This window comes from Helianthus annuus, chromosome 3 (genome assembly GCF_002127325.2).
Source record: "Helianthus annuus cultivar XRQ/B chromosome 3, HanXRQr2.0-SUNRISE, whole genome shotgun sequence".
Taxonomy (NCBI): domain Eukaryota; kingdom Viridiplantae; phylum Streptophyta; class Magnoliopsida; order Asterales; family Asteraceae; genus Helianthus; species Helianthus annuus.
The window spans coordinates 129,608,860-129,680,948 of NC_035435.2; the positions used below are offsets into that span (position 1 = coordinate 129,608,860).

At 37.6% G+C, this 72,089-nt stretch overlaps 4 protein-coding genes across 5 annotated transcripts; 2 read left to right on the forward strand and 2 right to left on the reverse strand.

Annotated features, from left to right (window-relative positions):
• Window positions 1-27,733: 27,733 nt before the first annotated feature.
• Window positions 27,734-28,943, forward strand: LOC110873929 (glutathione S-transferase T3-like). The gene is made up of 3 exons (XM_022122962.1): window positions 27,734-27,824; window positions 27,890-28,093; window positions 28,156-28,943. The coding sequence occupies exons 1-3, from the start codon at window positions 27,734-27,736 to the stop codon at window positions 28,941-28,943; spliced, it is 1,083 nt and encodes a 360-aa protein (XP_021978654.1).
• A 2,229-nt stretch (window positions 28,944-31,172) lies between these two features.
• Window positions 31,173-33,998, forward strand: LOC110873928 (putative pentatricopeptide repeat-containing protein At1g69350, mitochondrial). Its single transcript, XM_035988460.1, has one exon. The coding sequence runs from the start codon at window positions 31,238-31,240 to the stop codon at window positions 33,485-33,487; it is 2,250 nt and encodes a 749-aa protein (XP_035844353.1). The 5' UTR covers window positions 31,173-31,237; the 3' UTR covers window positions 33,488-33,998.
• On the reverse strand, window positions 33,522-35,251 carry LOC110871730 (pentatricopeptide repeat-containing protein At2g03380, mitochondrial). Its single transcript, XM_035988167.1, has 2 exons — window positions 33,678-35,251; window positions 33,522-33,582 (listed from the first exon to the last, which is right to left on the reverse strand). Exons 1-2 carry the CDS (start codon window positions 35,249-35,251, stop codon window positions 33,522-33,524), a joined length of 1,635 nt encoding a protein of 544 aa, XP_035844060.1.
• A 12,531-nt stretch (window positions 35,252-47,782) lies between these two features.
• On the reverse strand, window positions 47,783-49,215 carry LOC110871729 (dynein light chain, cytoplasmic). 2 transcript variants are annotated; one of them, XM_022120452.2, is made up of 2 exons: window positions 48,812-49,202; window positions 47,783-48,133 (listed from the first exon to the last, which is right to left on the reverse strand). In XM_022120452.2, exons 1-2 carry the CDS (start codon window positions 49,031-49,033, stop codon window positions 47,954-47,956), a joined length of 402 nt encoding a protein of 133 aa, XP_021976144.1. In that variant the 5' UTR covers window positions 49,034-49,202; the 3' UTR covers window positions 47,783-47,953. The 2 variants fall into 2 exon arrangements, with proteins under 2 accessions (XP_021976144.1, XP_021976145.1); XM_022120453.2 differs by lacking the exon at window positions 47,783-48,133 and adding an exon at window positions 48,560-48,658 and having other exon boundaries at window positions 48,812-49,215.
• Between the last annotated feature and the right edge of the window lie 22,874 nt (window positions 49,216-72,089).

The following is a 72,089-nucleotide window of genomic DNA, read 5'->3' on the forward strand; positions in this document are numbered from 1 at the left end:
GTATTTACCGAACTGTTGCCATAACCGCAGGTTATGTGCAGGTTAAAAATAATTAAAAATCTTTAAAAATCCCAAAATCTTATTTTACATCAGTGTGTAAAAGGTTTGATGTCGAAATCCGGGTTTAGATAGGCGTTATGCTAATTGCGCTACTAAATTCCTAAAGTTTCCGTAATTTGCGCTATTTAGCATAACTCCCATTCTGGACCTCGGATTGACGTGAAATTTTAGGGACATGCTTAGAAATCAGTAACTAAGGTTATGATCCTTTCATATGTCCGAAATTCTCGTTTTAATTTAAAAAGGGCGTTACGGTCAACTTTTAAGCATTTAACGGAAATGTGTAAAAGACTCGGACAAACAACGAACCGGTCACAGAGGGTTATACCATCATGTAACCTGGTCCTAAGAGAGTCCTAAGGCATATCTAAATCATACTTTAACGGGTCAGAACTGAAGTCAATGCAAAAGTCAAAGCTTTGCGACTATCGGCTCCGAACCGGGTCAAAACAGTAAATGGTCGGATCAAACAAGCTTAGACTAGTTAATATACTTATTGTCATGTTTTATGAGTGCTTAAACAGGTTACATATCATCTATATTACAGATTATGCATGAAATCGCAAAATAGCATTTCCGTTGACTTTTTCTAAGCACGTTTGACTCGACATTCGGACTAGTTAGAGTGGGAATCAGAGGGTGCCCTTTTAGGGGTTTAAAGCCCACATGATCACCAACATATAACTATCTTTGATTCGACAAACCATTGGACCATTTGTGATTTATCGCAAAGTCAATCGTTAATTACGACGGATTGACTTTTAAGCTAAAACTATGGAAAAACGAAACCACAAAGGGTTAGGCAACTTATAGAAGCTTGGTGCACGACTAAGGATGTTAGAAGAGTGCTTGAGAGCTCCAGGGATGATCAAGAGAGCAGGTTTGAGGTGTGATTCAATTGTGTGCAATGTAGTGCCTTTTATAGTGAAAAATTAGGCTCAAGATCATTACAACTCACCCTACAATGGATCATGGATGTTCAGCAGGTGGCCCTGAGTGCTAGGGGGCATGTAGAGGGCGCCCATGCTTCAATAAATGCTCACAAGGTCGTTCACTAGCTTAAACAGTGAATCTGTCCAAAGTTTCTACATCTGGGACTCGTACGCGGCCCGCATTAGAGATCATGCAACATGGATGCGGGCCGCCTGAATCTTCATGTCAGTAAACGAATCAACAGGTGGCTCACGGCCCGCATTGGCTTGCTGGTTTCACCCACGCGGCCCGCCTGAGGTCTGATTTCCAAGATTTTCAAATCTTTTGTAATGATTAACCTGACCTTTCGGTTTCGAAGGGGTAACTTTGCGATTTGGCCCTCGATTATTTACATTTAAGGGCCTCGTGACTTTTACCCGCATTGTTAAGTCCCCGGTTAGTTTAATTACTATCCGAAAAGCCTTAACTTTCATTGTTGACGTTTTTAACCCCTTGCATACGAATTTGATCATAACTTTCTCGTTTTAAAACGGAACTTCGCGAAATTTATATAGTATATTCTAGTGAGCGTATTTTACTGTTACAAAGCCTCGGGTTCGTCAAAGGGTCACTCAGAGGTATAAATTAAACATGTTGACACAATTAACCCCTGTAGCTTGAAATCTCTCACTTTCTTCCGCGTTTCGCTCCGTACGATCCATGATTTATTCGTTTGAAGGTACGAGCATCATTTAGGGTTACTATACAGTATATTTACCCTTCGTTGACATTTATAACCCTCGAATTTACATACTTTCAAGGTTTGTCAACTTTAGTCCTTTATTTAATATTTAATGCCACGTGTAAACTCATGACACGTGTTAACACATTATTGGACACAAAATTTCAAGGTGTTACATCCTCACCCCCTTAAAATAAATCTCGACCCGAGATTTACTGAAATAAATAAGGGTATTTTTCTTTCATCGTGGATTCAACCTCCCACGTGAATTCGGGACCTCTACGGGCATCCCATTTGACCTTAACAATAGGTACATGCTTCCTTCGAAGCTTCTTTACCTGTCGATCTTCAATCGACAAAGGTTTTTCCACAAATTTCAAGCTCTCATCTATATGCACATCTGTGTGTGGTATCACCAGTGATTCATCAGCGAAGCACTTCTTTAGATTGCAGATGTGGAACACATTGTGAATTCCGTTGAGCTCCTCCGGTAAGTTTAACTTGTAGGCAACTGACCCGACACGTTCGATAACATCGAAAGGTCCTATGTATCTCGGGCTTAGTTTGCCTTTCTTACCGAAACGCATCACCCCCTTCCAGGGTGATACTTTAAGTAACACTTTTTCACCTACTTCGAAGTGAAAATCTTTACGCTTTGGATCCGCGTAACTTTTCTGCCTATCTCGGGCAGCTTTGAGACGTTCTCGAATCTGGACAATCTTGTCCGTCGTCTCGAAAACTATCTCTGGTCCTGATAATTGGACATCTCCAACTTCCGCCCAACAAACAGGCGATCTACACTTTCTACCGTATAATGCCTCGAAGGGCGCAGCCCTAATGCTGGTATGGTAGCTATTGTTGTAGGAGAATTCGATTAATGGTAGGTTCTTATCCCAACTACCACCCAAATCGATAGCACATGCACGTAGCATGTCTTCCAACGTTTGAATAGTACGCTCACTCTGACCATCTGTCTGAGGATGGTAAGCCGTACTAAAATTCAAACGTGTGCCCAAAGATTGCTGGAAACTTTTCCAGAAATGAGACGTGTACCTAGCATCTCGGTCAGAGATAATAGACACAGGTATGCCGTGTAAGGCTATAATCTTATCAACGTATAACTGGGCTAACATGTCGGAGCTATAAGTCTCCTTGATGGGTAAGAAATGTGCTGACTTAGTCAGTCGATCAACTATAACCCATATTGTATCATTTCCTTTCCTCGTTTTGGGTAACTTGGTAATAAAATCCATAGTTACACATTCCCACTTCCATTCGGGAAGTTCAGGCTGTTGTAGCAAGCCGGACGGCTTTTGATGCTCAGCTTTGACTTGCGCACAAGTCAAGCATTTGGCTACATAAGCGGCTACAGACTTTTTCAAGCCTATCCACCAATAATTTGCCTTTAGATCCTGGTACATTTTATCTGCTCCAGGATGGACAGAATATTTGGAACTATGAGCTTCCTGGAGGATAACATCTCGTAGTCCTCCATAAATCGGAACCCATATTCGTCCATTTAATCGTAAAATTCCGTCCTTGCTAAGAGTTAACTGCTCCTCAGTTACTCCTAGCTTTTCTTTAGGAAAGTTAGCTTCCAACACAGCTTCTTTCTATGCAGCTAACAACCTTTCAATCAAATTATTCTTCACTTCAATGCTCTTGGCATTGATTCGGAAGGGTTTCACCCTTTCCTTTCTACTTAAGGCATCAGCGACTACATTCGCCTTGCCGGGATGATATCTGATTTCACAATCATAATCATTTAGAGTCTCCATCCAACGGCGTTGCCTCATGTTCAATTCCTTCTGATTAAACAGATGTTGAAGGCTCTTATGATCAGAGTAGATCACAAACTTGATACCATACAGATAATGGTAGCAACTGGAATCGGGTCAAAAGACCTTGTAGAACTCAAGTTATGGCCGAAAAGGGTATATTCGGTATTTACCGAACCGTTGCCATAACCGCAGGTTATGTGCAGGTTAAAAATAATTAAAAATCTTTAAAAATCCCAAAATATTATTTTACATCAGTGTGTAAAAGGTTTGATGTCGAAATCCGGGTTTAGATATGTAACAACTGTCACTAAAATCAATAATTAGGACAATAATTAGTCAATAAGAAAACCCTAATTGAGACACCCAATTAATTCCGCACTAGCCCTAAAATTTTCAGAATGATCGGAATTAGGATCAGGGCCCCTAAAACTCAAGGGGGGCAAACCCTATTTGAATAATTATCTATTAAAATCGTTGTTTAAAGCTGATTGGCCAAATGTTTTGAGTCACCTAAGCTATACCCGAGCTAGGCAGCCTATGAATTCGACTGCTTAGCTTACGGACCGTAAGGGGTCAGGCATACGGTCCGTAAGGGAGTCCCAAAAATTAGTATAAATAGCCGACCTTGGGACTTGAACAGAGAACTTGAAACGACGTAAATTGTCCCTGTGTACATCGAGGTATACTCAAAACAGTTCACAACACACACACACGATCACGAGGTGCTGCCGCAATCAGGGTAATAACTCGATCGCTATTACGATTCAACGTCCGATCGATTATAACTATCCAATGATTGTCCGAGTGCTGCTCAAATTGAGCTTGTACTTTGTTATTCATTGTGATTTCAACTTGAATGTTTGAGTGCTGTTCGAATTCGGACTATGCTCTGTCATTCGTTGTGAATCCATTGAATTGTTAAGTATCGCACTTGATAATAGTTGTGAGGGTTTAATCTCGTGAATTGACGTAACTGCTGAATTAGTTACTAATCCCGTTTGTGTGTGCATTGTTATTTAAATTAGGTTAGAAGGCTAATCAGTAAAGCTTATACTCTGCTCGTAAATCTGCAATGTGAGTCATTCTCTTTTTATCAATTGTTTTACAAAACTCCAAATTATTTTCAAAGTTATAATTACAGGGATTAAGTCTTTGTAATCACCAAGTTACAGCCGGTATGTGGGGTTTTGTATACATTACTTGATAATCTTCAACATTGGGGCAGCCAATGGGTGATATGACCATAATCACAGACACCACTGGACAGGTGGGCCAGTGGGTCGAGTGATAAAGTACCGTGGGTAGTTGGTTTGATAATCAGAAACATTGTAATCGCTCTTAATACTGTGAATTATAACTAATGTGTCGTTTTAGTAAAATGAATGATTCACTCAGTATTTCCCCGCTGATAAAACCTTTTTCAAACATGTTTCAGGTGATATGTTGTGAGCAAAGAAAGAGAAGTGCCGTGAAGCACTCCCAGCTTAGAAAAGTGGCTCAGTGTAAATAAATAAAAGAAACATGTTTTGAAAATAAAGATTTCCCGGAGAAATCACATTATTGTAAATCATGGGATTTTATCCCTCAGTTATAAAACGGGCAGTTTGAATTATTAAAGGATCCTGTTTTAAAAAGACTTCCGCTGTCGCCTAAATTAAATACCGCAGGATTTCTGTCCCGCGGCTCCTGAAACGAGTAAAACCGGGTCGGGGGCCGTGACAAGATAGGCGTTATGCTAATTGCGCTACTAAATTACTAAAGTTTCCGTAATTTGCGCTATTTAGCATAACTCCCATTCTGGACCTCGGATTGACGTGAAATTTTAGGGAAATGCTTAGAAATCAGTAACTAAGGTTATGATCCTTTCATATGTCCGAAATTCTCGTTTTAATTTAAAAAGGGCGTTACGGTCAACTTTTAAGCATTTAACGGAAATGTGTAAAAGACTCGGACAAACAACGAACCGGTCACAGAGGGTTATACCATCATGTAACCTGGTCCTAAGAGTGTCCTAAGGCATATCTAAATCATACTTTAACGGGTCAGAACTGAAGTCAATGCAAAAGTCAAAGCTTTGCGACTATCGGCTCCGAACCGGGTCAAAACAGTAAATGGTCGGATCAAACAAGCTTAGACTAGTTAATATACTTATTGTCATGTTTTATGAGTACTTAAACAGGTTACACATCATCTGTATTACAGATTATGCATGAAATCGCAAAATAGCATTTCCGTTGACTTTTGCTAAGCACGTTTGACTCGACATTCGGACTAGTTAGAGTGGGAATCAGAGGGTGCCCTTTTAGGGGTTTAAAGCCCACATGATTACCAACATATAACTATCTTTGATTCGACAAACCACTGGACCATTTGTGATTTATCGCAAAGTCAATCGTTAATTATGACGGATTGACTTTTAAGCTAAAACTATGGAAAAACGAAACCACAAAGGGTTAGGCAACTTACAGAAGCTTGGTGCACGACTAAGGATGTTAGAAGAGTGCTTGAGAGCTCCAGGGATGATCAAGAGAGCAGGTTTGAGGTGTGATTCAATTGTGTGCAATGTAGTGCCTTTTATAGTGAAAACTTAGGCTCAAGATCATTACAACTCACCCTACAATGGATCATGGATGTTCAGCAGGTGGCCATGGGTGCTAGGGGGCATGTAGAGGGCGCCCATGCTTCAATAAATGCTCACAAGGTCGTTCACTAGCTTAAACAGTGAATCTGTCCAAAGTTTCTGCATCTGGGACTCGTACGCGGCCCGCATTAGAGATCATGCAACATGGACGCGGGCCGCCTGAACCTTCATGTCAGTAAACGAATCAACAGGTGGCTCACGGCCCGCATTGGCTTGCTGGTTTCACCCACGCGGCCCGCCTGAGGTCTGATTTCCAAGATTTTCAAATCTTTTGTAATGATTAACCTGACGTTTCGGTTTCGAAGGGGTAACTTTGCGATTTGGCCCTCGATTATTTACATTTAAGGGCCTCGTGACTTTTACCCGCATTGTTAAGTCCCCGGTTAGTTTAATTACTATCCGAAAAGCCTTAACTTTCATTGTTGATGCTTTTAACCCCTTGCATACGAATTTGATCATAACTTTCTCGTTTTAAAACGGAACTTCGCGAAATTTATATAGTATATTCTAGTGAGCGTATTTTACTGTTACAAAGCCTCGGGTTCGTCAAAGGGTCACTCAGAGGTATAAATTAAACATGTTGACACAATTAACCCCTGTAGCTTGAAATCTCTCACTTTCTTCCGCGTTTCGCTCCGTACGATCCATGATTTATTCGTTTGAAGGTACGAGCATCATTTAGGGTTACTATACAGTATATTTACCCTTCGTTGACATTTATAACCCTCGAATTTACATACTTTCAAGGTTTGTCAACTTTAGTCCTTTATTTAATATTTAATGCCACGTGTAAACTCATGACACGTGTTAACACATTATTGGACACAAAATTTCGAGGTGTTACATTGATGAACTATTTCAACTAGAAGATCTAATTCTTAATTGGTTAAAAGAACTTGAGATGGATTTTATTAACTTATCTCAAGACGATACCAAAGAAGAATTGTTGGGATCGCATTCAAACAACTCTAATATTCCCGATGATACCTCCAACTCTAGCGAGGACTTGATCGATAGTCGTCCCTGTGCCGATTGTGCCGTGAAGGACTCTCCATCGACTTCGTTCGGTGCATACATAGATCTGAGCAATTCGGCATACACCTTCTTTAACGAGAGCCCAGGAAAGGGTTAGACTTGTCCACCTACATTTAGCATAGGAATCACCCTCACCGACAACCTCTTACGTTCTCGTCTTAATCTAGAGAAATTAAGGTATCTTAGGCACTTTGGGGTTGTTCCATCCAGTAAGGAACCACCCGATCCGGATAAGTTCCTTAAAAATAGACAAACTTCATAATCAGCCTTTCGACACGGGGCCGTGCCCAGGCCAACACGCCCCCGTGTCCACCAAAAGATTCCCTTCTGACTTTACATCAGAATACGGACAAAATGTGTCAGGATCTTGCCTGCACATGGGATCGTGTCCAGCCGACACGGGGCCGTGTCCAGCATGCTGTCGTTTTCTATAAATGCAGCTAAGAATCCTGCACATTTGGACCATCCAGGGACAGAGATTTGAAGGGATCTTCTCTCCTACCATCCTAGGTATGTTCTAAAAGAAGGTTCTAACAACCCATCTTGTCCTTTCCTCTTTCATCCATTGCCTTCTTCTTTATCTTTCCTGCCTCAAACACCTCCATTAAAGCTTATTTCCAAGCTTTATGAAGATGTTTGTTAGATTTTTGTCCAAGGAATCTTGTTAAAAATAAGTTGTACAACATTGTTTTAAGATATTTCTGGTCAAAAATGCTTCTTGAGTTGGAAAGATAATTTGAAACTTCAAGATTCCTTGTTCCAAAAATCTGCAGAAAGGTGAACAAGGGGTCGTGCTCATTGAGCACGGGGCCGTGTCCAAGGTACTGTTTCATCAAAATAAGCTATTTCTGGTTTGTTTTCATAGAATGTCAAGTCAATACAGTGGAACATCTTCTGCACATTCCAGAAACAGTCGAAGAGAGAGAAGGTCTTCAATTGAAGCTACTCTCGTACGCTACGTCATGGCTTTACGAGAAGCTCTTGATGAGATGACTTCGGTAGAGGAGGTCCTAATAGACCGTATAAATTATCTTACGGTAGGGCTGGAAAACAGTTTTCAAGAAATTAACCTCTTGCACCAGAGGTTAAACATTCTTGTAACACCTCCCATGGAACCAATCCTCCCTCAAGAGGATTGGAACCTGGCACTTGGAGTCAACAACCCTACCAGATGGGATGACATTCCAGCGGAGCCTCCACTTGAAGATTTACAAGAAGTCCCGGTGGAAGTTGTACCCCCTCAAACCGACGCCAACGAGCCCTCCTTTCTCCTCCCAAGGGAGATAGAGGAATGGCTCGCCGACGTGTGAGGAACCCATGACCGGAGAAAGAAGTTCTTTAAAGCCGCATCCAACCGAGAGAATTAACTTTTCAGAAGTTTTGCTAATTAGAATAACTTTTAGGCTAGAACTTCTTGGTTTAAGCTTCTTGTGTTTCATTTAACTTGCTTATCTAAATTATTAACTGTCACGGCCCCCGACCCGGTTTGACCCGTTTCAGGAGCCGCGGGACAGAAAACCCGTGGTATTTATGTTTACAGCGGAAGTCTTAACAGGATCGTTTTAAACTTATAAAATTTGCCCGAGTATTATTTATTTACATTTCGGGATAACCTCGTAAATATCATAATTTCATTATTTTACAAACATGTTTATTTATTTAATTGAGCCACTATTTCAAGCTTGATGGTGCTCCGTAGCACGTATACTGAAATCACAGTATGTCACCTGAAACATGTTGTAAAAAGGTTTTGTCAGCGGGGAAATACTGAGTGAATCATTCATTTTGATAAAAAGACACGTAGTTATAAATTACAGCACAAGAGCGATTACTATGGCAGTATCTTAATTAATATCTGGTCTTGCCACCCGTGTGACGATGGTCATACCACTATTGGGTCCAGTCACCCAATTAGTGACGTTTTGTCACTGTTAGGTCTTATTAGCCTAACCCATGTTAGGGCTTATTGCCTAACTGTGAGAAATTAGTAATATGCACAATACCCCACTAACCAGCGGTCAAGATAACCACGACTTAATCCCTGTAATTATAACTTATAAAATAGTTTGGAGTTTTGTAAAACAGTTGATAAAAAAAGAATGACTCACATTGCAGATTTAACGGGCAAGGTATAAGCCTACTGATTAGCCTTGATTTAACCTAATTTAATAATAATGCACACACAATAGGTTAGTAACTTAATACAGCAGTTACGTCAATTCACGAGATCAAACCCTCACAATGATTAACAAGTGCAATACTTAATAATTCAATCGGATTCACAACGAATAACAGAGCATAGTCCGAATTCGAACAGGACTCAGATATTCAAGTCGAAATCACGACAAATAATCAAAGTAGAAGCTCAATTTGAGCAGCACTTGGACAATCGTTGGATAGTTATAATCGATCGGACGTTGAATCGTAATAGCGATCGAGTTATTACCCTGATTGCGGCAGCACTTCGTGATCCGTGTGTGTTTTAATAGTATACAGGCGATATCTCCGTGTGTATTTGGAGTTTTATCGTCGTTTCAGTGCCCAAAATCAAGTCCCAAACCCGACTATTTATACCCAGAAATTGCCTCCCTCGCGCCACACGAAAGAAACATGTGTACCCGTCGCGTGGCGCGACGGGTCTACTTTCTAGCCTAGGTTGTTTCGTGTCCCAGATAGCCTAGATGAGTCATTTGTACGAACCAATTTCCATTCTACAGCAATTTTAGAAGATAAATATCCACTAGGGTTTAACCCCCCTAAGTTTTAGGGGTCCTGATCCTGATTCCGATTGTTATGAAAATTTTAGGGTTTTTGCAGAATTGCTTGGGTTTCTCAATTAGGGTTTCCTTATTGAGTAACTATCATCCTAATTACTAATTTTAGTGAGAGTTGTCACATTAACTTTCTAGGATTATGTAATTCTCTCTATGACTTTAATGAAATGATGGTTTTAGTGTTTGGATGATGTTGTAATGAATAAAACACACTCGGGATGGTGAAGGATAACAAGAGAAACTTGCACCAGCAACCCATGCACAAAAATAGGGCCATCCGACAAAAATTTCTTCATTACAGCAAGTTCAGCACGGGCCGTGCCCACCCGACACGGCCCCGTGCTGCACAATTTGCAGAAAACGCCCAGTTCAAGTAACTGGATACGGGCCGTGTTCACTGAACACGCCCCCATGTCCAGGCTTCTGTTTCTTTTTACAAACTTCTGTTACTGGCACTTGAACACGGGGCCGTGCCCGGTCACCACGGGGCCGTGTCCAGAGTACCAGTAACATAAAATTTTTCTTTTAACACCCTTTTACACATTCAGTCAACCTAAAAACTTATTTTTGGGACACATTGAGGACAATGTGTAATTTAAGTGTGTGGGGGGGGGGATGTTAAAACTTTGAATCTTGCAAGTCCTAATTAACAAGCCTTACACAAAACTCTATTGGAACCGCTAATCACCCCAAATTTTTTCAAAAAAAAATTTCATTTTCTTTTTACTTGTCTAAGTTTAAGTTGGGAATTTCAAGTTCTAACAAGGTTATATTTTTACAAAGTTACAACCGATAGCGTCGTGATAAAAAGAACCAACATAAGATAATTATGAAACGTCAGGACAAACTTAGTTAAAATTTGATTATATATACTTGATCACATAAAAACTCATTCCCACAAAAGTGAGTTTTGAGCCTTTATTGAGCATACAAATACATATCTTTACACTAAATGCTCATTTTTCGTTTCTTGTGTGAATAGCCGCTTGGTTCTTACGACTCTAGAACTTGCCACGACAATGCATTCCCGGTCCTTACCAACTTAAACCCGAGTAAGTAAATGATGGAGGCATTAGGACTAACCTTTTTTTTCTTTCTACACCATTATTTTTCTTTTTTTACCACCTACCCAAAATCCCCCTAGTTAACACATTTGAGCCTAAACCTTTTCATTTCTTAACCCAAATGTGACACCTGTGTCACTGTGACCGTCAAACAAATGCCAAACCAATGAAATTTTGTATTTCATACTTGGGAACTGTGAAAATATGTGTATCATTTGCACATATCAATTCTTGTTCGATTTCGGGCTTTAAGTCGCTTTCTGGAAGGTTATACACGATCTGATGCGTAAATATAACCAGTTTAATGCAACAAACACTCCGGAATAGTGACATAGGCTTAACATACCTTAAATAACCTTTACATAACTTAGAAATAAGTTTTGGATGGTTTGGTATGCCGAAATCAAGTTTATTCGCTTACAGGGACTATTTGCGTCAACTTGCAAAAGTCTGCCGTTTCGTAAGGCAACTTATAGTCCGGAACTTGATCATAAGTTAAGCATACCATATATAACCTAAACATGGCTTAGAAATAAGCTTTGATAGGTTCGGTGTGCAAAAACATGCTTACATGATCTTACAGGGACTAAAAGTGTCAAAAACGGCGTAAGTTTGCATTTTCACGCATATCTTACGTTCTGGCCATATCTGAACATCCAAAATTTTTGTACACACTAAAATATTTTTATTTTAGTAATCGGCATGCAAAAATTCCATTCGTCGCGTAATTTGGATCGTTTTTGCGTCCGTTCGAGTTTCGTCGTAAATAACCGAACAACGTGACCGTACGACCAAACGAACCGACATCCGAGATGTTTTCGAGCATCTTTCAGGTCCCCTACGCTTTAACGACCTTGTGGAGCCTTGAAAATGACTTTACGGAGGTTAAAAAACGTCAAAAACAAGCTTAAACACGTGCAGGGACCATTTCTGCCAAACTTTGAAAGTTCAGCCTACACCGTCGCGCTGCGCGACGGCCATAAGGCTTTGTGGTCGCGCTACGCGACGATCACATCTGGGCAGAAACATTGTTTTCAGCATCAGTTTGTAAATTCAGGGGCCAATCTTGCAATTTTTTTTGTGTGGTAGCCAAGTTACCACCTCTCCAAGGCTTTGCACCTGCTCCTAACACTTGTATGGATGAGATTTATTGCTTAATGGCTAAACAAACCACTTGTGATGATCCTAGAGCATCACCACAAGTATAAATAGCCCATCCATTTCATTCATTCCTTGCTCATTCTTCTCATTCTTCTCTCTACATCTGCTTTGGGAGCATTCTCAAGCAATTGGGACTTTGTCTTCTTGTTGAAAAGATAGCAAGGACCCTTAGTGAGCATTCTTTCATTCTTTTTATGGCTTTTTCCTTATGTAGTGCAGAAAGTCAAACGTATGGCCAATAGTTTGACTTTCGGTTTTGACCATCAATTGGTCAAGTCAAAGTTCAATTGAACTTTGAAACGTGATTGTAATCACGATAGTTATAATCCTTCGTGATTATAACCGCTGATTACCACGTTAGCTAGTTGTAGTGTCGAGTCAAAGTTTCGGTCAAAATGCGTTTTAGCACGCATTTTGCAACGGAACTACTTTAGGGTATCAAAACACCTTGTTTTGATACCAAATCAGTAGGTTAAACATGTTTTGACATGTTTAACTCGACACTATTAGTTTAGTGCTTGTTTAGGGTCGTAAGGTAAGCGGTCTAAACAACCGCTTAGCCTTTCGAACCCGACCCGTTTGGTCGATCTTTAGGATCCGACCAAGCTTAGTTAGTGATCATAGTTGCATAGGGAATAACCACTGAGGTTATACCTTATGATCACATAGGATTGGTTAGTCATTTGCTAGTTAGCTTGTATGCCCATAGGAAATGACCAAAATGCCCTTTTAAAGCTAAAATCCGTATTTTGCCTATGTGAACTTATTTTTGACATATAATCTGATTTAGTAACATGTTTAGGGATAATTGGGCATGTAAGACTTGGCATAGCACATAGTTAACCATCCGAACATAGTTTTACGATAACGACGCCTTATAGTAGCTTATGTTACCATAATGTGTCGAAACGGGTCAAAAGCACTTAGGTAGGCTTTCCAATCTGAATGTAAGGTCTATTAAATCATACCATACGAGTTTAATTACTCGTTTGATTTATAGAACCTCATTCTATCCTATCTCCCGATTTAGGTCCGGTTATTTACATAGTTACCTATATAGGGTGCCGTTTGATTCCCTGATCACTCTAGCTTTGCTTGGTTGTTGTTCAAGACTTCTAAGCACCCTCAGGTGAGTACATAGTCCCCTCTTTTACTGTTTTCAAACTGTTTTGGGGTGGAACACATGTGCCTACTTGATACTTTCATGTTTCCCATGTTTTTATATCATATACTTACTATGTTCAATAGTACATTATTAGTACATGATTTCATTATGTTTTGCTATGTATATTCATTTAACATGCTAGCACATTGATTTCCATATACTACATTTTGTCGCATATGCTCATCCAGCATATGGACACATTGTTTTACATTTTGAACCGTTGTAACCATTTGATCATTTGAACCGTTGTAACCATTTGATCATTTGAACCGTTGTAACCATTTGATTATGCGAACCGTTTGTAACCGTTGGACTATATGAACCATTTGTGACTACTTGACTATGTGAACCATTTGTGACTATTTGACTATATGAACCGTTTGTAACCATTGATTGACATGTACTGTTTGAAATCTGTTTGAACCGTTGGGTTAGGGAAGTGATTAGATAACGAGGCGGGTCTAATGTGTTAAAAGCATGGTGGATACGCCGCTGGTACTTCCTATATATAAGTGCTTTTAATACATTATATATCGTTGTGTTATCTAGATCACTTGGGCAATGGTAAACAAAACAAAGTTGTAATACAACGTTTTCCAACAATATATTATACTATTCGAGTTTTATTCCATAAACGATTTACAAATCTGGATTTAATTAAACAAATGTTTTGGGGTTAAGAATCATGGCTACGAGATTTTTTTATAAAATATAACCAATTTGATTTGAGTTGGTTATTTATGTCGCAATACTATACTTTTCAAAACAAGGTTTTTAAATAAGTATTGAAATATGTAAAACGAGCCATGAATCTGAAACTCATACAAAACCTATGTACTCGCCGGCATTTTTATGCTGACGTACCTATTTTCACATGTGTTTCAGGTACAATAGTTGATGATGCTTGATTGATGATATTGGTGCATTCTCACATAGGAATGGACAAGGCCTTAGCGACTTTAAAACTTGGAGGATAATAGTTGTATTTATCTAATTTGTATCAAAACATTTAGTTCAATAATTCAATAAAACGAAACTATTTATTCCATGGTTGTGAAACAATGATTCTGTTACAACACTCCCCGACGTTTCCGCCACGTTTTGTTGTTTTACGTGGTCGGGGTGTGACACCAAAACAAACACCCTTTTTACCCACCTAAACCCTTTTTCATTTTAACCCTTTCTTTTAGTAACAAAGCTCGGTTTTTCTTATGACTTTATGAAAAAAAATGATGATGAAACCAAATAAACAAACAAGTTTATCAAAAATAACTTTGTTTGAAAGAAATGGTTCATCAAAATAAAATAAATTGTCAAAAATAAATAGTCTTTCAAAAACCAACGCTTTTTACGTTTTTCGCCCTTTTACTAACCACTAACCCAACCACCCACCTTTATCCCAAGCCTAACCCTTCACCCAAAAAGTCCTCTTGATATTTACAAAGGTATATAGTTAAAAAGGAGGAGGATTGATTGCTTGGCAAGCTTATGGTAGGAGTAAGTTCCATGCCGCTCTCGAGTGATTCACTAAAAATACACCTTCGGCCGAGTGTTGAGTAATCCCCCGTGAGGTATGTGAACTTGTATATAAATGGAATTTTAAAGAGGCATGTTATGCCCTAATAAGTAATTTATCTTATGAAACATTTTTAATAAATCATGACGAATAGGATTGTAAATAAATAAAAATAAAACTTAATAAAGAATCTTGGAAATCCCGACACTGTATGACAAGCCCAAAAACCTTCTCTTCTACCCATTCCATTTGGGAGTGAAAAAGCCACATTATAAAGAGTTTTGTTTGAGGACAAGCAAAGATTCAAGTGTCGGGGTATTTGATGTGCACGAAATGCAACATATAAATTACATCAATTGTGGCATAAAACTAACCCTTTTTTAGTACTAATGTTGGAAAAAGTGTGCTTTTGTCTTCCTTTTGTATTTTCAGGATTAAATGAGCTCAAATAAACAAAAGAAGCAAAAAGGCAGCTAAATCTAACATAAATACAAGAAAAGGAACAAACGTGGCATGCCCGGCCTCCCGACAGCATCTTCCCAAGCAAAACAAGGAAACAGAGGGCTGAACACGCCCCATGCTCAGTGGGCACGGGGGCGTGCCCAAGTGTCAGCAGAAAAGACAAAGTGGTAGAAGCTTCCATCGCCCACCACGGGGCCGTGCTCAGCGGACACGAGGCCGTGCTCAACTATAAGATTCGCGGAAAGGAGGATGGACACGGGGCCGTGCCCAATGGACACGGGGTCGTGCCCGAGTTTCTGTTCAGCCTATAAATAGGAGTGCTTGGAGCTCTTGCAACTCATCCCTTAGCACACCACCTCTCTCACACTTCACCCACCACCCACCACCATCACAACACCATCATCCACGACCATCATCCATTGTCCATCATAGAGTGTGTGAGTCGTCTCGGGATCCAAGATTGATCGTAAGAGTTCTTGACAATCAAAGGCCATGTTTGCCTAAGTCTCTTACATCACTTGGTGAAGACAAGTGTTTAGTGTAATACTTTTTATTTTTAATCTTATGCACTTTTTAATTAGTTATGTATTAATGACTTTAATAACTAGTTTCTTATGTTGAAGGTGATTCTTCTTTATCGTTTGTCCGTGGTGTCTTGGCATTATTTTACTGTCTATATAAAATAAAAGATTTTCACCATTCATATCTCCACGGTCTATATGGAGGTATGTTGGCTACCTGGTCGGGGGTTAAGGGAACGGTTTGGTAAGAGTCTTGCCATTGTTCAGTGTATAGATCCTGTAAAGGACTTGGGTCAAATTTAGTAGGACCTCCTTCAATACCCAACGGTATTGGATGGCGGGGGTCCAAACTCTTTGACCCCCTCATAAGTTAAACTACTATTAAAACTTTAACCCGGCTACTTAGGACTGTATCCTTGCTGACTCAGACTACTTAGCCGAGGGTAATGTCGCCTTCAAAAGAGGGGCCTACCACATTATGCATTAATAACTTAATTAATTATCTTTCAATAATCCGACCCTTTAGGATTGTATCCTTGCTGACTCAAACTACTGGGTTGAGGGTAATGTCACCTTCAAAAGAGGGGCCTACTACAATAACTAAGATAATCTCTTAAACAAGTGCAAAAGTGCGAAAATAATCAAAGGTTACACTACACACGAGTCGGATCCAAGTGATTCATCTTGTCTATCTGTTTTTACTTTTATTTTACTTTTCAGCATTTTAGTTAGTTTTATTTTTCTAGTTTAAAAATCTTTTTCTAACTTTTTGATTTGATTAGACGTTGAGGATAAACCGGTACTAAAAGCTCTTGTGTCCTTGGACGACCTCGGTATCTTACCAACACTATACTACGTCCACGATGGGTGCACTTGCCCACATGTGTGTTTAGTGTTAGTAAATATCGTGTTTATAAATTTAAAACTTGGCTAAAAAGTGTAAAAGGGGCTTAAAATATACACCTAAAATATAACACACTTCACGCACATCAAGAAGCGACACCTGTGTCGCAGTCCACACAGTGATAGCCCAAGTATCCCGATGCTTTAGTGTTTACCCAAGACTCAAGGTAAACTAGAATCCTCCTAACAATACCCCCTGAGAATAATGGGAGAGGTGCACCCCCTATAGCGCTACTATTGTTAAGGCGGAACTACACACCCTGGATTAAACGTCACATAGCACAAAATAGAATACTAGAATGCACAAGTTTTCACATACACGTAGGATAGAGTTTAGTTTGCAAAGTCTCAAGTATTGTAGTTTATAGAATACATGTTACATCCCAAAAGTTTAAAGTAAAAAGGGATCGAGTATACTCACAGTGATTGCTCAACAGTCGCAACTGTTATTGGATCAAAGGGAGCTCTTTTTAGAATTAGCCTGATTAGATTATAGTAGGGTAAAGGCCGAGCAGATAACGAGATCACACAAAGTGTTGGGACAGTCACTGGATCGAATGGCTGTCCGATCGGATGGCTATCCGATCGAATTGCCAGTCGATCGGGTGGCTTAGTGTAGGTGGGAAAGGGTGGCTTTCCGATCGGACGACTGTCCGATCGGGTGGTCACTCGGTCCAAGTGTCGGTGCTTTGGTTCCTCTGATCGGGTGGCAGCTCGATCGGCTGGCTATCCGATCGGGTTGCCATTTGGTCAAGGGTTCCAAGTTTCAAGTTGGTTAAATGCCTTGGTCATCTCGATCGGATGGCTGCTCGATCGGACGGCTGTCCGATCGGGTTGCCACTCGATCAAGACTTCCAAAGTTTCCAAGTTTTTGAAAAGTTTCTAAGTGTTGGAAGGGTCATGGGGCAAGTGTCATCTGATCGGGTGGTTGTCCGATCGGACGGCTGTCCAATCGGATTGCCGCTCGATCGGGCGATCCCTATTCCGTTTTCCCTTTTGTAAAATTGTCTAAGTTTACGATGACGGTATGGTACGTATTGAGACAATGGTAAGCTCATCGGCACACAACCGTTCTGATTGGGTGGGAACCACCCCAGTCCAATCAGTTAACTGCTCGCGATAATATTTATGTCAAAATCCGTATTCCGGCCATCATTCTCCGATAGAAATCCATTTTCAAGCCGACTCTAGACTAATAATCAAGTCTATAGTTCGTTTAGAACCGGATCTGACCGTTTAAGGTAAAAGATTGAAGAAAAGATGAAGAAACTCAAGTTTTATATGAAAAGGTCCAGATTTAACTTAGATTTAGTGTAAAAACGTATGAAACTCCTTAGATCCGAGCTAGATCTTGTCAAGAATGACATCATATGGCAGTTTGTACAAACCACCATGATGACATCACCCTCAAGAACTCAGATCTGAGGGATTTCACGGTGAAAAGTGTGATTTCAAAGGAGAATCACGTAGAGAGTGAAGTGTAGGTCAGGAAGGTACAAGGATCTAGCTTAAAACATACCGAAATTGATGGGAAAATGAAGAAATGTAGTGTGCGTGCGTCTGGTCGAACAAGGCTGTCACATCAGGGAATAAAGTGATGTGACAGGCCTATTTATAGTGTGGAGGGGAAGTGAGACGGTGTAGCATGGATCGGATGGTGGCCCGATCGGGTGGTCATCCGATCGGGTGGTAATCCGATCGGATTGCCACTTGGCCAATCCAACCTTTCCGCGTTCCCGGCCTTGATTCGTTTTGCGAGTTAGATTAAGCGTTACGTATTATTGAGTAATAGAATAACTAGATTACATCATAAACATCAAAAGTTCCAAAGATTAATAGATTCCGCCAGTGACAAGGCTCCAGTCTCTCGTTCAACCAATAATCAAGTTTCACGAGTCTAAAGAGTCAAGCACCAAATAGATTTAGACATTCCAAACATAGATTTAGGCATTCCATCATGGGTTTAGACATTTCAAATATAGAATTAGGCATTCCCAACATGGGTTTAGGCATTCCATGCATATTGATATAGACATTCCAAAGATATAGACATTCCACACGTAGATTTAGGCATTTCAAGTATATAACATAGACTTCCACATAGATTTGGGGCTAAAATGACAAATATACAAACTTCAGGGACTAATTTTGACAAAATCCTAAAGTCTAGGGACGTTTGGTGTTACAGTGTCCATGGAACACGGGGCCGTGGTCAACTCCCATATATGCAGAATCTCCAAATAGACCCCACAAAGCTGAACACGAGGTCGTGCCTACTGTCACACGGGCCCATGTGTGCATACGATCTAACGCTACTTATTAAATTAAGATAGAGAAAGAAGGACACGGGGTCGTGCCCCGTGGGCACGGGGCCATGTAAGGAGTCTGATTTTAACTATAAATAGAGTAGCTTGTCTCACTTCCAACTCATCCCTTGGCAGCCCTCTCTCTCACTTACCACCACTTCACCACCACTCCAACACCATCATCCACCACCTTTAGAGTGTGTCTAGTAGTCTCGGGATCCAAGTTGATCGTAAGAGTTCTTGTCAACCAAAGGTCATGCTTGGCTAATCTCTTACATCACTTGGTAAAGACGAATCTTTTAGGTATTACTTTTGATTTCCAAGCTTTGGCTACTTTTTATTTGGGTTTGTATTAATGACTTTAAGAACTAGTTTTTTATATTGAAAGTGAATTTTACTCTATAATTTATTCATGTTTTGTTGATTCACTCATTCGTGTCTTTACGATCTATATAAAACACGTTAACTGCCTGGAAGGGGGTTAGAATGGTGGTTTGGGTAAATTTCTTGCCTCGTTCAGTGTATAGATCCTGCCAGGACTTGATTCAAGCTTATTAGGACTTCTCTTAAGACATATAGCTTCAAATCGGGGGAAGTAAGAACGCCTTGAATCCCTTATAAATAAACTACTATTTAAACTTTAACTCGGCCTTGCGGGACTGTATTCCTGCTGACTCATACCAATATGGCCGAGGGTAGCGTTGCCTCCAAAAGAGGGACATGCCACATTTTGCATTAATAACTTACTTAATTATTTTTCAATAATATGGGCTTGCGGGACTGTATCCCTACTTACTCGGACCAATATGGTTGGGGTAGCGTTGCCTCCAAAAGAGGGGCATGCCACAATAACTAAGATAATCTCTTAAAAAGCCCAAAGTACGGAAATCATCAAAGGATACGTAAAAGATGATTCGAAACCAAGTGATCCTATCGTGTTTATTACTTTTCTTCTAACATTTTACTTTTGGCATAAAAATGGTTTTAAAACCTAAGAGGTATATAATCTGACCTCAACGATGGTCTTGTCTTGTCACAGTCTACATATGTCGCGGAATTATCGTCCTGTGCCCACATGACAAATTGCAAATCGGTCAGTACTCCAGTCGAGGTTGGTTATAAACTTAGTGTTGACACTTTTACTCCCTTCTCTGGTGGACCTTTGTATAGAAGTTTAGCCAGTGCCCTACAATACCTTACCATTACCAGACCAGATATCTCTTGCGCTAATCTACAAGTGTGTTTCTTCATGCATGCACCACGCGAACCACATTTTTAGTAGCTCAAATGGATCCTTCGTTACATCAAAGCCACTCTCTCGCACGATATGTATATCTCCCCCCCACACCCACTACTCTTACAGCATACTCTGATGCGGATTGGGCCGGGTGTCTTGACTCGCGACACTCGACATCCGGGTATTTACCTATTTATAAAAAGAAATTCGGGCCCAAGTCCTAATGGGTCTGAATGTCTTATTGCTAATGCCCGAAACCTTGTTGACCAGTCTTTAAGTTAAGGGTACCGTATAGGCGTCTAGATGGAGATAAATCCATAGTTGAAATTTTAAAGAAAGATACTGGCAGTTGTTAATATTTGATGTAAAGTTTGACAAGTGGGCTACAAGAAAAGAAGCTAGTGTTTGGTTTTGTAGTTTAACCGAACTAATATTTTATAGAAATGTGTGTATTTTGGTATAAATTTGTAATAACCAAACCAAACCTAACCAAACCATGTACACTCCTATCAGTGTTTGTATTCTATGCCGCATCACGCAAACATAGAGGCCTTTCTGGTCTATACTTTATACATTTACAAATATAGCCTTTCATCTTCTATGCCGCATCACGCAAACACAAGGGCCTTTCTAGTCTATACTGTATACATTTAAAAATATACCCTTTTTGGGAAATTTCAAAATTCATATTATAGAATCTTTTATTTTAAAAAAGGAAAAATTTCACATAAATGTAACCAAGTTTACTAGACGTTTCAATTAAGTCATCTAAACTTTCTTTTTTGTCTCTCTAAAGTAACTAACTGAATCTAGTGTTCCGATACTATTTAATTACTAGGTCATCATGTTATATTTTTTTCTTTTATTTTTATATTTCTTTTAATATATATGTCTCTTCCAAGTCCAAACCCAAGAAGACATTTCATTGATCGATCTTTGTTTGAAGTTTTTCATCTTAAACCTAGACTACATGAGCACACCCTTCGATTACCAACAAAGATTCACAAGTTTTTTCTCGTATTTTTATTTTTTTAATTTATATTGCAACGATTCACAATTTTTTTTTTCTGGGGTTTTGATTTGTTAGTAATGGGTTTGTGATGATTTTTGTTAATTTGTTTTGATTTTATCGAAGGTGTTAAAATTTAAAATACATTTTGCTTTTCCTCCGTGTCCACTAAGACCTCTCGTAGTGGGACGTTTTTTTTTTTTGGGCAAATTGGCCTGTAATAATCCCACCTACACCTTTTTGGCCAATAATAATCCCACCTCAGAATATTCCCCATACCAGTCCCACCTTTCAAATATTTTGCCCACACTGGTCCCCCGTTAAAAATCCCTAACTCAGTTAGTAAAATGGCTGATGTGGCAGCTGAGTAGGGATGATGTGTCAAAAAAGATTATGTGGCAGCTGATTAGTATTCCCCTGGTCTTTTACAACTTAAATCATTTATAACCCACATTTACTCTTTACCAACCCCTAAATTATTATCCCTTTCACCAAGCACAAGCACAGGCGATCATCAACTACAGGCGATCATAGGCGATCATCAAGCACCGTTCAAGAGCAACATCAGCAAATCCATAGGCGATCATCAACCACCGTTCAAGAGCAAAAACAGGTATGTGACTGATTTTATGATTATCGAATTTCAAGCTTTAAAACCCTAAATTTGTAGTTAAAGATTTCATAAAAAAATGTAGTGGGATGGCTGAATCGGTGCTTGTGAAAGCTTGGCATGGTGGCAAGCTTAACAAACAACCAAAATTGCACTATGAAGGGGGTGAATCTGATATGTTCCAAGTTGAAGTTGATAAAATGTCATATTTTGAGCTTTTGGATTTTGTAATGGAGCATGGTTCATACAAAAGTAAGGATTTTGAAATGTACTACTTAGTTCCCGGAATGAATTTTGAAGATGGTCTTGTGAAGTTGAATAATGACAACGATGTTAACGAGATGATGGTGAAATTGGGGGATGATGTCAGGCATATTCTCCATCTTTACTGCCAAAAGCCACATATTAAGCCTATTCTGAGGAAAAAAAAAGTCCCAGCCCACTAACACAAAAGCCCAGCCCACCAACACAGAAGCCCAGCCCACCAACACAGAAGCCCAGCCCACTAACACAGAAGCTCAGCAAAACCCTACACCCTCACAAGACCTGATAACAGTTGCTAGTTTTATTAAGCCTCCATGTTTTGGTAAACCATCTTCAAGTACACTCCTCACAACACCAAACAAACCTTCTGGTTTTACAAAATCATCTGCTGCAAGAATTCCCACACCTACCAAAACAGTTACAATTGTTAACAGTCCTGAACCACCAACTAGTACACCAATTGTTAACAGTCCTGAACCACCAACTAGTACACCAATTGTTAACAGTCCTGAACCTGTTGAAGACTTAGCTATCATTCATGAACCTCAAACAGGATCTGATGGTGAAGATGGATCTGATGCTGTGAATGAAGCTGAGGATGAATCTGATGAAGACTGGATAGCAGATGATTTAAATGCTTCTGAGTCAGACAGGGATGATGATGAATGGGTAGCATCAAGGAAAGCTATTAAGCATAACAGTCAGTTGTCAAAGAAAGACTTGCTTTTAAAGTTATTGAAGGAACTTGAAGTCAAACCAGTTGGTCAACATAATACTGAAGAGGAGGAAGAATATAGTGGTGCAAGTAGCTATGAAGATTCTGAGGGGGATGTTCCTTCACCAGGAAAGAGTGAGGAAGATGACATAAGGGGGAAAAAGAACAAGGTTACTGTCCTAGTTGTTACTTCATATACAGATTGGAGTAAGTGGAATTGGGTGGTTGGTACTAGGTTCCCTTCAAGGGAAGCTTTCAAAAAAGCAGTTACAAATTATGCAGTTACTAATGGGAGGGATTTGTGGATATCAGTTAGTAACAAGAACAGACATGGCAGAATAGGTGTTAGTTGTGAACAACATGGCAGAGACCTTCAATGGTTATATTCTGCAGACTAGATCAAAGCACATCATCAATATGTTAGAGGATATAAGGGTTGCAATCATGAGCAGGTTAGTTACAAAGAACAATGAAATGTCTGCAAAAAGTATCGTTGTTTGCCCTAGGATACAGAAGAAACTTGACAAAGAGAAGGATTGGGCTTACAAATGCACTGTATACCCTTCAAGCAATACACTATTTCAAGTCAAGTACATTGATGATGTTTCTGTTGATATCAAGCATAAAAGATGTAGCTGCAGAAAATGGGACTTAACTGGTATACCATGTCAACATGTATGTGCAGTTGCAGGTTTTCTTCATAGAAATGCTGAGGAGTTTGTTCATCCTTCCTACACCAAGGACATCTATCTCAAGTCCTATCAGTTTACAATCCCACCAGTACCTTCAGATAAGTACTGGCCATCTGTTGAATCACCCCTAGAACCTCCACCAGTCAAAGTTGGTCCTGGCAGACCTAAGAAAAACAGGAAGAAAGATCCTCATGAAGTCCCCAAAAAAGGTAAACTTAGTAGGCATGGTATGTTTATGAGATGTGGCAACTGCAAGGCCAAGGGGCATACTAGGAAAGCTTGTACTGAAGCCTCAGCAGAATCAAGTAAGAAAACAAAGAAAAGGGGGAGGCCCAAAAAGAATCAACTTGCTTCATCGTCGGTCACAATAGTTGAAACTGGCAGTCAACAACAGTCTCAGCATTCACGTGCAACTAAAAAACCCAGGGGAAGACCAAGGAAGGCTGCAAAAACAACCCCAGAAGCTTAAACCTGCTGAGGTGTCTTTTGTTAGGATTATGAAACTCTTATGCTTTAAACTGGTTGTCTTTTGTTAGGCTTTATGCCGTCTTTTGTTAAGCTTAAACTGGTTGTCTTTTGTAGGGCTTTATGTTGACTTTTGTAATCGTCTTTTGTTGGGTTCAAACTTTATGTAATGGTTAACTTGGTTATGGTTATTATGTAATGGTTAGTAATGGGTATTATGTAATGGTTAGTATGTAATGGTCATTGTGTAAAAGCGAAAGTGCATATGTAGCTAATGGTTAACTTGTAATGGTCATTATGTAAAAGCGAAATGTTATGTAATGGTTAACTTGTAATGGTCATTACGCAAAAGCGAAAGTGCATAAAGTGCATGTAGCTAATGGTTTGACAAACAACAACAATCTTCTTTAATCAGATTTCATTCCAAACTGCCATTCCAAGTCATAACATACAAAACACTACACAATCTATTCATTTCATAACATACAAACCAATAGTGCTGCAGTCAAACCAAAAACCAAAAAACAAAACCTAAAACTAGTGCTGCAATCAAACATCTTCTGCTTTTAACATTCTGACCAGCCTTTTTCCTCAAATTTTTGTTCTCTTCCATAAGAACCATCTTGTCAATTTCTAAGTTTGCAATCTTCATTTGTAGTGCCTTGTTTATTTCAACCAGATTATTGGTGCCATCAACATCTTCTTTCCAAACAAAGAACTTGCAATCTGAATTCTAACAAATTAAATCACAAAATGAGGAAGCTTTCAAGGCATAATTATCAACATACAAACTTATTTTACTTACAGGCCATAAAGGGCATCCATAAAACTCCTTCCCTTGTCTAGAACTTCGAGAACCAGCAACTCGCTTCACTGCTACCATCTCATGATTACAATAAACATTCCCATCGGTCCCAATCCTATAGATTCTTGGTTTATTGTTTCGAGAGCATGAAGAAGACGAAGAAGAACTCATCAATATCCCCTAATTGAATCGCGAGGGAGAATCCCTGTGAACTAGGGTTTTTTTTGGGTTTCAATTGATTGATAAAAAGAGTCTAGGTATTTAAAAGGGACCAGGGGAATACTAATCAGCTGCCACATAATCTTTTTTGACACATCATCCCTAGTCAGCTGCCACATCAGCCATTTTACTGAGTTAGGGATTTTTAACGGGGGACCAGTGTGGGCAAAATATCTGAAAGGTGGGACTGGTGTGGGGAATATTCTGAGGTGGGATTATTATTGGCCAAAAAGGTGTAGGTGGGATTATTACAGGCCAATTTGCCTTTTTTTTTAAATTTCAAAAAAAAACGCCAAAACACACCCCTTGCCCATTACATATGGGCGTTTTTGAGCTTTTTTTTTTTTGAAAAAAATTTCCTTGGCGTTTTTCAAACAACGCTGAATTTTGTATTGGGGCGAGAGATGACCGTTGCCAAACGGTCATTTGTTTAATATTTTTTTTTAATTCCAATATTAACCTACTATATATATTACCCACTTTTCCATATTTTTTATAAAAAAACTCAAACATTCTCAAACTTTCTCTACATCTTCTTCTATATTTTATATTCTGTTTTTTCGGGTTTTTTTTATTTCTAGTAGTGTAGTTTTTTTTTTAATTAAGGAAGAATTTTATGTTTTAAATTTAAAAAAAAATTGTGTAATGATTGCATGCGCGTTATTGGGCATTATTCCCACTACGACACTTTTGCAATAACCCCCAATAATGCCCCCATGCTGATTGGACTGCCACATGGCAGAAAACGCCCCATGGTGGGGGCATTATTGATAAAACCACAATGCATGGTCTAATTCTTTTTAATTTAGTTTAATTCATAATTATTCAGTTTTCTATATGTCCAATGTCTACTAATCTTTCATCACTAGGTTTCTTGATTACAATTGTTGAGTTTGATTACACATATACAGATCCAAAAGTGTATTTATATGAAACTCTGTCGTTCCATATACCTTTTGCTGAATACGTTTGATTTGGGAGGTTTTAGTTCTGATCTCGTATGTATAATTTTGGGAGATTTCTAATTTAAAATAAAAAAATACTAGATTATAACCCCGTGTATTACATAGAAAGTCACCTTCCAAAAAAAAAAACCCCGTGTATTACACGGGTTGGATAAATGTAATTTTATATAATAAATAATAAAGAAGATATATCTTTAAAAAAACTCGTATATTGCACGTGTTAATAAAATATAATGTCATTTGTTAACACAAATAGTCATCAAGATTTATCTTTTAAAAACTAACATTGATGTATATTTACTTATTATAACATTTTACTGGTAGAGGATCCTGTAAAAAGTGCCCAAAGTGTGAGAAGTGTATTATAACACTATATATAATACTATATAACACCATATAAACACCGTATAACAATATGTAACACCATATAATACCATATAACACTATGTAACACTATATAACATTATATAACAAATATAACACTATAGTTTGTCAGATAGCATGTCTATGATAGATGTATAGTGTTATATTTGTTATATAATTTTATATAGTGTTACATAGTGTTTATATGGTATTATATGGTGTTACATATTGTTATACGGTGTTTATATAGTGTCATATAGTATTATATATAGTGTTATAATACACTTCTCACACTTTAGGCCCTTTTTACACTATCCTTACTCACATTTTACTTTATATTTTTATTTTGCATAAATGTAATTCTATATAGTAAATAATAAAAAAAGATATATCTTTAAAAAAAACTCGTATATTGTATGTGTTGAATAAAATATAATGTCATATGTTAACATACAGTCGTCAAGATTTATCTTTTAAAAATGAACTTTGATGTACTATTTAATATTTTGTTTAAAAATATTTTATTATTATTTATTATTTAATATAAGAGATAAAGAGGAAAATAAAGTGAGAAAACACCAAAACGTGATACGTATCCAAATGATTTTCATTTATTAGTATAGAAAGATTTTAAACTTCAAACTTATTGTTTAAAAAATTTATACTAAAATGTGGCTTTTAATATATTTTAATTGAAAAATCCATGTCATTATTTATATTTTCCATCTCATATTAAAGATAAAAAAAACGTGACATATCATCATTGGTAACCTAGTAACATGATGATTACATAGTATTAGAATAACCAATGAAAGTTTAGTGACTTTTAAGAGACAAAAATGTTTTAAGTCACTTAGACTATGGGGAGTGGGGCGTCTCCCCTACCCAAGCCGCCCCAAGATGCCCAACACACCGCCCCCCATCGGCGTTCCCATAGGCGTCCCCCTCCTTGGCGTCTCCCACAGAACGCCCAAAATTTTTCTTTTCCCCAAAATATATCCGTTGCCAACGGATAGTTTGATTGTACCGGCCATTTTTTTTAAACAAAACCATAACCCCCAACCCTTATAAATAATACCACATATCAAACACAAATACCACAATCTTCTCTCAACTCATCAAAATTTATACTATTCTCTCTATGTTTTACTCCCTTTTATAAAAAAATGTATCCCCACAACATCCCTCCTTTCAACCAAAATCCACGAACCCCACTCCCGAATACATAATCTTCCAATCCACAACCCGATATGGCGGACCCAAACGTTTTAAATAACCCCGCTTTTTACACATATTTCAATAATATGCACGTTCCTAGCCCTACACCGCAAGTATACTACAACAATATGACGATACCGCAAAATATGGGGTTCGCCACGTGGAACACACAACAACCCGGTGGTTTTCAAAATGTTGGAGGATCGAGCCAACAAAATGGTATAAATTTTATATTTATTTTTTTGTAAAGAATATGTTTCTTTTTAACTTTGTTTTCCATCTAGCGGTTGATTTAGATGACGAAGAAGTTCCGGAGACCCAGTTCCATGTCGGTGAAAATGTTGGTGAACCTCAAAAAAAGAAACGTTCACATAAGAGGAAACCACCGGGTGAAGAATGCTTGAAAAGCAAACCGATACCATGGACTTCCAACGAGGAAATGAGCTTGTCCAAGGCTTGGCTAGAAATAACCGAACACCCGAGATATAGTAAGTTGTCTTATAATAACTTATAATTATTTTTATACTAACTATTGTTTCGTTTTTTATAGGTAACTATCAAAAGGAAAAAACATATTGGTCTCGTATTTACAAAGTTTTCCTCAAGTTGGAAGATCAACAAGAGGGATACCGTGATGCCGATGGTATCGGCTCGAAGTGGCGTAAAATGCGTCCTTTGATTCAAAGTTTCAACCAAATATACACTCGCCTAAATAACTCGAGTGTGCGCCAAAGTGGTTCTGACGATGCGATGCTCCAAGCAAACGCCCAAAATGAATTCCGAGCCGAACACCGGAAGGCGTTTCCTTATCTTGCTATTTGGCAAGTTTTAAGAAAGAGTTCGAAATTTCACATAGTCATCGCCTTCGATCCATTTAAAACTCGTGGCCAACCGTCGGCTAAGCGGTCAAAAACCTCATCCTCAAACGACAATCAAAGTCAAGGGTCGGACGCTCGGTGCCAAATAAATCTCAACGACATTGAGGAAGATTTGGAAGAGCCACATGAAGAGGACAATGCGTTTGAACCACCACAACGGCCGGTTGGCCGAGATAGGGCCAAAAAAGCCGCCCAACCGTCTTCTAGCGGTGTACGAATCGACTACACCGAAACGTTCGAAAAAGTCACCAATAAGTTGGACGGCTTGTTGCAAACGAGCCAACAACGGCTCAACTTAAAAAAAGAACACGGTGACCGAAAGCTAAAGCCGAAAGAAAGTCGTCAAAAAGCACTTGATTTACAAATATTAACAACCGACACGACAAACCTTTCTGGAGTCGAGCTCGCTTTAGCCGAACAAATGAAGCAAGAAATTCGAGAAAAATATAATCTTTGTTGATTGTATTTTTTATTTTGTTGAAGTAATTTTTTTGTTGAAGTACTCCCTCCGTCCCATTAAAAGTGTCATATTTTGAATTTTCAAAGTCTTTATTTATAAACTTTGACTTTAATTACATATTTTTTGTGTTATATAAAACTTGATGAAAATTAACCCGATAAAAACACTTGTAAAACACACTCAAATCATATAACTTTCATCAAGTATTATCTAACACAAACAAAATTATTTAAGGTCAAAGTTTATACATAAAGACTTTGAAAATTCAAAATATGACATTTTTAGTGGGACGGAGGTAGTATTAGTTTTTATTTACTTTGATCAATACTTTTATAAAAAATAGGACTTTTTTATATCTTTTACATAAAATAAGACAAAATAAATCAATGCCACGTGTCGCAAGACGCCCTAGCCAGCCAAGTTGTTCCACTCCCCTTTTTTTGCCCAAAATCCTCTAATCTGACGTGGCGCCACGTGTCGGAAGACGCCCTCTCAAAAGAATGCCCCACTCCCTTTAGTCTTAGGGTAAGGGGAGTGGTTACCTATTTGGGATAGGTAAACTCCACATTCACCCAATCAAACAGTGTCACGTCAATTTACCTATTTTGTTTACCTAATACTCAAAAACGTTGGCGGTGGTTTACCTATCTTGGATTAGGTAAACTATTATTTTTATTTTTTTAAATTATGTGTTAAGATAAAACAAATAAAACATCAAACTTATAAATAAAAAAAAACCATTACATTAAAATCTAACTTTTAAAAAAACATAATAAAAGGGTACTCGCGTATTGAAAAAAGCATGTTCCATCATCGGTAAACCTTCACCGATCATCCATCATCACCGAGTGGTAAACACAGACGACGGTAGTGTTACCGTTCGGTAAACTGCTTTGCCGATCTGTTTACCTCTCCACTCCGTTCACCCTTAGGCTACTCAGTGTGGAAGATGGTAGTCCTCAAAGGATGCTCCGCCACGTAAGATGGGTGTGACTTGTGAGGATGGGCCGGAAGAAGATGAACCTAGGGAAATGAAGGATGAGCCTAAATATATATGTATGTGTGTTGTATGTTTATGTGTGTGTGAGAAGTGGAGGCCCGACTTGAACGCTACAGGAGGACGGAGACAACACCAACGGTCCAAAGGAAATGGTGTTCCGGGACGGTGGCGCCCCACGATGGCCCGGGGACGCCCCCCATAAGAATAGCTTTTTTTTTGAAAGGATCCGTAAGAATAGCCTTGGAACATTTGACAAACTCATTATTCTATATATAACTTTACAACTTTTTTATGCATTATAACTTGTACATTATGCTTTGAGTGTTTTCCAAAAAAGAAAAGTTGATTTTTTATTTTCAATCCAAAGGTTTTTACTTTTTACAATTTTAACCTTACATAATTTGTTTTTTTAACTTTAACCCAAAACTTTTCATTATTTGCATTTAACTTCACAACTTTTGTCACTTATAGTTTTCATCTTTCGCAAATTTTCGTTTTACTTATAGTTCTAAATTTTTCGAGTTAATATGACGCAACGTGCATGTGTGGTTCAACGTTTTTACCTATATTTTTCCATGTTTGACAGGTTCGTCGCAACACGCATATCCTAGGTTGAGTCAGTGTTGGTGGTCGATTACGGTTGTGTGACATTAGTACTATTTGACACCATTTTACGCCCCGCCCCAACGCGGGGTGTGCTTTGTGGGATTTTCAAAGAAAAAATGGTTATGCATATGGTTGTCGTAACGTTGGCTTTGGGGGTTTTCCAAAACAATGATTTTTTTTTACTTTTCACCCAAAAGTATTTCATAAATTATTTTTAACTCAAACCTATTTGTTTTTTTTTTTTACTTTTAACCCAGAACTTTTTATCTTTTGCAATCTATTCTCATAACTTTTTTTACTTTCAACTTTGGTCCTTTATAGTTTTCATGTTTCGCAAATTTTTCGCTTTATGCTTGGTTCTAAATTTTGTGACTTAACACATCGCAACGTGCGTCTTTGGTTCAACGTTTTTACGTTTCGTTCTAAATTTTGCAAGTTAACACGACCCAGCGTGCGTGTGTGGGTGAACGTTTTTACATTGTCTATTTTTCCCTGTTGACAGGTTTAACATAACATGCGGGTCCTAGATTGACTTAGTTATAACTAAAGAATCTCCGCCGCATTGCGGCGGGTCGCAATCCTAGTTATTATAAAGATTAAAAGCAACGAGCCTGAGGCAAAATTTGGGGCAATACCATAACTTTGTTCCCAAACGTTTGGAACCAATTTATGAAGAATCAAACTCAAGATGATCAAGTACATGCCTTTATTCCGATCTTGCTCCACCACAAGAACCCTCACTCAACTTCACGCTCATCTCGTCGTCACAGGCCAACACAGAAGCCCTCTTGCGTCAACAAAGCTCATAGAATCATACGCCCAATTGGGTCCTCTAGATTCCGCACAGCTTGTATTTCAAACATTCCCTACACCAGACTCTTACATGTACGGTGTACTCATCAAACGCTTTGTTTGGTGCCGATTATTCAAACAAGCCATTGCTTTATATAGTCACATGCTGCAGGAACTAACCCTCATCAGTAGCTTCATTTTTCCATCCGTTTTACGGGCTTGTTCGGGTTTTGGTGATCTGGGTATTGGGAAAAATGTTCATGGGAGGATAATTAAATGTGGGGCTGAGTTAGATCCTGTGGTTCAGACCTCGCTGGTTAACATGTATGGTGAAGCGTTGGAATTGAGTTGCGCGCGCCAAGTGTTTGATAAAATGCTTGAACGAGATGTTGTGTCTTGGAGTTCGGTTATTTCGATGCATGTTCGGTATGGTCAGTTAAGTGAAGGGTTGAAGTTGTTTTACAGAATGATGTTAGATGGGCATGTACCGGATTATGTGACTTTGCTTAGTGTTGCGGAGGCGTGTGGTGAATTGGGTTTAAGGTTACAATCGAAGTCGGTTCATGGTTATGCAGTGATAAGGAATATTGAAAGTAGCGATCACAACACGTTAAATAACTCTCTTATTGCGATGTATGGAAAATGTGGAGAGTTGTACAGTGCTCGGTGTCTTTTCGATCGGATTTCTAATCATTCAACATCGTCATGGACAGCTATGATCACATGCTATAATCACAACGGTTACTACGAAGAAGCATTATACGCATTCCGCAAAATGCAAGAATCTAAAGCAGAACCAAATGCAATCACCATGATGGCCATTCTTTGTTCTTGTGCTAGACTGAGTTTCTTAAAACAAGGCAAATCGGTCCATGGTTATGTTATACGAAAACACCTCGACCCTGACAACGACATTCTGGGGCCTACATTGATCGATCTGTATGCCAATTGTGGAAAGTTTAGAACTTGCCACAAAATTTTCGATACAAATAGGGATAGACATGCATTTTCATGGAATATGGTGATATCGGGTTATACACGAGAGGGAATGTCGGGGCAAGCGTTAGATCTTTTTAAACAAATGCGGGCCCACATGATCTCGCCAGACGAGTTTACTATAGCAAGTGTGGTCTCAGCTTGTGGAAACATGGGTTCATTAAATCTCGGCACTCAGATTCATAGTTACGCTGTTAAAACAGGGGTTTTGAATGAGTTTGTTTTGAATTCGTTAATTGACATGTACGCTAAATGCGGTTTTATAGATTCAGCATATAACATATTCACGAACCAGAGTCGTAAGGGTGTAGTAACATGGAACTCTATGATGTGGGGTTTTGTTCATAACAGTAAATCCGTTGAGGCCATGAATCTTTTCGACCAGATGTGGTTAGATGATCGAGAAATGGATGATGTAACATTCTTGAGTGCGATTCAAGCTTGTTCCGATTTAAGAGATCTTGAAAAGGGTAAATGGATTCATCATAAGCTCATTACAAACGGTGCGATGAATGATACATACGTATCTACAGCTCTACTCGACATGTACGCCAAATGCGGTGAATTATGGATTGCGCAACGTGTTTTTGACATCATGCCGTATAAGAGTGTTGTGTCATGGAGTGCGATGATTGACGCTTATGGGATGCATGGTTTGGTTGATATGTCAATTTCGGTTTTCAATAAAATGATAGAATCAAAGATGAAACCGAATGAAATTACGTTTATGAACATCTTATCGGCTTGTAGTCATGCTGGATATGTTGAAACGGGTCAGTTGTATTTCAACTCGATGAAGAAAGATTTCGGGATTGAACCTAAATTGGAACATTATTCTTGTTTGATTGATCTTTTAAGTCGAGCGGGTCATCTTGACGAGGCATACAAAATCATCATTTCAATGCCGTTTTTACCCACTTCTGGGATATGGAGTTCTTTATTAAGCGGATGTCGAATTCATAGGAGATTGGATATGATGACGTTAATACAAGAAAAACTTGAAAAGATTGACGATACGGGATTCTATACGTTGTTGTCGAATATTTCGGCTGAAGGAGAAGACTGGAAACAATTTCAGACCGTGCGATCAATGATGAAAACTACCGGTCTGAAAAAACTTCACGGGTGTAGTACAGTTCATACCCGATGATGCTTTATGGAGTTGTACGGTACAACCCGGCAGCTTACTCAAATCTTTCAGCTTCATCAACTCCCTTATTTGAGAGACTTGACTCCATCTTCCATCTAAAGCGTACAGATTTGATACAAGCACGTAATAAGAAACGTCGATTGGATGTTGGTCAAACATCCATTTGACCGCCTTTTGACCAAGGTCAAACCTCGAGTGCATACTGCACCCGTGGAGAAATGATCCAAACACGCTCACATCAGGCTGAACCCGCATGTTTTTAACGAGACTGAATGCTTCTTCAAGCCGACCAGAACGCGCCAACAAGTCAACCAAACACGCGTAGTGATTCATTTTTGGAGTAAAGTCAAAGTCTTTGCACATCAAGTCAAAGAACTTCCATGCTTCGAGATTTCCTGTGTGACTACACGCAGATAGAATTGCTGTAAATGTAGCATCAGTAGGATGTACGCTTTCCTTTACCATATCATTAAAAACGTCAAATGTTCCATTACAATCCCCTTGCATTCCATACGCGTTAATCAACACGTTCCATGAAATTACATTCTTTTCGCCCATAAAATCAAATACACGACGAGCAGTCGTTAATTCACCACATTTAGCGTAAAAATGCACAAGTGATGTGTTGATATATACATTATCACATGTTAGTGATTCTTTAATGCAATAAGCGTGAAGAGAAGAACCGATTTGAAGATCACCGAACGAAGCAAAACATGAAAGGAGGGTCACTAACGTAATTTCATCCGGCCGAAAACCTTCTAACCTCATTTGATGAAATAATCTTGTAACTTCATAAATACAGCCGATTTGAGCATACCCGTTGATAACTGAGTTCCATGTAATCAAATCTTTGTTCGTTAAACTGTCGAACAGGTAACGAGCATCCTTAATCATTTGACATTTTGCGTACATATCAACAAGAGCGTTTATCACATTACCATCTTCTAACCCGAGTTTAACCTCGTGACAATGTATCGCTCTACCTAACTGTGAATGACCCAATTGTGCACATGCGGATATAACGCTCGCGATAGCAACTGAATTGGGCAAGATGTGTAAATACTTGTTTGTAAATAACCCAATTGCTTGATTTGGATATCCGTTTTGACTGTACCCAACAATCATTGCTGTCCAACTAACAAGATCGATATTAGAAGACTCATCGAAAGCGGATTGAGCATCAAGAACCGCCCCGCACTTCATGTACATATCCACAAGAGAACTTACGAAATGTGAATTGAAATCAACCCCGTTCTTGATCGCATATCCATGAACCCATTTTCCTTGATGTAAAGATCTCAACTTTGAACACGCGGAAACAACGCTCCCAAGCGTATGCTGATTTCCTTCGATCAACCCACTTCTCATCCTATTAAACAACACCAACGCTTCCTCCGCACACCCATTTTGCACATAAGCAACGATCATAGAAGTCCAAGAAACAACATCCCTATCAACAATGTTCTCAAAAACTCTTCGTGAACATTCAACGTCACCACATTTAGCATACATGTCAACAAGACTAGTCAAAACAAAACCGTCAGCACTTCCAGCTTTCACAATATCACAATGCACCTTCCTACCTTCATTAACATCTCGCAGCTCTGTACACGCCTTAACAACAATCGAAAACACAACATTGTCGTGTTCATTGAGGCATTTCCTCAAACACTTGTAGAACCCAATAGTTTCAAAGTGTAGATCACTTATGTAATACCATCTAATCATCACTTTATATGAAAACATATCTGGGTCAGGCATTTGATCGAACACCTGGCGGGCACTTTCGATGTCCCCAAGCGAACCGTATAAACTTATGAGTTTGGTTTGCAGATTGAGTTGGCTTGAGTGACCATCTAATATGAGCAAAGAGTGTAATTCTTTGAGTGAGGGTAGACTTCTGCATGAACCCAAGAGAGAAAATAATGGGTTTGAGGAGATGAAACTGATGTAGGCTATGGTGGAATCAAGGGTTTGATGGGTTGTTAATGAATTTAGGGTTCTGTAATGGAGGGTGAGGGTGGGTTGGAGAAATTTGGATCGATGGGAACATGTATCAAGTAAAGTTTTCAACTTTATCATATTGTATTGCTTCAGTTGGCGGGTACCAACTGCCACGATTTATAAAACCCCTAAACTTCAAGGGTTTTTTTAAGGATTTTCTTTTTCTTTTTTGATACTATAAAATAAACCCGAAACGGGTTCCATACCCGACCCTACACACCGGTTAGTTATCTGTTCAATTGAAATGAAACCGGTTTCAACCTGATTAAACCCGAACCAATCAAAAACCGTAAAATATTTTCAAGGGCTTGAAACAGATTGGAAGTTATCCCCTTCACGGTGCAGACTCCCATCACTTTTTAAGCCCTTGAAATTAATTAACCATGTCTAATAAAAGAACACATCACCTCACCTATTTTGTTACACTCGATCAATCTTTACACCTCACCTAACTTTTTTAAAGTTTTAATTTATAAAAAGAGTTAATTACATAGTTAGTTCATGTGGTTTGCACAAAATAACATATTTAGGTACTAATAGTTTAAAATCACATTCTAGGGTATTAACTTTTCATTTTGTAACGTTTGAAGGTTCTAACTTCTAGGGTATTAACATAGTTAGTCCCTGTGGTTTGCACAAAATAACATACTTATGTATTAATAGAATGTGATTTTAAACCTACAAATAACGTTAATACCTCGAAACGTTACAAAATGAAAAGTTAATACCCTAGAATGTGATTTTAAACTATTAGTACCTAAGTATGTTATTTTGTGCAAACCACAGGGACTAACTATGTAATTAACTCGTATATAAATTAATTATTATTTTAATGAGTGGTGGTTATTGAAGAGAGAATGAAACCAAAAACGGTGCAGTGAGAACAGCATAGTGATGTAACAGTGATACACCAATCACTTTATGATGTAACAATGAAAGAAATGAAACCATAACGAATGGCCCTAAGAATCTAAAATGATTAATTAACTTTTATGCAACTTAATTTGTCATTGTTTATCATAAGATTGTCCGTTGTGGTCCCGTGACCGGGTGGCGCTAGCCATGCGGCTGCCAACCTGGCTCACGAACACCACAACGGTGACAAGCGATCAAGGGCGCGAGCAAGCGAACGTGAGCATGGTAGCGGGAGAAAAGTGACCGTTGGGGACATGGGGATTGCCAACTAGCCGTTGGCCTTTTTGAAAAAAAAAATCTCTTTTATACTATTTTACCTATTTAAAACTTTTTAACATTTTTAAAAATACCTACAGTCTCTCTTTCTCTCCACACACACTCTTTAGAAAATACTCTTCTCCATCTTTTTTTATAAAAAAAACAATGATTCTCGATTTATGGCGTGAGAATTGTTACCACTTACCGACTGGATGTTAACTTCGATCAAGACGACATGTATGTCACGGAAATTGACCGTAACATGAGTCGAATTCCACCGCCATCTCCCGACTTTGTTATTCCGGATATGCAAAATGATCCGGTTGAAGGTCAAAAAATTGGATCTCATAATGGTTCCAAGAAAACAGGAAGAGATGGAAGTTCGAAAAGGATGGGGGAAAACGACCGGGCCGAAACGAATAACAACTCCTTGGACAAAAAAGAGAAAATGGCATTGTGCCGTGCTTGGATTGAAATATCTCTATATTTTTTTGGTTTTGTAAACAATTTTATAATTTTTTTTACCATTTCTTAAGTTTTTTTATGTAGCGGACTACCAAAAAGCGAGAGTATTTTGTACTTAAGTACGAGAGTTGTTCTACAAGTAGGTGGGAAGTGAGGCACGTAATTCCGATATGGTATCATGACGTTGGGCCGAAATTCTCAAATACGTCGAGTTATTTACGAATCTGGATAACAAAAAGAGTAATCGAATGCGACTAAGTGGGAGTGACGATCTTCAAGTTTACCAATTCACTTGCAAAGAATGGAAGCAAGAGGTGTTTCGTAGGTACAAGGTTACGAAAACGTTTGATGAGGACTATTTGTGGAAAATTCTCTGGAGTTGTTCGAAATGGGCCGAGTTAGCTAGCGTAGATGAAATGGGCGACTCAGGGTCAAAGCGTACTAAAACTAATTCGTTAGGGGTATTCGTCTCACTTAGTAGCTCGGATGCTCATGTAGGGATTGATCAAAACGCTAATGGATATGAACCGCAAGAAGAGGCATCACGTCGACCCGCTGGAAGGGACAGGGGGAAAACAACTTTTGAAGCCGATTCAGAATTTTGCGCTGAGATTCGGAAAATATCAAGATATCGGGGCGATGGTGCAAGTGAAAATTGCTAAACAAAGGATAGGAACTTGGACTTTCTTACCAAGTACTTCAACAATTTATCACCGAGTCGCCGAGTGATACTTGAAAACGAGCAGCAACGTATCGCAAAGGAACTAGAAAATGATCAAAGCACTATAGACTTGATTTGTTTTCTTTATGTGTGTCTTTTTTTAAAGATGTTTAGTGTTTTTCTTTATTATGTTTAATGTTTTTATATAAAATTTATCTTGTTATTTTATCTTGTTAATTTACATTTTTAAGTAAATAAAAAAAAACCTCGTTGTTGAAGCCCCTGCTCACCTGGACCACAACATGGTGTGGTGGCTTCACTAGGGGCTTATTCCAGCGTCCAAACAACGCCAGGTGTAGCAATATTACAAGATAAATTCAGGTGTTAACATGAGCCACAACAAATAGTCTAAGATGCAGAAAAATTGACAAATATTAAATATTTTGTCAAATTTAAGCTACTTCTTATAAAATAACCACATGTTCCTTTCAACCAGTAAATGAAATCCCAGACACGCCAAAATGTGCGCTTTCACGAGGGTTTAACGTAAATTGAAGAGGATATTTGATATTTCACACAAATTGACAAGGACGTTTTGCAAATAAAACCGCAACTGAGTGGTTGAAAATCTTGGAGATTCTAAATTAATGGGCTGCTATTCTACAATTTAGACTAGGTGTTATGGGACGTGGAAAGGATGTCGGTGGTGCCACGTAGCCAGCGCAAAGTGTGTGAACACCGCCACACTCGGGCCAACCGCTAGCGTGAGCATGGGCAGATCTTAATAGGGCTCTGGCAGGGCCACGGCCCGGGCAAGTTTTTCGGCCGTAGTGCTAATTTTTCGCATTTCGATCGAAACTTTTATATATACTATGTTTGGCCCGGGCTTGCCTGGGTTTTTTTTAGTAACTGTGTCTTTCGGCCCTGACACGTTCAACGGGCAAGATCCGCCACTGAGCGTGAGCAAGAAAAAAAACATAGTTGCATTGCATGGGGAAGCACGAAGGGGTGCTAGGGGCCAAGAGCGGAGCTTGAACAAAAAAATAATGGATGTGGACTCTTAAAATCCAAATCAGTGGGAGCCGGATAGAGGTGTACAAAAAAACCGGTTTTAGAACCGAAACCGGGAAAAAAACCGAAACCGGTTTTTTTATAACCGAACCCCCGGTTTGTGACCGGTTACTATTCTTGATCTGAAAAACCGGTTAATAACCGAAACCGGTTTAAAAAAAACAGTTAAACCCGGTTTTTTTTGGCAAAAACCGGTTAAAAACCGATCCCAGCTGGTTACACCGGTTATTGTTTTGGACTTGAAAAACCGGTTAGTAACTGAAACCGGTTTAAAAAAAAAACCGGTTTTCGTTTTGGATGAAAAAAACCGGTTCGGTTAATAATCGAAACCGGTTTTAGAAAAAAAAAAAACCGATTTGTACACCTCTAGAGCCGGAGTCTTAAAAATCAAATATTATACACTGCAAAAAAAAATCACAATTTTTCAGTATAATTAAACCTACGAACGAAAAATTAGGTTGGGCCGGACACCCCGAGCCACCAAGAAGCTTTACCCCTATTAGGGGTGCCGTTACCATAAGACCATGGGGTATGGTGGGGCTTGGGTTGGGCATTGCTTGACACGTGGAATTTGAAAACTCAAGGCTTCAACCCACTTTTGAAGGGGGTATGGTGGGCGTGGCCCAGCCACATCAGCTTTTTTTTAATATATATATATATATATACATATATATATATATATAGAGAAAGTATAATGTACTTCAAGGCTTAACCTACATTAACATACATGACAAAAAATATAACGTGCGTTATTATCATAGAACGTGCGTGATTATAGTCCCATGCGTGATTATGTGGTCCCATGTGTGATTATGTGGTCCCATGCGTGATTATGTGGTCCCATGCGTGATTATACCCCTGATCCAACGGTTACCATTGTCTCCTACGTGATGTATGATAAGGCTTTTTGTATGTTAACCTTACTCTATATATATATATATATATATATATATTGTTCCAGCGTGAACAACCTCCCAAGAGTGAACTGCGTGAACAGATCTGGACCCTTGATTTCCTTTTTAGTTGTTAAGGGTAGGATTGTAATTATATAAAAAATTAGATTTAAATCATTATTTTAATAATTGAATTAAGTTACATCTTTCCTATTTTAAATTTATTATCCACATTATGTTTTATTTATTAATAAGATAATTATCAAAACAAACAACAAATCACCATATTTCAATTTTAATTTTTATTTCATATTTCATCACCAGAATTCAAATTTTGATTTTTAAAGATCCAAGTAACCTTCATATTTCAACGATATACACATGTGTACTTGGATATACATAGAACAGTACACATGTGTACCTCGCATTAAAAACAGAGCAAAATCAGAATACACATGTGTACATCGCATTAAAAACAGAGCAAAATCAGAATACACATGTGTACATCGCGTTAAAACCATAGCAAAATCAGAATACACATGTGTACAAGCCTCTATGCGTACGAATCACTCAAATAATTCAAAATTTTCATCTCTACGACTCAAATAATTCAAAATATTATTATAAAGTGAACCTCTACGGTGCGAATCACTCGAATCAAGCCATCGATTTGCCCGTTCCATATCATCAACTTAGAAATTACCAGGATTCATCATCAAACAAATTCAACTTCTTAATTTAGCATTCATACCATCATGACATATTTACATAAAAACCCTAAGTCAAATAAGTCAATCAAACTAGTGTGCAGGTCTAAACAAACAGTTTGTCACCAAGCATTTATACACACTTTTATCTCACAAAATCAATTATTACAAGGAATGCAAGATAAACACTAAAACAAATCTCAGATTATATGTATAACAGACCTTATTTATCCTTTCTATGGTATAATAACAAGATTTTTAATCATTAATTCATAACCAAATTTTCTTAACACCCAACTCAGTTAACAACTAGACACTAGACCAATAATCACCAGGATGAACATCACCATTATAACTCAACCCTTAATCAGTTTATATGAGTTTTATAATAATATAATCATCATGAGTATGAGTAAAAAAAAAAAAACATCAACAAACATATGTTGAATGTGTAGGTATACCTCCACTTCATACATATTCCTATCATCAGATTCATAAAATTTAAACATATGTCATACATGTACAGTTACCACATTCACAAAGCACATTCTTTCAATTCTCATATACACCAAACCATTTACAAGTACCTAAGTCAATCCAATGTATTCTAAAAACAAACAGCAACTATCAGACTAAATACAAGACAACCAAAATGAAAGCATAGGACTAGATAATACAATCCGCACCGTGTACAAAACAACTAACCAAAAATTACAAGATTGCAAGACAAATCGATGGACATATACTAACCGGGGACTCATGAGGTGAATGGGTGTAGGTGGCCTCCGAAAATCACGCCGGACCCGAATCACACCCGAACTAGATCTGAGATGACGGGGGTTGCCCGAATCGAACCAAAACAGAATATGCATACGAACCGACCAAACATAACCACTTCCACTTTCGCCACTTGTCGTCGCCTGTCGTTCGCCGTCGAGACCCGCCGCCGCTGCCGACATCGCTACCCCTTCTCCGTTTTCTTCCCTCTCACTCTCCGATTCTCTCTCCACGGACTCTTCCTCTCTCTCTCTGTTTGTTCGATTCGGATCTGAGAAACGATCCAGCGAACTTCACTTGTTGATCAGAAAAACTAGGAGACGAGGAACAGAGTTTTCCGGTGATAAAACGATCCGGCGAACAATTTTTTCTTCAATTCTGGTGAAGGTGAGAGAGAAAATTGGATCTTGAAGAAAGTTTGAATATTGATTTGTGAGAGAGAACGAGAATTATGCTATCAATTTAAAATGCAAATTACAAATATACCCTTTTTCATTTAATTAAATGAAAAAAATTAACCACATATTTACTATCATGTCACTCACTTTGATCTCAAGATCATAAAAATCAATGGCCCAGATCAGTTCACGCAGTTCACTCTTGAGATTTTGTTCACGTTTGAACCTAATCCTATATATATATATATACTAGGTTAGTTCCCCGTGTGTTACACGGGTTGAACAATTTAAACTATATAATAAATATTTCTTGTAAATGCAAATTAAAGACGGAGCATTTATATATATTTGATAAATAATGAAACTAATAATAATAGTAAAAAAATCTCATACATGTGTACAGAGTCGTCTGTAAGAATTTATGTACCCTGTTTGAGCTCGAAAAAATATGTTCTTTCGTAATGTTTTAATATTATTATTTAATTTTAAAATAAAATGGGTATTAGGCTTAGTAAGAGCATGTTTGGTTATGTTTTTTTGAAACAACTTATAGACTTATTGGAGTTTTGGAAAAGTCAGTATGAAATGACTTATTGACTTATTGGTTTTTTCCTCTCACATACACCCATATTGTCAAACAATGTTTATCTGATAATTATAACCCTTTTATTGAAATTTGAAAAGGGTTTCACGCTTTTTTGGATTTTATTAAAATTCATGACTACATTACATAATTATAAGTTTGAATATATATATGTCAAAATTAAAAATTATTCTTCAAAAATTCAGTAACATCCATACTCTATATATACATTTAGAAAAATGTTAATAATTGCAAATAATACTAAATAGAAAAATGTTAATTGAATACAAAAAAAATATAGGATATCATCAAATGTATATCGAATGAGTATACACATGCATGGGCGGTGATAAGGGTGTGCGGGGAGAACCACCGCACAAGGTCTGTGATTTCGAGGGGCACGTGTTTTTTATAAAAAAAAACCGATATCTATGTTAATTTTTTTTAAATAGCATACCAAACATGCTCTTAGTGAGCCCAATACACACACGGGTGTAACAATTAGAACTTGTATAAATAAGAATAAATCGTATAATAATTCATACAACCACCTACGTTTCAAAGATTATTTTTCGATATGATTATTTATTTAATAAAACAGAAAATCGGTAAATGTTTTTATGACGAAGATTGATTGATGCCAAATAACAAAAACAATTTTGCAACTCCTCTTATTCATGAAGTTCATCAAACAAACAACTTTATGATATTCCCTGAATATTTTATTTTTTTAATGAATAATCAACATGAATAATATCTATTAAATACCATAAATTAAAAAGAACGATTCCAAATAAAAGTTTAGATAATTTTGAACAATGAAAATAAGAGGACGAATTATAATTAGAAAACTAAGTGTGAATTTGGTTATTTAAATAGATATTCCTCATTAACTAAAGATAATCATCATCTTAATTTTAATTTGAAAATAAGATTTGGAAAACGGGAATTAGTTGTAATTATGAATAAAAAAATATATTCTATGGGGAATTTAATTTTAAATTAGATAGAGATAAATGAGTAAAAAAATACATCTTTGGCGGGAAAACTCAATGAAGATCACCTCATTGAATGCCATGTGTCCTCCATTTGATTTACTTTATTATATGTATAGATATATATATATATATATATATATATATATATTTATAACCAAAAACTACTAAACATACAACATAATTATTAAAATAAACATACAAAATAATTATCAAAATAAAAACCTATCATTCTTCGTCGTCCGAACTATTGTCGTACGCTAACTGCCTAAGTGCGGCCGTGACCTTTTGCCACGTACTAAATCCTAATTGCCCGGTTACATCGGGTTTTTGTTGGAAATAAACATATTTCTCCTCAAGATCTCTAGATATCCTTAAAAATAAGTATCTACTCATACGAAAACGACGCCTAAACATTTTTTCATCATACTTAGGTTCTGTTGAGAAGTAATCGCTTACCAACAAATCGTTAGCGGTGTGCCGTTCACGAGCGATGTACCTTCTCCTCCGTTTAGGTTGTTGAGTCTCTTTCTCATCGTCTTCGTCTTCCACGATAGCTTTCACCACCGCCGCAATCGTTTGTAGAAATATTTCCGCACCATCGTCAGATGATGATGACGATTCACTATAACTTGAAGAACTCATGGCAATATTGTGTTTTATGTGTTTGATATTGTGTGAGAAAGATGTTAAATGTGGTAAGTATTTATAAAGGAAAAAATAAAAAAAATTTAAATATAGACCCCAACGGCTAGTTTGAAAGGGCCATTCACAACCCGCCATGTCAGCTTGCTCCCCCACCTCACGCCCGGCTTGAAACCCAAGCCCCAAGGGCCACGCCCCAACCCAAACCCACCCGGGATGGTGGCATGGACGTTTTCCCCCAACCCTAGCCCCATACCCATGGTCCCCATGGCCTAAAAGGGTCATGATTTGTAGGGAGAAAAATGAGTGCTTATGTAGTTATGTGGCACCACTTGGTAGTACATTTTTGTCAATAAAACTCCAATGGACCCCATAACACATATAGTATTATAATTTTGGTGCTTCGCAAACACCGCAATTTACTATTTACATGACTATTTCGTATCAAAATTCTAGGCGAGTACTGGGTTTTTATTTTTTTTTTTATTTTTTTACAATTTTGTTATTAATCTAACCAATAGTTGGTTTTTGTTTTTATATTTTAATAACTGACTGTTTTGGTAAATGTTTGGTTAATTTGATTATTAAAATTGTCTTTCTTTTTACGACTTTGTTATTAATCCATTTACTTATTTTTCTCTTACTATCTCAATCTGAATCTGATATCTTCTTCTACTATCATGACCCTCTCAAGTTTATCCTATGATTTAGTTTGCCGGCGGTTAAAATTTATGTCGCAGCCGATCAAAATATTGTGTCTGTGTTTGAAATCTCTATTTAGCAGCCGATCGAAGTCTCTATGTAGTTGTTTGATGTCCATGAACGTCTCCCCTATTTTCCGGTGAAATTTTCTAGTCTCCTTCAAACCTTAAAGGATCTGTAGGACCCACCCCATTGTTTGCACCGAGGCAAACCCTCGCCCTTCTGCACGGGCTCCTCTTCTTCAGACATCAACGGACGCTGATCTCCAAAGCAAAGGGCAGCGAGTCAGCGACAACAAGGCTCCAGCGTGGCACGAGCTGCAGGAGTAAAGGCGCGTCGGAGACAGTCTTAGTAATTTATGTAGTTAGATTATGCGTTATGAGTCGTGAAAAAGACAACACGTAAAAAGATGAGAACGTGAAACAGCTCCCTATATCGTTATAGGTGTGTGTTGCTCATCACCTCATGAGTTCCCTAAAATGCTACACATCTAGTCACCCTTTCGTTTTTTAAATTTTAACCTAGTACATTCCATCTCACCTTTTCATTTTTAACTTTGAACCTAACACACTCCACATAACCCTTTCATCTTTTTTACTTTTTTTTATTCCATTATTGAATATAAGAATTATTTTGTTTATCGTCAAATAACTTGTCTTAGCATTATTGAATATGAGAATGATTTTGTTTATCGTCAAATAACTTGTCCTGGTATTTTAAAAAGGAAATTAAATACACAGTCTTGTTTTCTTGTTTTTTTTCTTTCTAAACGTTCTAATATAAAATTTGATGAAAACATGTTTAGTGAATATGTGTATGAAAACAACTAATGGTGCATTTTTAGGGATTTAATTGAGTAACATGGAAAGCGAGTAAAGCTTAGGGGGATGGGGCGCCACGTGATGGCACCTTCATCACGCGTGGATCCATCACGCACACCGCCGCCGGTGATTTTGACAACGCGTGGAACATATAACGCGTCATCTTTTTCACGCGTTAAATTTTGAAAAATTGGAACGTTGTTGCTTGTTGACCGTTGTAAGTTACCGTTTGGAATTAAAAAAAAACTTAAACAGTATATATATATATATATATATATATATATATATATATATATCACACTTTCTTTCCATTTCACCCACACAAAAAATACATATCACACATTCTACATATTTCATAGATGGATTTTCCTACGGATTCGACGTTTCCGCTGGACAGCGATAGCGATAGCCAAATGTCTTCCGACAATGAGACGCTTGAATTTTTCGAGACAGTGTATAACGCACTTGAAGCAAGTTCGAGCCGCCCAAAGAAGAAAATGGTGGATCGTGATCGTATCCATACCAACGGAGTGTTAATGAACGATTATTTTATGGAGAATCCGGTCTACAATGCCGAAACGTTTAGATATCGGTTTCATTTACCAAAAGATTTATTTTTAAAGATTGTTGGAGACATCGAAGCAAAAATGCACATCCGCCATTCGACTACTAGCGACAGGTAACCCTCCTGATCAGTTTGATTGATGAATACTTAGCTATGTCGGACAGAATTTCATGTGAATGTTTGCAATTTTTTTTGTAACGCGATCATTAAATTGTATGGTAAAGAGTTTTTACGTAAACCGATGAGACACGACATCTCACGTATTTACGCCGCACATGAGGCTAGATAGCATTTTCCAGGGATGCTCGGTAGCATCGATTGTACACATATCGAATGGAGAAATTGTCCAAGAAAGTTGCGAGGGGTGTATGTTAGGGGTGACGTCAAAATACCAACCATCATACTTGAAGCGGTGACGTCGAATGATTTATGGGTTTGGCATTCATATTTTGGTGTTCCAGGTTCAAACAACGACATCAATGTTTTGCACACGTCGTTGTTGTTTCAAACCGTAACGGATGGTACCGCACTCTTCTGTCCATTCTATGTTAACATAAGATATTACAGACGAGGCTTTATTCTTGTGGATGGTATCTACCTATCATGGTCTGTTTTTTGTGAAAGCTTCTTCATTTCCTGTCGAGGTTAAAGAAAAGGCGTTCAAAAGGTTGCAAGAATCGGCAATGGGGCATACTAAACCGACCGGTTCGTGCGATGAATAAGAAAACAATACATAGCATAGTATATGTATGTATCATATTGCACAATATGTTAATCAAAGAAGACGGACGTGCAATATCTCTAGATTGGGTGCCAGATCCTCCTACACAAATTCCCGTTCCCGAAAATGTCCAACAAGACTTGCGTGATGAAGAAATTCACTTTCGGTTGGGATACGATTTAATTGAACTTGTAGGTTCTTTAGGTTTGGAATTTCGTGATTCGGACGAGGAGTAGGTTTTCTTTATGTATGTTTTTATTTTTATTGTTGTCTAAAATATTTATAGAAATATTGTTTTTAATTTAAATGAAATTTATAATTTATAACTTTATTGTTTTATTGTTAATTTATAATTTAAAAACAAAAAAATAGGCTGTGAGTGATGGAATTTCATCACAAGTGATGAGCATTTCCACTAAAATTTATCACTAGTGATGGAATAATGCTTGATGACATGATGAAATTTGATTGGAAGTTGTGAGTGATGAGTGATTTACGCTCCTATTCCTTTAGTACGCATGGTTCTTTTTTTTTTGAACTACCAACAAACTCAATCCCGAGCACTCTCGGGGCACCCACTGGACAAACGGAGTACTCCGAGAGTAACCCGAATCCACCACCAATTCCGGGGAAAAACCCAGTAACCCACCTGCCCGTAGGCACGACGGTGAAATTACCGGTAAATCCCGTTTGACTTAAGGATGCAACCCAGGTTTCCCTGGGTCTCCTATCATTGTCCACCAGTGCCTCACTCTACACCAAGTGGGAGTCGAACCTGTATCTCTCAAAAGAAATGCAAGCCCTCCACCACTCGATCTAGAGATCATTAGCTAGTACACATGGTTCTATGGTTGTGTCAAACAGAAAAGAAATATATCACAAATGAATGATTCAGAAATCGACGCATAGGCTTCACCAAATAGTCAACTTCAACAGAAAATACGGGCGGTCAAAACAACAACCACACCGACAACGACCCATTACTGGAACCGGTAACAATGTAACATACAACCATATATAACCAAAGAGACCTTAACATCACCTTTTTTCCGATTATAATTCCTAAATACTTTCAACCTTGTAGACCAAATAAATCATCTGTAATCAAAAGTAACCGAAATGAAAACCTCATGTGTCATATTTCCATTTACATGAAATCATGAATCACAAGTGTATAACAATTAATTACAAGTTTACAACCGCAAGTCACCATAACCTATGGAACATGTAAACCAGCAAAAGTTTTGTCAATTTGATATCTATGTATCAAATAGTCATAAATTCACCGACGACAAGCCGGCAGAGGATCACTAGAAATCAATTGAACCTCTGTTTTGAAAAGAAGAATAGAATAAGAGTCCACAGAAAAGTATACAAATCCTCCCGGTGAGTGCGTTACAAACGATCCGAAACTCTTTCCGGCTACACAGTGCCATGCCAGTCCGTAACACCGATCAAACTCCTATAAAATTTCAAATTCATTTCTACATATCCAATTAACACCAAGTTTTCACTTCGTACATGCATAAACACACACACATATATATAGAGGCGAGTTAACGTACAATACTGCTTAACGTACATCACTTACGACAGATAATTACGCACGTTCATTTGAAAATCATGCACCTTATAAACTAAAAAACTCAAATCACGCATGTTGGAAAACATTAATCACGCATGATGAAAACATTAATCACACACATTATACACATAATCACGCACGTTGTCGTACGTGATGTACGTTAAGCCGTGTTGTATTTTACACTTTTCTTATATTTATATATATGAACATGAGATCATGTACAAATGAAATTAACTTACTAAACGTACTAATAACTAATTATTGTTGTACAATGAACTGAAATAATTAATCTATACAGAACAACTAGAATAATAATAATTACTCTAGTTTAAAACCTGTAAAACAATAATAATTACTTTTGTTATATGTATGCCTAGCTTGTCCATAAAACCGATCAAACTCCTGTAATATTTCAAATTCAATTTTATTTTACACATCGAGTTAACACTAAGTTTTGTATTCGTAGATGCATAAACAAACACACACACATATGTTATATAATCATGTTCAAATAAAATTTACCTGCTAAACGTATAGATAACTATTTAGTATTACCTTTTTGATGGAGCGAGCTAGAAGAGTAAGATTAGGGCGGCGAGAAGCGGATGAGTCGAGGAACGATCGGGTGAGACGCAGAGCACGCTCTTGCAATGCGAACGGCATATCGGCTGATCGCAACCGTATGTTGAGGTTGACAGCGATCGCAGCTAGCTTGAGATGTTCCGGTGGAGAATTGTGGTCCGGTGGGGAGTGGTATTTGATCACCTGCTTCTCCATCGATTCAACGGTGAGAGAAACAGAGTTGAATTGAAATTCGGTCAAATGGGCAGAGAGTTTGAACACAAGACGGACAGTCTGAACTAACTCTGAAATTGTATGAGAGAAAGAGGAGTTGTTGGAACGATGCTTTGACCGGCAGTACGATAGTGATAGGATTCTAATTGTCCTAATAATAATTTTGGAAAATGTATTACTATACGGGTTGTGCACTAATTAAATATATGGAATGAGATGTTGTAAATACATGTTAAGAAGATGACAGAAAAGCTATTTAGTGATGAAAAGAAAGAATATTAATTATGCAAGTGGTTTTAATGTGTCCACAAAATCTTTATAATGAATAGATAAGTTTGACCAATATCTTGCAATTAAATTATAAAAATAACAATATGTGATTAACATAAAGTTATATAAAATGTTTAGTTGTGTATGCCATTTGTATCATTTTCATCATAAGCATATATTATACAAGATATTTTATGGTGTAAGGATCAAGTACAAATTGATTTTAACATACAAAATGATCTTAAAATGAGAAGTGAAGTAAATTTTATTTATTTATTTATTTAAGTATGATGTTTAATTGTCAAATGTAAAAAAAAAAAAAAAAATTGTGTATTTACTCTCGTAGAGTAATTACGTATTACTCTACTAGTGTAAACACAATTTTTTTTAGATTATTAGACTAAAATACGTGCTTGATACGATGAAAAAAAAATCAAAAAAACAATATTTTATTTACTTTTCATGTTGACCTCAATTTGTATATTAAGACTCATTTATACCGAAAGCTAACAATGTAAAATCAAGATAGACATTACATTTATAAATTTCTAAACACTTTTTTATACACGAAATTTGTAGTTTTGTTTGTAATTTTAACCATATTCAGCAAGTACCAACAGCTTAAAGTCATCTCTACTTTTTACTCTGGATAATGCCACATATTATTGGTCATGCGTAATAACTGATTTTTTAGAAACCAACCAACCTTACATAGCAGCTGTTCCTTAAAGAAATATTAAACTTTTAAATTAATAAATATGAAATAGCTAAAATATTATTATTATTATGCATTATAATATTAATATAAATATATATTATTAGTGAATTAAATGAGAAAATGTCATGTGGTATTAATATGACTCTTTTCTTAGAATTAGAATTCATGTTAAATTTAAAAAGCTTATAGATCAAATTAACTTGTATTTAAAAAGCTCAATTACATCAGGAATTGTCAGGTGACATTTTATGGAATGTTCGTCGAAGCCGCTTGGTGCCCCGCCCTCCCTTGTATATGTATATATATTCTTAATTAATATTAATTCAATGGGTAAATTAATTCAATGTTATATATATTCTTTTAAAATGAAAAAATTATTATTATTTTGATAGTTTTATTATCGTTATAATTTATTATTTTTCTTTTCTTAATTATTATTTTTTCAATTAAAACATCTCTATTGTCCTTAAAGAAATGGTAAACTTTTAAATTACTAAATATGAAATAGCTAAACAAACCTTATAACATATTTATTGTTATTACTATGCATCATAATATTTATGCATATGAAATATATAAATTTATATTATTAGTGAATTAAATGAGAAAATACCATGTGGCTTTAATAGGACTTTTGAATGAGAAAATGCCATATGACATTAATATGACTCTTTTATTAGAATTAGATAGATATTTTTCTTTTCTTAATTATTATTTTTTCAATTAAAACATCTCTATTGTCCTTAAAGAAATGGTAAACTTTTAAATTACTAAATATGAAATAGCTAAACAAACCTTATGACATATTTATTGTTATTACTATGCATCATAATATTTATGCATATGAAATATATAAATTTATATTATTAGTGAATTAAATGAGAAAATTCCATGTGGCTTTAATAGGACTTTTGAATGAGAAAATGCCATATGGCATTAATATGACTCTTTTATTAGAATTAGATTTATACCGAAAGCTAACTCATATTTTGTGGTATAAAACTAAAATCATATATTGTATTCTTTAGCTTTGTTAATGTTACATTTGTGATCTAGCTTTTTTTGGGTTCTTGGTTGCATTTTACCGGTGTTAAAAAAGTACATAAATACTAAAATCTACAATGTATAGGATAAGAAAAATATTAAAATTGTGTAAATGAATGGTAATAGTTGATTGTTGACATAGGTCGGGTCCAGTCAACCAATTTAATCCACGTTCGTTTACACGAGAATGGGATGGTTGCAAACAACAACCGACCACCCCGTTAGTTCAGGCGCTTTTCTTGACCCTTCCTCCCCCAACTAATAACAAACCCTTTATTTAAGTTGAGCAAACATTTTAAAATACGTATAATATTTTATCACAGATATTGTATTATTTCAAAGTAGCAAATTGATGGAATTACCTTTTAAGCAATTTAAATTAAATTACCTTTACCTATATAAAAAATAAACCTAATGAATACTAAATTTTGAGCTCATGTCACGTAGCAACGCAAGTAATCGCACAATTTATTGTTTTTCATACATGTGATAAATAAATTGTATTTCACTTGAATGATGTTTTATATACACAACTAGGTTAAAATCCCGTGTATTACACGGGTTGCATAAATAATTTATATACTAAATAATAAGAAAATATATCTTTAAATAAAAACTTCATTACAATTATTAAGTATATATCACATGTGAACCTTTGATTCCTAATCAACCATAATTTAAATCATCGAACTCCAAATTATATATATCTACTCATGATATTCGAGATATAATTTTATGATTATACAAAAAACTCCTAATCTACCATAATTTAAATCATCGAACTCCAAGTTATATATATCTACTCATAATATTCGAGATATAATTTTATGATTATACAAAAAAAAAAAACAAACAAACGTTTATTCCTATCTAAATTTTTGTTTAAAATTATTTATTGAAAACAAATATTTATTCTTATCTAAGTTTCTGTTTAAAATTATTATTTATTTTTATCTAATTTTCTGTTTAAAATTATTATTATTATTTAGTATAAGAGATAAAATATATATTTGTAACGTTGCGTTCTCTAAGTTCTCAAAACTCGTAAAAGTTTTCATTTTATCCTAACCATATATATTTGTTAAGATAAAATATATTATTTGGATATAAACAACAATTACTAATAAAGTATCAAATCACATGTACAAGTAACGAAAAATATAACTGTTCTTTTGTTTTACTATTTTATCTAAATAAGTCATTTCATTAATAAGGATTATATACAAGTTTATAATTTACATTTTTTGTCATTCAACTCGTATAATACACAGGATTGTAAGCTAGTATTCTTAATAAAGCAACATATTAAAATTATGACGATCTCTAAATAACACGTTAAAGCATACTATAAGTATTTTTAAAATCACTTTCTAATAATTACTTATAACATGTTATTTAAAAAATATATTATAATCATCGTAACTTTTGCTTATTTTTTTATACCACTATTACTTAGCCCGACTATCTTAAAACTATAATTTCGATAATGTTGGTTAATCATTCTTATAAAATATATTTAGTAGGAGGGTTATTTATAATTAATTAAAAAAGATTAAACTAAAATAATAATTATCTATAAGAGATTGCCTAATATGATGACAAGTGTTCCCAAAGTGGTTTCTTTTATTATATAGTACTAGCGGTAAGACCCGTGTGCAAACACGGGTCGTTTCTTAGAAAACCATGCATAGCCCATATTGACAGAGAGTAAAAAAATAATTAGCGCAGACTTATAAAATTGATATACACTAATGGTCAATAGGTTTATTCAACAGCAATTCCATTATGTTAATAGCAAACTACTTTACAAAATTACTTTAATGATAGGGTGAGTTGGGATTTTGTAAAAATGTTTGTTTTTGTACAACTTTACAAAATTACATAGAATTCAAGAAAACGAAACAACATATTAAACATATATTGAGTTATTCAAAGTTCTGTTGAATACTAAATGAGATGTTGACCAAAATTAAAACAAATGTTGACCAAAAGTCAATCAGATGTTGAGCAATAGTCAAACAGATGTTGACCTTAAACAGATGTTTGGTTTAACGCCACAGATCTGTTTATGGCCAAACATCTGTTTAAGTCCAAATATCTTATATAGAAGGCCAAATATCTGTTTAAGGCAAAACATCTGTTTAAGTTGAAACATCTATTTATGACCAAACATCTGTTTAAGCACAAACATCTGTTTAAGTCCAAACCTCTGATATAAAAGGCTAAACATCTGTTAAAGGCCAAACATCTGTTTAAGGCCAAACATCTGTTTAAATCTGAACAGATGTTTAACTTAATCAGATCTACTGTCTTCTCACACTGTTTTCCTCTTCAAAACACTGTTGAACCTAACATGGGTTTCCATTAACTATTGACCAAAAGTCAAACAGATGTTCAAACCATTTTTTGTTATTGTATTTCCATTAACTATTGACCAAAAGTCAAACAGATGTTCAAACCCTGGTTTTGACAACATGAAACACAACATCATCATGCCAAATACAGTCATATACATCCATCCATTATTCTGAATTCATAAACCCACAAATGCAGAAGAATGTCACATTTGCGATTAATAAACCAAGTTTCTACTAATTGTAGTTACTATTAGCAAAAAGAACCATGATATCATCTATATATAAACATAAAGTGCTAATAACAGTGTTTTATCATGTTAGCTATACATAGCAGCAAAACATCAAGTTAATAATTTAAAAAAAAACATACAATATCACCATCAAAAAATTCATAATTATAATATCTGATATCAGAACATACTTAAATGTCGTTGTTAAACTGAGGTAACTTGATTTAATATGATCTTCTGTTCCGAAGACACGTATGTGAAGTGCAACATATCACCAAACCTCAACTTATTCTCAGTCATAAACTTTCGCCAACTGTCCAACGCATAACGTGGCTTCAAATCATTTAACTCCGATCATAAACCTCCACAACTCCAACCATGTTTTGAACTTTCAAAGGATGAAGATCAACAGAAAGACCTGCTCGTCTGGCAACTTCAACAGGGAGACGCTACATGTATTGTGTGGAAAAAAAATAATAGTCAGACAAATAAACATAAATCATTAGTTTGTTATAAAAAAACGGTATACCAGCCTATAGTCTCCTTTGCGAACAAAATGAAAGAACTCAGGGTCGAGAAGATGTCCAGAATGTTTTTTTGCAGTCTTTATAATCTTATTTCTACAGATAAGCTTTTTCTGAACGTTGGCGGCTCTCTTCCCCTTGATGAAAAAGTAAACATATGTAGGTCCCTCGGAGGTTGAGGTTTAACCTATTCCTTGTTATGTTCAACACTCTAGCAAGTGCGGAATCCAAGCTAGAGTGCAACCGGAGTTTAGATGAAAGCAAAGATTACAAAGAGAAAGATAGACACGCAAGATATCAAAGTTTTCTCTTGTATTTCAGTGGACACGGTTACAGACCTTGACCAAACTGAAATGCTCTCTATTACAGACCTGGGTTTCACACACAAAAGCTCTCTACTGTGAATACAAACTTTGGACAGAACTGTTTGTGAAGTGAAACCCTCATGGATATATATACCCATATCAGATTCCCATGCACGAAGGATAGAGATCCAGGTCGAAGGATCATCTGTCGACCAGAAAGACTATCGAAAGATCTCGAAGGATCTAAGCATACCTCGAAGGATGATATATCCTTCGAGGTCCACAAAGATACTTCGAAAGACATCTTTCGAAGTCATCGAAGGATACTAAACATCCTTCGATGACATCCTTCGAGACAGGTCATCTTTCAACTACTAAGTGTTGAAGTTTGGCCAAGTCAAACCAGGAGGATGGTTGACTTGGTCAAACACATATTACAACACATATTACAACACATACAAGACGTAAACACAACCGACAAAAGACATCGTTTTATACATTACAAAATATAGACAAAGTACAGACACAAAGTGCACCAACAAACTCCCCCTTGGCTGTAGCTTTGTCTTCGTCTTCATGTCTTAAGTCTCTAACGCCCTTTCCACGGCTAAATGATGCGACGACCATGCACTTCCTGCATTGATCAACAAGTTGAAGCAGTATCGAGCCATCCTTTGAAACTTCATGGCTTGATCTCGATCTTGAACTAGGTAATTGATTTCATGATCCTTCAACACAATGATATCCGATCTGGACATGTTTGTAATCCACATCGGATCGATTATCCTGAAGTTCTCTGCATTGTCTCTGAACAAGATCACAGCTTCACCAGTGTCAGCATCATAAACCCAGCAGCGGAAATTCCCAAGAAAGTCGGTCTTCATTTTCAACAACGGAATCTTCTTCATCACCCTAGGAGGATCATATACCAGACGATAACGAGCGGTGTTAGTCTCTGGATCAAGAGTGAACTTGATCTGCTCGTATCTTGGAAATTGAGGTTTGTATAGAGGATCCTTCCAACCCAAACGCCTTTCTAGCCTGATTTTCTTCGCAAAGAGATCTACCATCGATTCTTTAGCTCGATTGATTACATCAAGCTGCGCCAACACTGCCACATCATAATATGGAAGTGTGAGAATACTAAGGAGAGTTCTGAAGTATTGAAGACCAGATTCTCTCTTCACAACCATGCAGTGTAAGTCTTTCACAAACATCCAGCTGATGATGCGACCCCTTGCCTGATTTTTCTCCAACAACATGTAGTTAGCCTGTTCCAATGGGGCAAGCGGAGGAGGATTCCTAGCCAGGAAATCCGCTCGCCATTCATTAATAGTTCTCTCACGGCTTTCTTGAGCAGTTGGCGAATCAGAAGACAGATTTTCAAACTCTGCTGTCTTCTCAGCAACAAAGTTATCATCCAGAGTATTCATTTCAGCATCGTCCTCTCGAACATAGACAGGACGTTCAGGATCAGAACTGATGAAGATTTCATCAATTGAGGAGAAATCAGTCTGATCCTGTACTAGAGGAGTAGCATCAATCAAACATTCAGCAACGTCATCCAACTCAAACAACCTTGATAACTGTTCATCTGTCATCTCAGATACAAACTCTCCCTCTTCCAGTAGTTCACCCGTGATAGGATGAAACTTTTGAGCACTTGAGGATTCAGGAGGATCTTCAGTAAAGGTTTCTGGTTCTAGGCTGATCTGTGAAGGATCTACAGACGTTTCCAATGTTTCAGTCTGTTCAGTTGGACCAGTAGAGGCTGTAGGAGGAGCAGACGGAGTCTCTTGAGAAGTGCCAGATCCGCCTGCAGCACCGGATGCAGCTGCACCGGAGCCTGAGGCTGCTGTTTGATCTGGATTAGCAGAATCATCATCCTGATCATCTTGACGTCTTGGGAGTACTATCCCTTGAGCGTTGCACCTCTCTCTCCATAATATCCCAACCTGTTTATGAACCCTACCAAAGTTTTCATGCATAGGTTGGAATGCTTTCTTCAGTCTTTCATCACGACTGCTAACTGTTTCCCTTAACGCTTTTGCTGAATTTTCCAGATTAGTGCTGTGTCTTTTCATGATCTCCACCTCTCTATCTCTTGCCAAGTTAGCCTTCTTTAATCTATCAATTTCTTCAGCTTGTTCTTTGATCTTCATACTTTGAGCATTTACAATAGAACACAGCTGATTGTGAGCCTCTGCATCCTTCACTCGTTGTACACGATGTTCTTCAATCGTTCGTGTATGACGGCCAACTATATCACCCAGTTCACTGATTTGTTCAATCAAGAACTGTACCTTATCAGCTTCAGAGAAACCCGACAAGGTTTCTGCCAGAGATGGCCTAGAGGGCTCAGGTCTCGATGAACCAGATTGACCTGCCTGACCCGAACCACCTGAAGGACCAGTTATAACAAGGGTAGGTCAAGGTTGTGTACCTGTGGTGGGAGTTTCAGGTGGCTGTTGATCAACAGACACCTGATGAGCTCCCGAAGACCTTTGTGGAGAAGACATAAGATCAATTGTCTCAGAAGCAGTTAACTGATCGCCAATTGGAGGAAGCTGCTGCTCAGGATCAGATGAAGGCTGAACTGACACTGGAACAGAAGTGTCAGCAGTAGATTTCTTTGATCCACGACCACCCTGTCGTTGAGCCTTCCTTTTCCTAATAAAGCCTGGAGATGTGAGCGTATAATCTTCATCATCCTTATCTGAGTCTCCAGTACCACCCGTCTTCTTGATTTTCTCAAACCTGGTATTCCCACGACTATCCTTGTATTTCCTCAACCCCGGAGGAGTAGGATTATCATCATCAGGCGAAGAATCACCATCATCATCACCAGAACCACCTGCTTCATCTTCAGAAGATGAACTGCTATCATCAACAAGTGTTCTCGGCTGATCCACTTTGCCCTTTCCCTTGTCAGTCGCAGCAACACTCGACTGACCAGCACCAACATCACCACCAGAAACAACTGGAACATCAGGATCAACAGGCATGTCCTGAGCCACTTCAGCAGTCACATTCACATCAACCTTAGCACTAGCTGCTGCACCAGAACTGCCAGCAGATCTTCTAGTGGCTTTGATTCCATGCTTAGATGTGAGTTGCTCATCAGCCATAGCAATCAATCTTGGTTCTTCATCGTCAGACACACTTCCTTCACGTCGCCATCTGTTGTTCTGTGGAGGCTCATATTCAGGAGCATCAAGATGACCAATCATTTTCCTATCTGGATGCGTTCCCGTGTAAACCCCCATAGACTTGACGATTAGCAGTGTGCGTTCGTTCATCGGATTCACAGGAAACACATCTGCCGTAGCTTTAGCAAGATCAGGAATCTGATCATCTATCATCATTTGTAGAAACCGAGGGTATAACCAAAACTTGGTGTTAGTTCGCTGCTTATCGGACGGAAGTGGCCTCTGAGAGTTTTCCTTCAGATTGTTGAAAACATACCGAGAAATGTTGAACGGCTTGTTCAGAATCAGCGCCGTAAACAATCCTGTCAGATCAATAGGAGACAAATCATACCCAGAGCGCTTGTTGCTTAGGCAATGAATGAGGATGTGCAGAAGAAACTTGTATTTAAGCGGTAGGTATTTCTTGTTGATTTGATTGGTAAGGACGTTCTGGCTGTACTTGATCCTTAACAATAACCCACGTTGACACTGCAAGTCTATAGAGGTTGGGTCTTCAGATTTATCACCAAAACGAAGACGTTCTCTGATAGAATTCTCAGTAATAACTACTGGCTTTTCAGCGATGATTGCCCTGATAACTTCCTGATTATCCACTGTTTCCACCCTAGCTGTATTCCAGAATGCCTTGATATGTGATTGATAGGCGACATGCTGTGTGGTGATAGCATAGTTGATTCGCGCCCGATGAAGATATTCCATAATCCCAGCAAACTCAGGACTGATGCCTCCTTCTGGTTGTAAGTACGCCACCATATTATGTCTAGATTCAGACATAGCTTCCAGTTCAGATTTCACTTTCTTGGTGGGTTTGGCCCGTTCAAACTTAACTTTTGGTGCCATTTCTGCACATCACAATTGCACGTAATAAGCACGGGTCAAACAGTCAACATTGAGTTTCACACTTAGAAAAATTTTCAATTTCTTGAAAATTTCCTAAGTGTTGAAACTATCGAAGGATACACTAAGTCCATCGAAGGATGAAATGTTATCCCGAAAGATGAAAATCAGTTCGAAGGATGACAAATGGTTTGAAGGATGATGATCAGTTCGAAGGATGATGATCACATTCGAAAGATGTTGATCCAACTCGAAAGATACTGTTTATCTTGAAAGATGTTTACCTTCTCGAAGGATCATCTTTCGAATGATCAAGATATTTTGAAAGATACCTTGATCTTTCGAAGGCTGATCCAACGAAGGATGATCTTTCGGGATATCCATTATCTTTCGAAATTCACCTCGAAGGATGCTGTTTAGCACATCTCTCGAGGTGATGACTCATCATCTTCCCAAACGGTTACTGTTCATCGGATTATCTTTCCGGTTGGTTTTCCGGTGATTTTAATGGTTTTTCCGGTCAAAAATTTAAATGATTTCAGTTATGTTTTATGCCAAACAATAACACACTAACATCATCAAATTATTACCATTAGCAAAACACAACACTTTAAATCAACCCGGAACATGAACACAAGCCAAACACATAAACTTTACCCAAACCCTAACCTCCCCTGTTTTACCCAAGTTCAAAACCCCTGTTATGATTATTCAAACCAAACAGTTAGAACATGCATGAACACTTTCAAAATCATCACATGACATCAACAAGTATCACTGATTCAGATAGAGCATTCGGATTTTACATAAACAAAATAAGAACATATAATCTAACAAGAACACGATCAATGACATGTTTAAGATGTTCTTGTTTTGATTTTTGTTAACAGATTAAGATATAAAAATCCTACCAAATGCAAATACAAAGACGGATACTTGAGTTCTAAAGAAAAATGGGCAGAGGTTCGAGAGGATTTTGAGGTTTTTGAAAACTGATAATGACAATGATGAAGAAGACACCTTTTTATAACAGACCTCGAAAGTCGAAACGTCTCGAAAGACACAACTCTACTCGAAAGATGGACAACTGTCACGAAGGATCCCTTTTTGTTCGAAGGATCCAGATATTTGAAGGATCTGGATCGAAGGATGCCAGATATTTATGGATCCTTCGAAAGATATCCTTCGATCTAGAATCATCCTTCAAAGGTTCTGGTCAACTCGAAGGATCACTTGGTCAAATCTTTCGTTGACCAAGCATCTTTCGACAGAGACTGTTTGACTTTCATTGACTTTCTTGACCATCTGATCTTTCGAGGGCCATTGCTTCCTCGAAGGATCAGATTTCCACCAACACTTGGATTTTTGGGGAATTTCCAATTTAACCCTTCAAATTTTGAGGTTTTCCAAAAATGACCATGTTGAAAAGTTGTCCATTATGAAGTTCTGCAAGGTTAATTTTATGAAGTATTTCGGCTTGTCAGGTATCGGATCGAGCACCAACATCATTCAATCAAAAATAAGGTTAAATTAAAAATCTTTTTGGTTTTTGAAGTTTGATAAAGATAAAAGGCAACAATTTTAGAATCCTTTGAATGTTATCAAACGACATCACCGCTAATGTCGTGCTGATATGCACCAAACGAACAAAAACTGTTTAAAATTAAAGCAGTAAATAAATATATACAAACACAACAATATTTTTGCGAGTTTCTGGTGAAGAGAATCATATCAGCTGGCGGTCTTTTGTCAAAACACATTTCCTTTTAACATTTTACAGAAATTGATAAATATTTTACCACAATTACCGATATTGTTATCCACTTAAACTCAACAATCAAGTGTAATCATAATACAATGAGATACGTTTAAGGTATGATTTACACTTACCGACCGGTGTTCATCCACTTCACGACACATTCCCGTATCAAGGTATGCACGCGATTCATCATACTGGGGAGTATACCGTTTATCATCCGTTTTCTTAACGTATATATATTTACAATGTGAACAAGTCACTTATTTTGAATTTGAAAACAAGCCCTATGTGATAGAATCACTTATTGATGAGGAACTTGATTTTCGATGCATGAGGGCACAGGAGCAAGTCCGTGAACAGGTCAGTACTTCCGTACAGCAGAGAGACGAACTTGACTCCCGGATAAATGTGATATTTTATCACTTATTTGATTTGGACATGTGATTGTTTATCACTTATTGAGGTCGAATGCAGTATGAGATATGTACACGTATGTATGGTATCATGGAAGAACTTAGACTTTGTCTTTTATAGAAACAACCATGATACCCAGATGATAAACAGCATAAACCCCGAATATCTCAGAACCTCGGCAATCTATCAAACGAAATTTCGGTACCAAGACCATATGCCAATGAACGGTTCCCACGCGGTTTTCAGTCTGTTATGTTTATATCTCCTGCATACTTTAAAATGATCGTGAGTCTACCGGTACATCATTAGTAGAGCTACTTATCATTTTCTTTTTCTTTTGATTTCTGGAAACATGTTTCAACCGACCTTTGATGTAATATCACTTTCTCTTATATTGCCAAGAAACTCATTTTTGTTTTTTTTATTGTTTTTGTGTTTTTCTGAATTTTCTCCCCCTTAAATGCAGAAAGTAAATAAATTAAAGACATATTTTTGTATTTTTGTGGTTTTTCAATGTTTTTGTATTTTTCTTGAAACTTTCTCCCCCTAAAATTCAAAAATAAAGAAAATGAAAAATATTTTTGGATTTTTGGTTTTTAGAAAAATATTTACAAAAACGATTTCCTGATGTCGGTTACTCTTGCTTCACCTTAATGCCGTTTACCAAAAGTAAATAATCAAATCTTGATTTATCAAATGCTTTGGTAAAAAGGTCGGCACGTTGGTGGTCGGTATGAATATGAACCACATCGATAAGTCTCTTTTCAAAGCAATCACGTATGAAGTGATATTTAATATCGATGTGCTTCGTTTTCGAGTGCTGTACTGGATTTCTAGTGATCTGTAAGGCAGCCTCATTATCAACATAAATAGGAGTAGTTAGGAATTCAAAACCGTAGTCCCGCATCTGTTGTTGGATCCATAGAACCTGGGAGCAGCAACTAGACGCAGCAATGTATTCTGCTTCACATGTAGACGTAGCCACACATGTCTGCTTCTTGCATTGCCAAGTGACTAGGCGATTGCCTAAAAACTGACATCCTGCTGTAGTTGATTTTCCATCCTTTTTGCAGCCGCCGAAATCAGAATCACTGAAAGCTTTAAGATCGAAGTTATCATCCTTAGGATACCATAACCCGGTGTCAGGGTAAGTCTTCAGATAACGAAAGATCCTTTTGACAGCAGCATAGTGAGAGACCTTCGGATTCGCTTGATACCTAGCGAGAAGACAAGTTGGATACATAATGTCGGGTCTTGATGCGGTGAGATACATTAAAGATCCAATCATAGCACGATAGAGCGAAGAATCCACAGCATCTCCTTCGTCATCCGGAGTAATTCCATGATTCTGAGGAAGAGGAGTAGAAATAGACTTCGCATCGGACATCTGGAACCGGCTCAAGATGTCCCCGACGTACTTGGTTTGATGAATAAAAATTCCAGATTCGGATTGATTAACTTGCAAACCCAAGAAGAACGTCATTTCCCCCATCGCACTCATTTCAAATCGATCCTGCATCACCTTTTCAAATTCTTTACACAACTTATCATCGGTAGAACCAAAGATAATATCGTCGACATATACTTGTACCAACAGAAGATCTTCACCATTTTCTTTGATGAAGAGGGTACAGTCGATCAAACCCCGTCTAAAACCATTGCTGAGCAGATAGGTAGACAACGTTTCATACCAAGCCCGAGGTGCTTGATGAAGACCATATAACGCCTTGTTTAGAAGTAAAACCCTGTCAGGATGTAATGGATCTTCAAACCCCGGTGGTTGCTCGACATATACTTCCTCCTCGACTACTCCGTGTAGAAAAGCACTTTTGACATCCATCTGGTACACCTTAAATTTCTTGAAAGATGCATAGGCTAGAAAGATTCTAATAGCCTCCAGACGAGCAACAGGAGCATACACTTCATTGTAGTCAATGCCTTCAATCTGACTAAAGCCTTGGACAACCAACCTTGCTTTGTTTCGGACAACAATCCCACGGTCGTCCTTTTTGCACTTGAACACCCAGCGAGTTCCGATCTTTTTGTAGTTATCGGGCCTATCAACCAATTTCCATACGCCCAATTTCTCAAACTGCTGAAGTTCTTCTTGCATTGCTTCCACCCAGGAATCATCCTTCAATGCCTCTTTCCAAGATTTAGGTTCTTCTTGGCTAACGTAGCAGGCAAAGGACCATTGATTCTGTTGTCCCGATTCTCGTATCTCAGCATACAAGCCAGCATTTTCGTTGTTTCTGATTTGATTTCTTGTCCTTACACCACTGAGAACATCACCTATTATATTCTGCTGAGGATGAATGTTATGAATTCGGGTTTCAGTAACTTGAGGAACTTCAACATTTGACCTCAAGTTAGTGATATTTAAATTCCCGATATCATTCTGAAGCTGGTGAGTTGTAGAAGAAGATGCATTTTCTTCTTGGATAATTGGCGCAGACACTGGATCCGTTGCTTCTGAAGTACCTTGAACGGGACGCAGTGCTTCACCATCATTTGCATCAACATACTCCTCATCTTCCGATGACAAATTGTAATCGACAGCATCATTAAACACCTCATTTGAAACGAGATTGTTGACAGAAGAAGACGCTTGTGAGTCAACAATGATTGGACGAGCTAACTGAGAGCCAGTCGCATTCTCGCTTTCAGACAACATTTGAGCAATTGCATTATCATCATCAAATGTAGGCAGATTGAATGAGTCGAAAAGACCATCATAATCGAACATCCATGGTTCACCAGAAGGCTTCGGAGGATTAGAATATCTTTGGACTCTTACTTCACCCCATTCTTCAATCCTTTTGGTAGTCAGGTTCCATACTCGCAGATTAGGAGTAGCATACCCAAGGAAATAACCTTCGATAGCTTTGGCACCAAACTTCCCGTCAGGCTCAATCATGGTACATGGTGCACCAAAAGGTTCTAGATATTCCAAGTCAGGAGTCTTCTTGTGTAGGAGTTCGAAGCACGTTTTTCCATGTCTTTTCACTGTGAGAACCCTGTTTAACGTGTAGCAAGCCGAGGCAACAGCTTCAGTCCAGAATCGAACTGGAAGCTGAGACTCAACCAACATGGTTCTTGCAGTCTCTATTAAGGTTCCGTTCTTTCTTTCAGCGACTCCATTTTGTTGTGGCGTGTACCGAGAGCTGTATTCATGAAGGATTCCTTTTGCAGTGCAAAACTCATCCATAACCCTGTTTTTGAACTCGGTACCGTTGTCGCTTCGAATTCGCCTCACCTTTAGAATATACAGATTTTCCAACAGGGTGATCAAATTCTTCAGAATTTCTGGAGTCTCGCTCTTGTGGACCATGAAGTCAACCCATGAAAATCTTGAGTAGTCATCAGTAACTACCAAGCAGAAAACTTCTCCGTGCACACTCTTGTGTTTGACAGGGCCGAAAAGATCCATATGCAAACGCTCGAGTGGCATGTTGACAGTGTTAACCTTCTTCAATGGATGAGATTTCTTGGTCTGCTTTCCCTTTTGACACGGCACACAGACATCTTGAAGTTGAAAGTGTTTCACATTGACACCTCTCACCAAGTTGTTTTTGACAAGGTGATTCATTTTTCTGAGGTGAATATGACCCATTCGCCTGTGCCAAGAGATTGTCTCCTTTTCAGTGGCCTTTGAAACAAAGCAAGTAACTTGTTTGGAATTCGTTACTGCTTGGCTCATATCAAGGACATACAAATCATTCACCCTTGGAGCTGATAAGAGAATCCATTCTGGGGGGATCTTGAAACCTGGCTTCAGCACATAACAACCGGCATCATCAAAATGCACGGTGAACTTCTTGTCGCAGATTTGAGAAACACTCAAGAGATTGTGATCCAATTGCTTCACATAATTGATCTTGTCGAAACTCACAATCCCATTAGAGATCATTCCCTCGCCAGTGATATAACCTCCCTTATCTCCCGCAAACGCAACATATCCTCCTCTTATACTTCTCACATGGAAAAGAAGACGATAGTCACCAGTCATGTGCCTGGAAGCCCCACTATCAACAATCCAAAGACTATTAATAGTTCCTCCTGGAGCCGCCTGCACATGCAATTAACACATCAGTTTGAGAGGGGGACCCAAGCCTTTGTTGACTTGGGTCGTCCTTGATCATCAAGGAAAGTGATCTCAATCACTTGATGATTAGGAAATAAAATTTCTGGTGCTCCCCCTGACTTAATTACCTGTTTTTGTTTCCAAGCTTGTTTTTGTTTACCAGTATTTGAATTAATTGATTTTGTATTTACTGGTTTTGCATTTGTAGGTTTAGCTTGAACAGGTTTCTCATTCTTGACCTCCGATTTTAAGGCCTTCTCAATTACCTTTTTGTTCTTTTGTTTTTCTTTCTTTTCCCTTTCTTTCAAGACACGTGGGTCTTGTTTTGGGGAAACCGATTGTTTTTGGTAACTGGTTTCTTGTGGAACACTTGTTTGTCCTTTCAACTTTTTCAAGTATGGGCAGTATCTTACGATGTGCCCAATTGTTCCACATTCAAAACACATTCTCCGCTCTACGAACCTCGGAGAAACATGTTGATTACCCGACGAAGAACCAGACACTGAAGTTTGTGATCTGGATGTGCTTGGACCTAAATCACATCCGTTTGTGTGTTGGGTATAATTGTTTTGCTCATTTCGTTTCAAAATTCTAACTTGTTTTACAAATTCATTGTTAGATTTGTTTTGAAATGTTTCAAGTTTGTCTGTACCCTTTGATTCAACAAACTTCACTATCGGTTTTTGTTTCTTAACAGGGGCTTTCCTGTTTTGCACCTTTTGAACCTTAGGTTGCTCAACCTTAGATTGTGGAACTTTAGGTTGTGCAACCTTAGGTTGTGGAGCCTTAGACTGTTCAACTTTAGGTTGTTGAACCCTTGGTTGTTCAGTCTTAGGCGACTGAGCTTTTGGTGCTTGAACATTCTTGTTCTGAGCCCTCTTTTCTTGCACCTGGCTCTTGCCTTTTCCAGAATTCACTTGTTGTTTTCGCTCAACTGGCAGTGTTTGGTTCCCATGTTGTTTTCTAATTTGTTCACGTGGAACTGGTTCACATTGAGTGACAGTGACTTTGTTACCTTTGTTTCCCAAAAACTTGTCAGTTCGTCCTTCAAAAACTTTCTCAATTAAATCTTGATTTACATTTTTGATTGGAAAATCTCTGTCGGAATAAATTTTGCTGTCTCCCTTGAGCGTATACAACAAGTTATTCGTTTCACTGCTAGGTACACTGGGCTTCACTGCCTTTGGTGTTTCAGCCTTACTCGGTTTCACTGGGGGATCACACAAGATGTGATTCTCAATTGGAATGTCTGGTGTAACCGAGTTAGGCTGTGGTTTCACAATTTCTTCAGATTCATCGTCTGAAGAGTCAGCATCCTCAATGATGGGAGGACTCTGTCCCTTTTCACATGATGAATTTTCCACATTCTCAGAAGCTGATTGTTCCGAGGAAGATGTACCAGTTTTGAACCCGAGGCCTGCAGCAAAGTCATCTTGCGCAAGTGGCACAGTAGGTTCAAAACGGGGCATATCCTCGTCATCAGGCTGTTTTGAATAATTGTGGCTCATTGGGGGGGGACATTTTTTGTATCCAATACATTTTTTATCCCCCTTTTCCTTCTGAACACTGATGATGTGATCCAAAACAAAGCGGGAATTGGAATAACTGTCCAATTTCTGCTTGATTGCATCACACTCGCATCGAGCTGTAGCTAACTCCACCATTTGTTTCTCAATTGTGTCAATTAAGTTATTATTAGCATGTTGTTTTCTCAAAACAGCCTTTTGTAATTCAGAAACATCATGTTTTAATGACTTAATTGTTTCTTTAAATTCTTTTTCATTTTTGGTTAAAAAGAAGTTAGCTTCAGATGCTTTGGCAAGATCAACAATCAATTCTTGATTGTGTTTTTGTGTGATTTCAAACAGACTTTCCTTTTCTGCATATTCTAGACATTTAGCACATTCAACAACAGCAGAAACAGAGTCAGGTTTAGAATCACATACCTGTGAGGTTTGTCCTTCAACATGAGCCATGAAGGCTGTAAGAAAAGAGAAAGATCCGTCTTCAGAGAAAAATTGAGAAAGCTTCTCAGAAGTTCCAGCAGCTTTCTGGCAAAGAATAGACCTTCTCTTGCATAATGCTTCAGCATCAGCCAATAATTCATCAACCTCCAGATCTAAAGCATTACTTGATATATCACCAGTATCCAGTGATTCACCATCAACACTTCCACTGTAACCCGAGCTATCTTCATCTTCTGAAGATTCACCAGCAGACACGGGTTCTTCAACCTTTTCAACTACTTTGGCATAACAAGCTGTGCCACCATTACCTCCATTACCTCCTTCTCCAAGCTGAACACTCCAGTTACAAATCTCATCAGCTTGAACAACTAATCCTCTGTGGGAATTAGAGTTTGAGGATCCAGAAGTATTTCCTCCCACGGGAACTAATTGTCTGTCAGAATTGTTCTGTTGTTGCTGAGGCTGTCTTTGATTCCTGAAAGGATTCTGATTGCCTTGCTTGGGTGGCTTCTGACATTCCCGTTTGAAATGACCCTTTTCACCACAGTTGAAGCAGGTGACAGCATTTTTATCAAAACCATACTTGGTGTTGTTATTGCTTTCCAAGCTGGTTCTCCCCGTTCTTTCCATAAACTCTTTAGCTCTACGGATAGCACTAGCAAGAGCCCACTTTATATCCATCATCTCAAACTCTTCTTTATCAACCTGCTGATAATCTTCGTTTGTTAGGTTGATATTTCCAATCTGACCCGCAACCAACCCACAGTAGGCGCTAACCAAGGTGTTCAACATCTCCATATGTTCCTTGGCTATCTCAACACTGACTTTTGAAAAATTGGAAGTATCCAATCTGACAGTGTTCGGATTGGAAGTAGCTTGAAAGCTTGAAGAACTTCCATAAAATCCCTGCTGTTGTGGTTGTTGCTGTTGAGCTCTGTTAGGATCCAGGAAAGGCGGTGGAGTGAATTGTTGAGCTGTCTGCTGTTGTTGTTGTTGAGATGAAGAATCTGGTCTTGAATACATCATTGTGTATGCTGAAGGATCAAATTGATTTGCTGTTGGAGGTCCGGTGTTGGAGATGAACGCTGTTTGAAGCTTAGCATGCTGAGAAGCTGGCTTTTCTCCAGTAATACCACCTGCAATCCCAAAATACATCTCGGGATTCTGAGGAGTGGTTGTTCTTTTCGCCTTGAGCTTTTCTTCAACATCTTTGTTTTCCAATTTCTGGATTAGCTCATAAATGGTAATTGTATCCAGAACACCGTTTTCCTTGAGAATCTCAAGATAACTGCTCCACTTTGCTGGTAAGGCATCAGCAAATCTCCTCACCATATCTTGTGGAGTGGCAGAGACTTTGAAGGCAAACATTTCACTCAACAGATGGTGATATCTTGTAGACAATTCTGATAGACCTTCATTCTCCATGCAGGTAAAACCTTCAAACTCTTTCTTTAGCAGCTCCTGCTTGATCTTTCTTGATTGAGCATTTCCTTCACACCTTAACGTGAGCATATCCCACAAACTTTTGGTAGTCGTACAGTAGACGAATTGGTGGTATATATCTCTGTGAAGAGCCTGCGTGAGAATCATAAATGCTTTCTTTTCCAATTCAAACTTCTTCTTATCTTCATCAGACAGTGTGCTGTAAGTTTCTGGATTTGATCCTGCAACTTCCAACTCATTTTCAAACGAAGTGAAGAAACACATCCATAAGTCTTGACCTTGCCCCTGAACATAAGTTCTCAACCTTTCTTTCCACCATCCCCAATCATTGATGTGATTAAGCTTTGGCGGTTTCGTGCTTGTACCAGTTTCACTATCGTTCTGCATCATTGCTTGAATGCTGTTGCTTTGATTAGTGACCAATGCCCATTGATTTGCCGTTATCATTGCAGCTTGAGTTGGGGTAATAGCCTGCATCCATGCAGTTTTGTTGAACTCTGGCGCAGATTGCGTGGTTGATGATTGCGTAGATGATGACTGTGGAGTCAAAGTTGTCGTAGTCCACGCAGAAGGATCCCATTGACCATTTGTTCCCATTTTATAATTAATATATTAGGTGAAAATAAATTTAGAAAATTGATTTTCACAAACTATATTAAAACTTGAAAAATGACAACAGCCGAAGGATAAGGATCGAAAGACCTGAAATCACAAACTGTTAAATTCAAACAGATAAGACTCGAAAGATGGCCCGAAAGATAACACTGTTCGAAAGATCAACAGTATTCGAAGGATCACTGTTGAGTTTTCGAACAAAAACTTCGAAAGATTCCCCTACTCGAAGGATCCTTATCTTTCGAAGACAAACAGTAACTCGAATGATGGATCTTTCGAGAAGATTCCTTGACTCGAAAGATGGCACACTGACTTCGAAGGATTGTTCGAAGGATAGTTATCTTTCGAATCTCCTGAATCGAAAGATGATCTGTCGAGCTCGAAAGATATCTTTCGAACACACTCTGACACACTGACACAAGGTTGACTGAAAAGTGACAGGTTGATGTGGTTGGTGAACCACCTTTCGGCAGAAAGGATGTTCTGCACAAACTTTTCACCAACTTTCACCAACTTTGAAAATTTTGCCAAAAAGGGAAGCTTCTTATCCACACCTAGCAACCGGAATATGACCGGAATATTTGCCGGAAAATAGCAAACCTTTCAAGACAAAATTTTAAGTTACCCAATCCTTCCCACACAACACCCGGTTAGTTTAAAACACGTTTTTAAGACTAGAAAGTCCAGAAACACACTAAAAACGGGAGTTAAACCAAGAAAACTTTTGTCCAAACACAAACCAAGGTCTTGCACAAACCCGGTTTAACAAGGAAAAGAGCCACGGCTCTGATACCACTTGTAGGTCCCTCGGAGGTTGAGGTTTAACCTATTCCTTGTTATGTTCAACACTCTAGCAAGTGCGGAATCCAAGCTAGAGTGCAACCGGAGTTTAGATGAAAGCAAAGATTACAAAGAGAAAGATAGACACGCAAGATATCAAAGTTTTCTCTTGTATTTCAGTGGACACGGTTACAGACCTTGACCAAACTGAAATGCTCTCTATTACAGACCTGGGTTTCACACACAAAAGCTCTCTACTGTGAATACAAACTTTGGACAGAACTGTTTGTGAAGTGAAACCCTCATGGATATATATACCCATATCAGATTCCCATGCACGAAGGATAGAGATCCAGGTCGAAGGATCATCTGTCGACCAGAAAGACTATCGAAAGATCTCGAAGGATCTAAGCATACCTCGAAGGATGATATATCCTTCGAGGTCCACAAAGATACTTCGAAAGACATCTTTCGAAGTCATCGAAGGATACTAAACATCCTTCGATGACATCCTTCGAGACAGGTCATCTTTCAACTACTAAGTGTTGAAGTTTGGCCAAGTCAAACCAGGAGGATGGTTGACTTGGTCAAACACATATTACAACACATATTACAACACATACAAGACGTAAACACAACCGACAAAAGACATCGTTTTATACATTACAAAATATAGACAAAGTACAGACACAAAGTGCACCAACAACATATACACGTGAATTAAAGGAATGTTAAATATATGAACAAAAAAAAACAGTTTATATAAGATATACTGATTAAGTGGCGAGTATAGATACCTTAACTTTGTGAACAGATGAAGAACATCCAATATGATCACTTGTGTCGACAAGTAAGGCAGCATTTCCCTTAGTCATATTCTTGACCGTCTCCTTTCTCTCAGAAGTAACTTTACCTTTCTTCTTAACCTGTTGTCATAGAGTAACTTTAATAACCATAGTAATATAACAATCTTTAACACGGTAAATTTACATCTTGTGTTTTATTCAATCGTGAAGACATGCGTCTCTTCGACGTGCATTCAGCATTCGTTCGTAACTTCTTCTAAATAATACATTATTGGATAAATGTAACATCAATAAACAGCATTACTAATAGTTGTAAAAACATTAAATTCTTATATATGTTAAATTAAAAATAAATAATTTTAATAATTTAGTAAGTACCTGAGTAACGGTTCTTCCTTCACCTACAGACACAACTTCTTCATCCTCATAGATGTCCTGGTCAACATTAATGAAATAATTAATATAATACTAAAATAATTAAAACTTTTACTGCTAATGCTAAATACATACGTACCTTGAATGCATTCTCAACATAATCAGCCTTCGATATCTCAAGTACACTATCATCGTCAGATTCAGCTTTCTTCGAAAAGCAAATCTCAGTCTCATCTCTATAAACTACTACCTCAAAAACAACATCATCAATTCTGCTAAACACAAGCAAATCATCCTCAAGTATCCCAACATCCTTGCACATTTCAGGCCATCCTCTAGCAAATACAAAATTTCTATCAACCTTAGACACCTCAACATTCCAAGAGGAACCCTTATAACAGATTTGAAATTTGCCACTTGGTGGGCTGTTTACATAAAATTGTTTAATGAAGCAGTCTTCGATCACCTGCATAAAATTAAAAATAATGAATACTATATGTGAAGTATGTAACATATGAGAATAAGTGTTGACACGTTTAAGATGCAAAAGGATTGAAGTTAAGATCAATAGTCATACCATAAAACCAAATCTTGCATAACGATTAAACGTGAAATAAGATTCACCACACATCCCATCAACAAAACATGAAAGTTCAAACTCAAAATCACCTAACACTTTGAAAAGCAACAAAGTATCCCTCGGCTGATTGAGATCTTTAACAACATTGTCCCAACCGTCAGTTATTATTGGCGTTGAATTTTCTGTTCTAACCCTCATAACCCATTTTTTACCAGACTCATGATAGATTCGCAACTTATTTTTTTGCCAACAATCTCCTCACTTTTGATTAACAAAGGCTATAGATACATCCTGTATATAATTTTTAAGTAGTGTAAGAAAATATAAACCATAACAACTGTTAAATAATCTCAATAAAAATAAATTATATATATAAAAACATGTCATACCAGTTTCAAAGATTCTGGGTTATCAAGAAATTTGACAAATGTAGTATACATGACAAAACCTGAATCAGTAAAGATGTTAAAACATTGAAATTAAAAAGTTGGCTTCGAAGATGAACATTAACTTTTTGTATTAACAGAGTATCTACTGAAATTAATCATAGAAACAGAGTATGAGTTAAAAAATTTCTACAAATAATAACTATTTTAATATGTTATCAACAAATGATTCAAACACCTAACTAAATCCTTCTTGAATGTATAGCAATAAACTTAAAATCGTATTTGTAGCAAGATAGAATTTGAATTTTTTTTTTTGAATTAAAATCGGTTAA

Bases quoted from the DNA above. Each gene is read 5' to 3' on its own strand.
- LOC110871729 (XM_022120452.2), bottom strand. From the start codon at position 49,033: ATGGAGAAGCAGGTGATCAAATACCACTCCCCACCGGACCACAATTCT. The intron at 48,134-48,811 runs GTAATACTAAAT...GAAATTTTATAG, and splicing joins TAGCTCGCTCCATCAAAAAG to GAGTTTGATCGGTGTTACGG.
- LOC110873928 (XM_035988460.1), top strand. From the start codon at position 31,238: ATGATCAAGTACATGCCTTTATTCCGATCTTGCTCCACCACAAGAACC.
- LOC110871730 (XM_035988167.1), bottom strand. From the start codon at position 35,251: ATGCCTGACCCAGATATGTTTTCATATAAAGTGATGATTAGATGGTAT. The intron at 33,583-33,677 runs GTTTGACCTTGG...TGTACGCTTTAG, and splicing joins GGGTGCAGTATGCACTCGAG to ATGGAAGATGGAGTCAAGTC.
- LOC110873929 (XM_022122962.1), top strand. From the start codon at position 27,734: ATGACGATACCGCAAAATATGGGGTTCGCCACGTGGAACACACAACAA. The intron at 27,825-27,889 runs GTATAAATTTTA...TTTTCCATCTAG, and splicing joins AGGATCGAGCCAACAAAATG to CGGTTGATTTAGATGACGAA. The intron at 28,094-28,155 runs GTAAGTTGTCTT...CGTTTTTTATAG, and splicing joins AACCGAACACCCGAGATATA to GTAACTATCAAAAGGAAAAA.